The 72,089-nt window shown below is 35.9% G+C and overlaps 2 protein-coding genes and 1 long non-coding RNA gene across 8 annotated transcripts; 1 reads left to right on the forward strand and 2 right to left on the reverse strand.

Moving 5' to 3' along the window:
- Window positions 1-15,785: 15,785 nt before the first annotated feature.
- On the reverse strand, window positions 15,786-28,519 carry LOC140894563 (uncharacterized). Of its 6 annotated transcripts, XM_073303114.1 has the most exons (24): window positions 27,923-28,519; window positions 27,574-27,679; window positions 24,433-26,182; window positions 23,219-23,320; window positions 23,057-23,133; window positions 22,802-22,879; window positions 22,580-22,711; window positions 21,835-21,885; window positions 21,601-21,744; window positions 21,372-21,494; window positions 21,163-21,240; window positions 20,298-20,390; window positions 20,104-20,226; window positions 19,266-19,349; window positions 18,894-18,992; window positions 18,570-18,764; window positions 18,084-18,159; window positions 17,762-17,865; window positions 17,430-17,686; window positions 17,252-17,338; window positions 16,927-17,157; window positions 16,633-16,711; window positions 16,466-16,529; window positions 15,786-16,237 (listed from the first exon to the last, which is right to left on the reverse strand). In XM_073303114.1, exons 4-24 carry the CDS (start codon window positions 23,307-23,309, stop codon window positions 16,119-16,121), a joined length of 2,385 nt encoding a protein of 794 aa, XP_073159215.1. In that variant the 5' UTR covers window positions 23,310-23,320; window positions 24,433-26,182; window positions 27,574-27,679; window positions 27,923-28,519; the 3' UTR covers window positions 15,786-16,118. The 6 variants fall into 6 exon arrangements, with proteins under 6 accessions (XP_073159215.1, XP_073159214.1, XP_073159213.1 ...); XM_073303113.1 differs by having other exon boundaries at window positions 24,433-27,672; XM_073303112.1 differs by having other exon boundaries at window positions 24,433-27,679.
- Window positions 28,520-38,640: 10,121 nt separating this feature from the next.
- On the reverse strand, window positions 38,641-40,141 carry LOC140867626 (uncharacterized). Its single transcript, XR_012145209.1, has 3 exons — window positions 39,869-40,141; window positions 39,757-39,780; window positions 38,641-39,465 (listed from the first exon to the last, which is right to left on the reverse strand). It is a non-coding gene; the product is annotated as an uncharacterized lncRNA (long non-coding RNA).
- Window positions 40,142-41,367: 1,226 nt separating this feature from the next.
- LOC140865217 (thioredoxin-like 1-2, chloroplastic) lies at window positions 41,368-43,456 on the forward strand. Its single transcript, XM_073269782.1, has 4 exons — window positions 41,368-42,027; window positions 42,119-42,301; window positions 42,410-42,574; window positions 42,988-43,456. The coding sequence occupies exons 1-4, from the start codon at window positions 41,809-41,811 to the stop codon at window positions 43,189-43,191; spliced, it is 771 nt and encodes a 256-aa protein (XP_073125883.1). The 5' UTR covers window positions 41,368-41,808; the 3' UTR covers window positions 43,192-43,456.
- The last annotated feature ends 28,633 nt before the right edge of the window (window positions 43,457-72,089 follow it).

The following is a 72,089-nucleotide window of genomic DNA, read 5'->3' on the forward strand; positions in this document are numbered from 1 at the left end:
TCCAGAATACAATCAAAGTCGTCTATCGTAAGAACCATGAGATTCGTTATCATGATGTTCCCTTTGAACTCTAAAGGGTAACCCATCACTAGACGCTTAGCCAAAGCAGATTGGCCAGTCGGAGTAGAAACAGAAACTACTACGTCTAGTGCAATGCATGATAACTTATGCCTCTTAACAAAATGTGCAGAAATGAAGGAATGAGATGCATCAGTGTCAATGAGTACAAGAGCAGGTATACCATATAATAAAAATGTACCTGCAATGACCTTCTCATTCTCCTCCACTGTCTGATCCTGCCTCAAGGCAAACACCTGGCCAGAAGTCCGTGGCTTCAAATGAGAACTCCCAGCAGACTGTCCCTGCGACCTCTGCTGAAGGATAGCCTGAGAACCCAATCCTGAACCTGAACTAGAACCGTCTCCCCCAGCTAATGGACAATCCCTTCGGAGATGACCAACCTTTCCACATCGAAAACATGCCCCAGAAGCTTTTTGGCATCTGTCTGTCAGATGGTTCTTCCTGCAATGGTCGCACTTCTCCTTCTTCCCAAAACGAACAACACCACCGGAACCAGAGGAAGAGGAAGTAGATCCGAACTTCTTGAAAGACTGAGCACGGGGACCCAAAGAACTCGCAGGCCTATACTGAGAGAAAGACCTATTATGCCGAATGCTATTCTCCGCTTGGTGACAACGGCTCACCAAACCCTCATAGGTCATATCATCACCGACCGCCACCCGGTCATGAATCTCTGGGTTAAGACCCTGAAGGAACAGATTGTACTTCATCTCAGAGCTGTCAGCAATCTCAGGGAAATAGGATAATAGATTGAAGAACTTCTGCTGATACTCGTCAATCGTCATAGATCCCTGACGCAAACTCAGTAACTCATCCGCCTTCGCCTGAAGGAGTGCAGGAGGAAAATACAGCTTCTGAAAAGCTGTGCAAAACTCAGCCCAAGTGGAAACTCCTCTCGCCTCAACGAATGGTGCAGAAGTGAACCTCCACCACTTACGGGCTCGCCCATCCAGAAGATAACCAAGAGTTTCCATCTTCTGCTCCTCAGTACATTGAAGTGTGTGAAAACAAGTCTTCATGCGATCTAGCCAGTTCTCCGCATCCTCCGGAGTCTCGTCTCCGACCAAGGGCTTAGGACCCATCTGTAAGAATCGGCGCACACTGAAATAGTGATCATCATGACGACGATGATGGCGTTCCCGACGAAGATCCCGATCACCATCGCCACGACGTCTACCTATACTGTCGTGGCTACTCTGATCATCGCGATCCTCTATCTACAAAATTACCTCATGGTTATCTTATGCAGAATCTAAATCCCAAGATTATTATGCATGCTCTGATACCATAAATGTAGTGACCCTTACCGAGATCACCTACTAATCAGAAGCTTAGGCATGCAATTAACTTAATTAAACAGTAAACCAGAATTAAACTGCAGAAGCAATAACAATATACAATCCCTAGGAAAGGAATCTGCAAATACCCAAATAGTTATACAACCAAATCGAATACTATATCAACCCAATACAATAAAATAAAACCCTAGGCGAAGCTCCAGCTGGCCAATCCACTGTCTAGTCTCTCCTGGATCCACCCGCTTAATCCAATCGCAAACCTGCCCCATGGAATAGGGTGTCCAGATACACAAAGTACGAGATGTGAGCATAAAATGCTCAGCACGAGAGTATGAGTATATATGCATGCAAGTGCACCGTCTACTGACTAGAGGCCAAGGAACAGATGATAAAGACAGATCGGGCCCTGGTATGTAGTATAATGTGTCGTCGCTTCAGGAGGTGACTCTCATACCAAATATCAGTGGATACTCCGGACCTAAATCGATGGAAGTTCATCCACTAACAGGATAAGGTAAAACCCTACTAACAGACATCTCAAACGAGATAGCTCAATATGTAAATGAATGCAGCATAAAATCATGTCATATAAATTATGCAGTCACATAATACATGCATACTCAGTCAGGATATCTCGAACAGTACTTTCGTACCTCAACTACTAGGCAAGCTCTACCAGCTCTAGGTCTATGCCTATAATCCGTACTACACTGCCAAGTGATACTAATATCATTATAGTGTTCTAAAAGTCTTAACTAAGCTATTGCATACTCCTAAATATTTTTAGGAAGCAAAAGTTATACATGCGTCCGTCGTCAGTTCTTTGATGTCGATGCCCTCAGAACTTGGGCACAACTCCGCTGCGACTCCCGAATGCCTTGCTGACCCCCGAGCCAAGCCTAGGAAGGCTAGAGCTACTAAGATATGCTTAGAAGGAGAAAGAACTCGCGGAATTGGCAATGAAAACTGAATCCTCGGCCCTATATTTATAGGACACAAACGGAACCTCCGATAAGCCATCGGAGCTTCCGATCTCCCTCATCCGCCACGTGTCAATTTCTCATTGGCTGGCTGCGGATAAACAGAATCGGAACCTCCGTTCCGAAACGGAGCTTCTGTTGTGACGCACGTCATGGCTGACGTAATATCCATCAGAGCTTCCGTTGCACACCGGAGCTTCCGATCTCTATCGGAGCTTTCGTTCTTGCCAACGGAGCTTCCGTTCTGACCAATGCTCAATTTGTTTAATTTGCGTTGATTAATCTCTTAATCATCTTACTTGGGAACGTGCTACTACATAAAGAGACAGTGTATCACCTTGTCTGATACATCTTTGTGGCTTGAGGTCTCCAAAGTTTTCTTGATTTAGCATAAAGTTATATTTCACCGAATTTACACACGTCATGATTTTTGAAACCCAAATCGCTGCAAAACCTAGCTTGAGCATCATTGCTTCCAAAAAGTTCCACTCAACTCTATGATACGCTTTGCTCATATCCAATTTCAACGCTGCAGTCTGCATATCCCCTATTTCCTTGTCTATGTTTTCGCATCCAGTGTACACATTCAAAACCCAAAATGATATTATCGATAAGACGGTTCAGAATAAAAGCACTCTGAAAATCGTCAATACAACTCTGCAGACCGGACATAGGCGATTTGTGATCGCTCTCGCCACAATTTTGTATACAATATTGCATAAACTAATGGGTCGAAATTCCTTTATCATCACAGGATTGGCCACCTTTGGTATCAATTTAACTATAGTTGAATTCCAATCATCCATTGATTCCCCATTGTTTAGAATTTTAAGCACTGCATCTGTGATATCCTTACCAATGATGTTCCAAAAATGTTGGAAGAAAAAAAACCGTCATCCCATCTGGATTAGGGTCATAATATCATATTTTTATAATATTTTTCTTAAGTTTTTTTTTATTTTGTAATTAATATTGCATTCGAGCGTGTATTATATAATTTACATATATATTACTTAGTTTGGCTACCAATTAAATAAAATTAGGTAAATCTATTTTAAAATGATAAAATCAAGTTAATATTATCAGTAAATCAAGATAATTGATTTTTTGAAGAAAATATAATCTAATAAAAAAAAATATTTTCATTTGGAACTTTATTTGATTTTTTATTCAATTCTACAGAAAAGTGACGAATAAAAATAAAATAACATGTATTTTTAAATTTAAAAATCAAAAGATAATTATAAGTGAACCAAATTTAATGATACATGTAAATTTATTTAATATTTTATCTCTGATTTTATTTAATGAAAGCTTTATACACTTCCAATAAAACCGAGATCTAAATAAAAATATATCAATAAAGTAAAAATAAAGTGTACATTTAAATTATTTTATTTATTACACATATAATTATAAATGTTTAAAAATAAAAATAAAAATTATAATGGTGAATATGAAAAAAAAAAAAAAAAATTTTGAAAGGTCAATCAATCAATATTATGTATATAAAAAAATTCATATGTGTGGGTAATTTTGTCAAATAAAATAACAAAAATATAAAATAGAATGTGATTACTGATTAACAATTTTTGGAGTGCAAATTAATTAACATTCCCCTTGTTTTTATCTATTTTGATCCGTATCTAAGCTCTTCAACGAAGATTGTATGATTTATGTTTTTGCGACTTTACTCATTTATAACAATTTAAATTTAAATTAATATAAATATAAATAAATTTATTGCATACTTGAATACCTCTACGATCGTCTTAATAAAAGATTGATGGTTTATTTTTTATTTGCATTATAAATATAAATAGGTTTATTTTTTATTAGTTATAATTTAGCAAAATTCCAGTGCGAACACAAAAGAAGATTGATGGTTTGTTTGACACATACGAAAATCCATGTTTTATCACCATATGTTGTAAGGAGAAGAAATCATTTTTTGATGTATGTAAAACTCACAAGCTCGGAAATTCCATAAAATTCTTTCACACATATTATTGAATAAAAATTGAAAAGTAAGAACTCTTTCAAATTAGATATTATTGAAAAGTAATAACTCTTTCAAGAGTAACACTCTTGTGAGACGGTCTCATCCGTGAGACGGGTCAATTGTACTCATATTTATAATAATAAGTAATACTTTTGACATAAATTATAATACTTTTTAATGGATAACCCATATAAAAGATCCGTCTCATAAATATGACCCTTAAGACCGTCTCATAGAAGTTTTTGCCTTCTTTCAAATTACATTTAGAAATCTCTAATAAATTATACTTTCCAAGAATATAAAAAGCAATATACTTTGACTTTCAAAATTAAAGCTTTAATTTTGAGGAAAATCCAATGCACCACTATAATATTTAATTTTATGGATTAATTTTTCCGAGTGATGAGATCTTATACATAAGGTAATGTATTAAAAATATATCTAAAAGTTGATATTTATCAATAAATGTAAGGTTCATACTTTTAGATTTATCTTATTTTCTTACTATTGATGATTTATAATCAATCACATTAAGTTAAATAAATTAATAAAGAACCCCTCAAAAGGTTAAAGTGGTGAAATAAAATTTTCAAATGATGTATTTTCACGACATACATATCATATATATATATATATATATATACATACATGTTCTAAAAAATGCGGAACGAATGTGATTAATTAAGTGCAAATTACTCAAAAATCCTCAATCCAAATATGTTTTGCTCTGCACTCCCTAGCCATTTTTTTGTACCACATTTTTTGTTAATTTGTACCACATCTTGTATGGTTTTGTACCAAATCTTGTATTGTTTTGTACTACATTTTATGACTAGGGACCCCAAAGCAAAATATGTTTGGATTTGGGGATTTTTTAGCAAATTGTCCATTAATTAATGTGAGCAAAAAACTTTGTTTTTGGCAAAAACATGAAAAAATGGTCAACTCTTTGGTTGACCATATTAAACATGAAAGACGTGAAAAATGTAATTTTTCAAAATAATATTTATGTTATTTTTCATTTTTTAAAGCTAATTTTTAACTTTTAATTGAAATAATAAATTTTTTAGTGAAAAAAATTTCAAAGACATCAAATTAAATTTGCCACGTATATTTTTTTCTTTGCGACTAAGAGATGAGTTTTTACTCAATACAAAAATTTTACTCCAAATGATTTGTGATTTTGAGACTTAAATTTTTTTATAACTTGAAAATTGATGTACTTATTCTTAAAATTTTCAAGTTTATGTGTTATTTATTCTATTAATCAACTTAATATAATTAAAATTATACCAAAAATCAAAAAAAGATTTTTCATAAGCTTGCTCGTGAGTCGGGGATGTTCTATGCTCCACCAGATGCTCTTCACCCGATGGATCTTGGCCCTTTATTGGGTATGAGGCTCACACATTTATGTGGGCCCCATGCCCAATAAAGGGCAGATGCTGCACCAGGTGAAGAGACCCGGTGCAGCATAGAACCTGCCCGTGAGTCGTGACTCGTGATGCCTCGTCACGCCTAACAGTTTTAGAACCTTGTATTTATGTATGTATGCATCTTTTCAAGAATATTGAGATATAATTTGGGTAGGCTCCGAGTGCTAATGCGAATTCCCACAATCTATGAAATTAAGTTTGTGTAAAAAGGCCAGAAAAAATATATATAAAAAAATAGCTCACTAATTAAAGAACTGCCTCATAGAGACGAGCGCTTGAAGTTTTGCGAAAACCAAACATATATATTAATGAAATTACAAATAAAATTTGAAATCGTAATTATTGTGCCATCATCCTCTAAGCATTGTTTATTTTTAATACAATTAAGAAAATTATTAGAACAAAGCATACAAACAAACTTCATATTTTATTTTTTTTAATTAATTACAAAATATTTGCATTTTTCTTGAGACTTAGAGTTTGTTTGGTTCCAGAAGTCAACGGACTTAAAAGCACGATTTATTTTTTTGGTTAAAACGCTTTTAGAAATTAATTAGGATTTTTGGCTTATGCGCTTTTGCTTTTGCTTTTTGCTTTTAATTTTATTTAAAAATAAAAAAAAATAAAAAAAAAAATTTTTCAACAGTTATTCAAACGTCAAAAAATTTATGATTCTTTTAATAAATAAAAACTTAAAAATATAAATTTAGAGGTATTTGATTGAACTTATAATCTCTACAAGACAACTTATAATTTGTTTTGAAGTTTATAAGTTGTTAAAATTTATCAGAAATATTTCTAAACAACTTATAAGTTGTTCGACATTTTATATATAAGTATTTTTAAAAAATTTTGATCTCTAATTTTTTAAAATATATTATTCTAAGATTTATTTTTCTCAAATATTATTTTATATTTTCATAAATATCCCTTATATATTCCACTCACTTTGACAAAATATAACCAAACAAACTACAAACATACATATCTCTCATATCGTAACATAGTAAAACAATTTTATTCTTTTAATATAGGTTTTATAATATAATATGATATAATTTAAAATTATTTGTCTCTCACACACAAATATATATATATAAATATATATATATATATATATATATACACATAAATTATCTTCAAAATATTATAATTTTTTAACAATGTTGACAATAAAAAGATATTATAATAAAAATACATAAATATTTTAATTTGTTTAAAATAAGTTTCTCCAAACATTTTAATAGATTATTTCAATATAATAGTTGATAGCTTATAAACTTCAAAGTAGTTTTTATCAAGTCTAGTAAAAAACCTTCCTATTTTTAAACATTTTTAATTTACAAGTACTTATGTATCCAAACTCACCTTAATAAGAGTATATGAATCTATAATTAGTAAAAAAAATACTAAAAATATAAAAATTAGACTACATATTTGAGAAAGCCGAAAAAAGATATATATCTATAGTTCTATACTATACATATTAAGCAAGAGTAACTTAGTTGTTTCTTGGAATGCTCAACTTCAATAAAAAAAAAAAAAAAACCTCGTAAAAATTTCAAATTACAAAAAATGCATTTCATATTAAAATCAAACAGTTTAAAAATTCTATACTATACATATTAAGCAAGAATATCTTAGTTGGTCTCTTGAAATGATCAGCTTCAGCCAAAAAAAAAACCTCATAAAATGTCAAATTACAAAAAATGCATATCATATTAAAATCAAACACTTTAAAAATAAACATTATATAATATACACACAACACATAATATTTATGTATTACGTTATATACGCAATGCGTGTGTGTTACCGCTAGTATATAATATATATGTGTGTATGTTTAATCGGGATGAAGAAAATATTAATTGTACTATTAATTATCCCATTCACACACCAAAAGTGGGAGATTTTATAGTTAATGACCCTCCCATACTCATTTCAAAAACCATGGCAAAGCATTAAATTGTCGCCATCTGATTACTTGAATAAAGAAATTTAGCATTTATGCATATATATGAGTAGAAACTCATCCGAATTTCCAATTCATTTAGAACAAAAAAAATCTCTGGTTTAAGAGTTCATTTTATTAATAATTATGAGTACCTCCGTGGTTGAAGCTTCTAAACAGGTACATAAAAAGTACTTTCTTTTTATTTTTTTTTGCTTGACTTTGTTTTTTGGGTTTGAACTTTGATTAATCTGATCGATCGATACTACGCACAACTCGACAAAAAAAAATTAGCTAACAGATTGTTGATATAGCGAATCGTTACCGTAACGTTCTAAATTAAGCACGCGATATATCGAATCATTAAATCCTGCAATATTTTCATTTTTGTTGACATTGTACTATCTGAAATCGCGATTTTATCGTTTTCTAATTAATTATCACCTTTTATTCTTCGTTAAATTTGTGCACTTTTGAACCATACTTAATTCTTGAAATTCTCCAACATTAATGATTTTGAAAAAAAAAAAAAAATCGATTGTGCACTTTGGGGTTGATTTTCTGCAATTGAATTTAGTTATTTTATGAAAAGTGGGGTAAGATAATTATTGTAAGTGCGTATGATTAATCATTGGTTCTTGATAATAGAAAGTAAATGAGTACTGATTAATATAATTATTATTTTGAGCACACACACATATATATAAATCTACAGAAGAAAAATTAATTAATTAAGAGATTTGATATGCTAATAAATGTTGAATTTTTTAAATAATTTTTTAGCATTAATTAATTAAATCAATTGTTTATTATTATTTTTTATAGGTTGATAATGATGTTGAACCAAACAACGACGTGCCACAATGACTCTACGGCTTTTTATCGAAGACTTTCTTCGATAAATGTCGTTCCCATAAAACCCAAAACAACGACTTGAACAGATACTGCATCACTTGCGACGCGATCATTTGCAAGTCCTGCATAGTATCCTACAACCATGGCGACCACGACTTGCTCACGATCTACCGCCACGTCTACCAAGACGTCGTCCCCCTCGATCAAATGAACAAACACATTAACTGCACAAGAATCCAGGTAACGAAAATAATCATAGTCGTCTGATGGGTTAGTCTGTTTTGATATTTGATTTTATTGATATATAACATATGTCGATATTTTTTGAAAAAGTATATAATCATTATCATGTCAACATGACATTAGATGTTGTTGATGTGATCGACACAAAGAAGTAAATCATTTCATATTATGTGTTAATGAAACACCCTTATCTTTTTCTTTGAGAGTCCACCGTTCATTTAGATATATATTATCTAAATTTCTTATTCACGATGTTTTTAATAATTAATCACTCATGTGCAAGTTATGTGCACATTCCTAATATAATAAATATTTATGTTGTCTTAATTAAAACTATTTTCTTCTTTGTGGTTAGTGTATAATTAATTTTTTTTATTTTTCTTGTAATTAAATTTGTAGCCGTATAAATGTAACAAAAAATGGGTGGTGTCTTTGACTCCACTCCCACACAATGGGTCTGGTGCACTGATTGAAGGGGATGGAGCTTGCAATGTTTGCCGCAGAAAGTTGACCGAGCCCGGGCGCTTTCGGTTCTGCTCGATAGCTTGTAAGGTATGTGTTTTCGATAATAATCAACGGGTCGTGACAGACACGATGCGAATAAGCTACATTAAATTATAATCTTTAAATTGTGAAAAAGTTTCATCAGCATATTAAAAATTAATTAATTTAGATAAGAATGTTAGCATTAATTAATAGTAAGATTCAAAGATATTTAAAGAACGATTCAATATGATCCAGTTTGAAGCATATTCTGGTGGAGGGAATGTTACGATGTTGCGTCGTGGACATATAGCGGGAACATCTTCCCGAACGGCAGTGGCAACTGCTGCAGCGGCGACGACGACGACTGTGCCTGTGGAACCCGTTAATGGAAGTTATCGGAAGCGGAGCAGAAAAGGAGTGCCTCATAGGTCCCTTTCAAGTTGATATAGTTGATGGAATAACTTGAATTAATTAAACTTTGTCATATTTGTGTTGATTTATGTTACTAACAAATGGCTTTCTTTCATCTATGAGCCTTTCACAATTTTTTTTTAAAAGTTATGAGCCTTTTATAATTGAAGTGCTCTATCATTATTATCATTTTTTTTTTCAATCTGAAATCGCCCAAAATGTGTTAATTTCACTTGTCTAAACCTAGAATCTTGTCGGCTGACTCGGCTCATGGAAAAGTCACGAGTCATGTTCCTTTGCTAGTCTACAATCAAAGAATCTTTTTTCTTTTTTCCCCAAATCCTTGGCTAAACCTTAAACACTAAAATATCGTCAGCCTCATGAAAAAGTTGCGAGTCTTATTTTTTGGTCAGTTTACAATCAAAGTAGCCTATTTTTTTTGTCTAAATCCATCGTCAACGAAAATTGATTATTTTAATTTTTTTTTTTTTTATAAGACTTGTAACTTTATTGAAATGAAGTAGCAAGATTATTGACCAAAGTGGCAAATTCACATACAATCAGTAAAAAGATGGAGGAAAAAAATAACAAATTTTGCTAGAGAGTGGACTATAGAGATAACCGTTCTTCTAACATGAAAAAAAATCAACTATTGCTAAATAAAATAACATAGATTTTATCTCTGAGACACATAATTCAGCATAATTCAAATCATTTGATAGCTCTGTGACTGCTTGCACCATCAAGAGTAAGTCAGATATAAGAATAACTTTCTAAAAACTTTTTTTCTTGTATTAACTTGAGGTCTTTCTCGATAGCTAACAGTTTTTAAGCACAATATATCCAGGATTCGCCATTTTTCTATCAAATAGTGGCAATAATCGTCTCTCGTGCGTGCGAACTACACCCCCAACTCCACATAAATTTTCGGACTCTTGAAAGCTAGCATCAACACCCATTCTCATATGCTCAGTAGGCGGCGCTTACCACAGTTCCGATGAACATTGAAACCTAAAATTTCTTCGGGCCTATTGATATAAAATAAAAAATAAAAAAAATCAAATGAGAACATATTTCTTTTCATGTAAGATGATGAAGATTAAAACTTCCAATACAAAATTGTCTTTCATTATGAAGAATACGATGAACACAATTGTTATTTGAAATATTTCGAGTAAAAGAAAAAACGTGTAATCGAAAAACAAAGCTGGGTTTCTGAAATCCATCCTTTCAATCCTCAACCAACATTTCCACAGCAATTATTTTGTAAAACTTATATTGATTCTTGATTTGAGATCAAAATGTATAAAAACCTATAATTTCATCTATTTTTATACTCTTACACACCAAAAAATTATTAAGGTAGTGTTTGAGAGAACTTTTGGGAAGTACTTCTCGGTTTTTTTTTTACAAAATTTTGAAATTTTGTGAGATTTCGTGAAGAAAAAACTGAGAAGTGCTTCCTATAAGCTCTCTCAAACGTACACTACCTCAAACACATAAACAATTGATTACTTTTTGTCCTTGATCACGAGATCTTTGCACCATAACCACACGGTTTTTGTCTATTTTCCATTGAGAGTAATACACTTAGTGTAGTTTATATATATAAACATCTGAGATGTTCATATTAATGTACCAACAATGTGAAATGTTTGTACAAATATTTCGTATAAAACTATTCTGAGAGTAACACTTCCAGTACAACATAGACAAAGTGTTAATTACCCCATGTGATCATTATTATTAGTTATTGAATATAAATTGGGTCCACGAGAATTTTTCATTATCCAAAAATAATTGATAGATATGGCGTAACGTAGCACAAGATATTGAAAGAAGGCACTGACAACTATTATGGAAAAATTCAAGTATATCAATTGTTGGTGTACAATCAAAATTTTGCTTCCCTTGTGAGCTCTATCAAAAGGTAGCGAGCAAACATAATGTGATCGAATCGGAACCAGAGCTTCATTCCAACTTGACAGTAATTTGCCAGCTTCAAGTACCCCCAACTCCACATAAATTTTCCGATTCTTGAAAGCTAGCATCGACACTCATTCTCATATGCTCGATAAGCGGCGCTTACCACAGTTCCAATTAACATTGAAACATAAAATTTCGTCGAGCATATTGATACGAAAAAAAAAAAAATCAAATGAGAACATATTTTTTTTCATGTAAGATGATGAAGATTGAAACTTCCAATACAAAATTGTCTTTCATTATGAAAAATACGGGATAATGCATTAAAATGTCATTCTTGTTTTCGTGATTTCTCATTTATGTTACTCGAATATTTTTTGTGTCATTTATGTCCCTTGTCCGCACATTTATTTCTAAAAAATGTCTCTGCCGTTAAGTAATCTGTTAAGTTTAATGGTCATGCATTTGAGAGACATAAATGACACAAAAAAAGATTCGTTCCTAAAATATCTCTTTCTCAAAATATATTATTTCCTACATTTAATATTTCACAATTTATTTTTAGTTATATATATTATATTTGGTTTTGAACTTTGTTAAAAATAGTATTTAAACTTAATTTAATTTAATTTTTTTGTTTAAATTAATGGCCATGTATTTGAAGGACATAAATGACACAAAATATGTCACTCAACTATTGGATGCACAATTTATCACTTCTAATAGTTGAGTGTCATCTAATGGTGGACACATTGAGTGGGGCTTGGTAGATGTGCAGCATAACAAAACTCCATGTATACGCATGGCCGTTAAACTTAAGAAATTATTTGACGGTAGAAACGTTTTTTTTTTTTGAAATAAATGTGCGGACAAGAGATATAAATGACACAAAAAAAATTCGAGGAACATAAATGGAAAATCACGAAAACAAGAAAAACATTTTAATGCATTATCCCGTAGAGTACAATGAACATAATTGTTATTTGGAAGATTCCGAGTAAAAGAAAAAACGTGTAATCGGAAAACAAAGCTGGATTTCTGAAATCCATCCTTTCAATCCACAACCAACATTTCCACAACTATTATTTTGTAAAACCTAATTTGAGATCAAAACGTATACAAACCTATTATTTCATCTATTCTTATCTTCTTACACACCAAAAATTATTAAAACGAATAAAAAATTGATTACTTTTTGTCCTTGATCACGAGACCTTTGCATCGTAACCACCCTGTTTTTGTCTATTTTCCATTTAGTACTGTAACACACTTAGTATAGTTTATACATATGAACATCTGAGATGTACATACTAATGTACCAACAATGTGAAATGTTTGTATAAATATTTGTATAAAACTACATTAAGAGTAACACTTTTGTATAACATAGACAAAGTGGTAATTACACATTTCAGGATCATTATCATTAGTTATTGGATACATGCACGTGAATTTTTCATTACCCAAAAATAATTGATTTACATAATGTATATTCAATGTGGTCAATATTTAATTTTATTATAACAAGATTTTATTGATATCATGTGCGAAGGAAAATTGCTAAGAATCTATTGTCAAATTTGAATATTACTTGAGTTTTTAAATCTCTACAAAGATTTATTTTGAATATCATTAGACTTTTAACGAGTAAGAAAAAGTCAATTTCTAAACTTTTTCTACAAAAGTAATTAAAAGTCATTGAATATCATATATTGAATACATTAGAATATTTTTTTTGATCTACTATAGCTTGTTCCATTTTGGATTTTGGTCAATTAACATTTTAAAGTTTGATTAGTGCACTAACTTTGTTTTTGTTCCCCTCTTTTTACTTATATTCACATGAGTGTTGATGTAACTCTAGAAAATGTCAACGTGACAACAAGAAATTTCTGACTTAAAATGGTAATTTCATTGGATCCATTTCTTACAAGATCATTTGGTCCTTACAAAAAATTAAAATTTCTTAGTATGCAGAGCACATGCAACGTTGTTCAGCGACGTCTGGATTTGAGTTTTCGCATGCCCCGAACGCACAGCCGGCAGCACGACAGTATCCATAGCAGATACGATTTTGCGAATTACTTTTCATATTACATTGGCCAATGTAAATGCGACCACCGTAACAGTCAAATCCTTGCACATAAATATGATTATTACCTATAATATATATATACAACACGTGTTAGAAAGATCAAGAATTATATCATATATAATCAACAACTTTTTGTAATGAAATTAGAATAATGTTGTGTAAATAGAAATATAAAGATGAAAAAAATACACACCTATGAAAAATATTGCCACAGATAAGAGCATTATATGCAAAACACTAAAGTTTGACATGTTCATATTGGATCTCTAGAGGATTTTTTTTTTTTTTTTTGTTTGTTTAAAGATTGGTGCACGATTTTGAATTATCTGTTGGAAGTATATATAGTGGCATTCGATAGTATAAATTGGAAAGTACAATTTTCTTTTACTTAAAAAGGGAGAGTAAAATTATACTTTAGAATTAATGAAATATTCCACGATTTTACAAATTAATTGGCAATAGTTCTTGGCGACTTTTTTTTGCACGTGCTATTCATAAAGATAGTGTTTGAGAGAGCTTTTAACAAGCATTTCTTAACTTTTTCTTCGCAAATTTGTGAAAAAAAAAATTGAAAAATATTTCCTAAAAGCTCTTTCAAACACTACCAAAATCTTGTCATAATATAAATTGACCAAATAGGATATACATTATATAATCAAATATTATTGAGTTATAAATGAAATATACCCACTGTAGTAATTTCATTAACGAAAATATAGAGTCAAATTATATTTTAAAATTAATGAAATATTTCATTATTTTACTACTTAATTGGCAATAAATTCTTACCAACTTTTCTTTGCATGTGCTATCTACAAAATCTTATAATAATGAATCTAAATATTGATCAAATTGGATATACATTATATAAATTAGATATTACTGATTTATAATGAAATATACAAGTGTCGTCATATTATTTGTTGGAATCCGTGATGTGTTAATTATAAGAGTGAGGTTGAATAAACACTTCTCAAATTTGACTTTTTATGCTACTAAAAGGTATGTTTCTGATATTTTAAGAAACCAAAATCTAAATTCGTTTAATGATAAGTGCAGTAGATTACTTAGAAAGTCCTAAAACAGTCAACAACACTTATGAAACAATAAAAATCTTGCATTAATTTTCATTAAAATTATGAACTTTACAAGTATAATTTTTTCATATATATCGGAATTTTCGGTACCATATACGGTATACGATTTTCGAACAATACATCATACCACCTCTACGCATAACTTAAATTATTCGATGATTCTGTGACGCTTGCACTGTCAAGAGTAAGTCAAATGTGAGAATAACACTCTCAAATCTTTGTCTTGTATTACCTTAAGACCTTCCATGATAGGTAACAGTTCTCCAAGGACCATGTATCCATGATTCGCCGTTTTCCTACCAAATGCCGCCAACACTCGTCCCAAGTCGTGTGCGCGAATCACACCCCAGCTCCACATATTTTCTGACTCTTGAAAGCTAGCATCGACGTCCATTCTTAGATGCTCAGTAGACATCGTGTTAGGAAGTAAAGGCTTGTTCGAGGCAGCCAACCTCCAGAAAATAGCAGAGAAGTTGAGAGGAATAGAACCAGAGAGAAAAGAGAAGATAGCAGAGAAACTCGAGAGAGGGAGAAGAAGTTGCGTTCATATTCATATCTCCAATGGGTTACATGATATGTTGTATTTATACATTTTTTCTACTCACTTTACTAATTACTAAACTAACTACTAACTTCATCTAATTTCTTTCTAACTTCCACACATACATTCCATTTCTTATCGTATTCCATTTCTTATCGTATCACATCGCTTACCATAGTTTTGGTGAACCCTGAAACATAAAATCTCATCGGGCATATTGATATTTTTTTAAAAAATAATAATAATAATAATAAATAAATAAAAATGTATACAAACCTATAGTTTCATTTATTCTTATATTCTTAAGCACCAAAAATAATTAAAATGGTCTGAGATGTTCATACTAATGTACCAACAATGTGAAATGTTCGTACAAATATTTTGTATAAAACTACACTGAGAGTAACATTTCCGGTACATCATAGACAAAGTGGTAATTACCCCATATGATCATTATTATTAGTTATTGAATATAAATTGGGTCCACGAGAATTTTTCATTATCCAACAATAATTGATAGATATGGCGTAACGTAGCACAAGATATTGAAAGAAGGCATTGAGAACTATTGTGAAAAATTCAAGTGTATCAATTGTTAGTGTACAACCAAAATTTTGCTTCCCTTGTGAGCTCTATCAAAAGGTAGCGAGCAAACATAATGTGATCGAATCGGAACCAGAGCTTCATTCCCACTTGACAGTAATTTGCCAGCTTCAAGTTCCTTGTAGCGGGAACCATTGTTGAGGCCACTTCGGATAAGTTCGCTTAAACAAACTCATGCAGACGGTGTCGTGCTGTTGAAGAACCCCATTTAATATGCATTTCATTGCACCTGAAGGAGAAAACAAAACGATAGAGAACAACTTCGTCATGTCATCCATCCATCCAACGGGCACATGTTTCGCGGATCTCTACTCTTTGCAGAGGAAAATTAACAAAAGTTGTAGAAAGGAGAATTTAAAGTGTTTGGATTATATGTTTCTTAGATTTGCATTCAACTCAGTATCATTTTCCACAAAAGTAAACCTTCTCACAAATTTCATTAGGATAAGGAAATTACCATGTGTTCCCACAGGTTCCTTGATTCGACCACGACGGCCACATTTTGTCCAAACTTCAACAGGCTGCAAAGAAACAGAAGATCATTGGGAACAAAAACCATTACACAAATAAATTTCGAATAACTATAAACTTCATTGGTATATTAAATTTTACAGATTTCCTAACCTTGAACCATCTCACATCCTCAGGGTTATGAAACATATATCTCACAGTTGCTTTTGATTTCGATACTCGTTGTGGATAACTGCATAAGATGCATCCTGCTGTATTATTTATTTATCCAATTTTGAAGCATAAATTGAAATGCAAAACCACATTATCAATTCCAAAATCGACGCAGACTGATTATCATAAACGAGGTGCATTATGAACAAGTTTCCTAGGGATCAAAATATCAAGTTAAGAATGTTGAATTTTCATTTTTTTAAGCACACAACAAAAAGTTGATATCTATCATACCCAGTTAAAATAATTTTCTTCAGAATAATCCTGTCAGGGTCTACGGCTCTCAATGAACCAACAGCAGCAATGTTTGGAGTGGCATCGTCTCCCTGGCTCTTGAAGGCTATCAGGGGAAGTGATGAAAAAGAAATCGGAGCATAGATTGAAGCTATGGAAAACCGCCCTGCATGAAGAAACCTCTCCATTTTGTGCTTGTTAGCATAGATACTGTCTGAGGAAAAAATAGGTCTGCAATACCAAAGTTAGAATAAGTTGTTTGTAGATAAGACCATAGAAACATATATATTATTTCTTCTACAGCAACTTAACCAACATAAATTACCGTGATATAAACTGGCGGAAGCCGACATGAAACAGGAGTTCTTCTTTTGCTTTAATAGGAGCAGTATACTTGTCATGCTTCCGAATGCTAGAAATCCAATAGAATTGAATATCGTCAAAAAAACAGCATTTATAAAGTAATAGGTGCAGCAAGAAATCAGATAAAAGAAAAGGAGCACCTGAAATGGAGAACAGAGATTTTAGATTCGTGCCGCAGAAGACCAGAACATATTATTGGCATGGTCTTCACCAATCTGCACAATGTAGATCCAACAGCAACAGAAACTTCCTTGATATAAACCCTTATATACGACCCAACTGGCACAGAGTCAGTCGTGTCTTGTTTCATACCAAGACTTTTTCCAAGTGCATGCTTTTGCGTTCTAGAAAAGTTATCAAATGCAAAAATTCTGGAATACTCAGGTGGCAGAGATTCCTACAAAGTTATAGATCCCTCAGAGACATTACTGACAAAGATCCAGGAAAATTTAATTAATTTTACTGAACATACTTTGGGGTCCCATGAAGAGGTTCTGAAAGATTTGACACCTCTGTACTTGGCAAATCTTTTTCGAGCTGGGACATCTAATGGGGTATCCACTTCATCAGGAAACTCTGTGTTGTAACATATAGATGCAATTAGCAACCGAATGAGAAAGAGCTGGGTTTCAGTAAACAGGAAGTATAGAAGAAAGTCGAATACAATTGCTATACAATTAGCCAAACAACCTTAGACTACATATCATAGCTTATAAATTCATGCAACTGAAAACTAACTAAAAAGTGAAAAATTAGCCACATGTCAGAAAATAAACAAAATACTGAAAAGGTACCTTCATCTTCAGCATGTGCTTCCTTGATTTTTCGAATTTGAGCCTCAATCTGCTCTTTTGTTAGATTCTCACCTTCCTGAAGAAGAAAGTAACCTCATTTACACATTTGGAAGGGGGGTGGGTGGGGGAAAGTAAACTGTTGCAGCAGGCATTAAAAGAATGAGCTTCAAATTGCTTTTGATTGAAGAAATACGGCCCTAACTTGAGTCAGAAAACTGTGGTGTTCCATTAAAATTTATTGATTGAGACTCATCAATGGACAAAGTGAACTATTTCTCATGAAAAAAGACAAAATTACCCATTGGTGACATGTTCCAGTCCAAATAGTGCTCTTATAACTTGTTATTACAGTTAAAGCAGATACAGAATTCATGCCAAGTAACTCTACGTTGTAATGCATTTGGTATTTGCCTAATGTTTAGAGTGCTTGTACAGGTTATTGGCATTGATTGTAGGGCAGACAAGATCAATTGATCAAATAATTACCATCATTGAAGAATCTAAGTCAGTTTCTTCATCAGAATCTCTCAAATTCAGTGAAGCCTGATCCTCGTCTAACTCAAAGTAATTCTCAACTATCTGATCAGAAGAGCAGGCCTCCCCATCCACCACCATACCATCAGCTCCATCTTCATCACCGTCCGGATAATCATCATCAGAATCATCCATAATCCATGCAGCCTGTGAATTTGTTTGCAACAGTCGTGGCATTAAATTACATTGCATAGGTAGCGTGTTGCCAATCTCCATTAAAGAAATTTAACATATAAAAAAAGGTTAGAAATTTAAAGGGAACAAACATGACCACACCTGATATTCAGATGTGCCCTTAGGACGCCTTTTCTTTTTCACCCTTATCTCCTCTTCATACTTGTCAGCTTCAGCCATTTCTGCCTCTGTTGGCCAAGTCTGAATTAGGAAAATAACAACAGGTACATCAGAAGAAATTTTTTTAATATTATTATCATGTTTCCAAGTGCACAACGCCAACATAGCAAACAGCTGCAACACAAGATGCATAAGTAAGAAATCAGTTTATAATTTGATTGAGGATAGCAATCCACGAAATAAAAGCCAAGGTTCCTGATGCCCGAATAGAAGTAAAAGATATACAAATACAGAATTAATTATCCTGAAGCTGAAAATATGTGGAGCACCAATGACCAATTACAAGATATCAACCTGTTCTCCTGACAATAGATCTGGGATATTTTCAATGACCAAAGGTTCTTGCTTCATAGGATCAGGGGTAAGGCATCTCACAACCTGCAATATGCGAGAAAAATAACAAAATGAATACAACTGAAAAGAGAACAAGAGCTCAACCAATAAAGTATGAAGGTAAAACACAAGGCACCTGTGGCAAGACCCAAGTTCTAATCATGACATCTTAAATCTTAAACAACTTAAAAGTGCGACTTCAGATCCCATACCAGTAGCACGTTACCCTACAAAATTGTTCGCCAAGTTTCTAGGCAGCCAGTTAACATTGTAAAATCCATAGAGTAGGTCTATCCTATATTTGTCTTTTCTACACAAAAGGAACCATCTGAGGCTCAAGTAAATAGAGTATCATAGCCAGGATTACTTCTTCAATGACCATCCAAATCCTCCATAAGACAAAACGGATACATAAATCACATAAATAATAACCAGAAGTGTTGACAGTAACATATTAATTCAGCCCCAAAATTTTTTGTGGTGAAAAAAAAATAAAAAATTGGCCATATGTCATTAGCTTTCAATTTCACAGGGTAGCATAGAAAAAATGGTTCTGATAAGTGGTGGTCTTAAGAGAAATGGAGCCCAAAGATAGTTTATATTCCATAGTCATGAATCATGTGTTGCGTAACTATGGGCATTGATTGGAAATAATACGTCCTTTGGTCCATAGATGAGGGTCAGTTACAGCAACTGCAAGTAGTAACATCATATAGATGATTCAACATTCGATAATCAATAGTCAATACTTCATCCAAAGCATATATTTGCATTAAAGTTTAAACAACTAATTACATACCTGTACATCATTTGCCCCCTCTGAGTCCATGAAGTCCCTTCCTTTTTGTACATTCAGAGTACACGGATCCTTGAGAAGTTCAATTTTGTGCAATTGAAAATCCCCTGCACCAGTTACATGTACCTGATCCAGAAAAAGTCAGACACTGACAGATATCATAGAAGTGAATCGCCTACCGAGGCTAAGGATGTCACCAGTTGATTTACTGAGAGACCACAAGCACGAAGATAGCCCGTAAGGACAAGGGTACAATGTTCTGAACTGCAACCGTCGGCCGCAAAGTCAACCTGAGCCAATATTGAAGATTTGAGTGTAAGAATAGCGAGATTCCTTGACTCTGAGTTAAGTAGCATCCAATTTATTATTTTAGTCACACTAGTTAGAAGCCAATTCACATGCAATCTATCAATTTAGACATTGACAAAGTATAGGTGTCCTTGTAACTTGGCAATCTTACATATGACTCCTCACCAATCCATGCAAATGGACATCACTTTATAACGTGATATGCCACCAATGAATAATGATGTTCCTGTCTTCAATTGTAGGATCACAGAATTTTGAGACGAGTCATGAAGATTTGGAAGGTTTAAATTATTTAATATCCACTTCAAAGATGACAACAGCTGGCTTTACAGAAAATCTCAAAGATATGTGACTAGTCGAGGTGTTGTGGCAATTCTAACATTGTCAGTTCAACAAATTGAAATGAACACTACCTTACATTTTCTCATCCAGAATTAATCGATACAATTAAAAAGTAAATTCATTTATTTGATATAAATTAAATATAAGAGTAAAAAACAGTAATCTCAACGTTAACAGAGAAAAGTAAGTCGTCTTCACCACATACATGCATTATGCATCTCAAACTCATTAGCATCGTCATAAACAGGGGTCTCTGAGGGATTTAGTCAAAATTATATTCAAGTGAAAAATAAATAAAATGAAGGAAAATTAGCAACTCAAATGGGAAAACTATGATACAAGCAATTCAATCAACTAAGAGCGAGCAACGGCAAGTTTTACGAGACTACCTAAAAATTTGTTATATTGTACCTTTTGAGCCATAAGGTAAGGCCTTAGGTTTCGCCAATGAGGCACCTTAAGTCTTTGTTCCTTGAAAAGTGAGAGGATCTATAAACGAAAAAGAAGCAAAGAGAACAAGTCTCAGGAGCCAAGAAAAACTGAGGATTGTCGGACAGCTTTAGTTGCCTCAGTTTGATAATGACATTGTGATGCAAAAGACTCATAAATTAACAATTTACCTTATGCAACTCATCTTTTTTATCTGCGGCGTAAAACTTGCAATCTTCTGGAAACTCGGAAGCAAGCTCAGACATGCACATCTTCTTCAGCTCATTTTTTCCTTTCAAGTCATTAGGAAGATCCTACAGACACCTCTGAGGTTTTAAACCAAACTTTCCTTCCAGTATTCTATAACTAACAGAATAAGGGGTGAGGCATAGAGACATGGCAATGGAAAAAATCATATACCCGAATTAGCACCACGGTGCTTGAGAGACCAAGTGTTCTGAATGCCGAGAGACATTGAGATCCAAACGAATCAATAAAACAATCAGAGTCATTCTCTTCAGAAAATGCAATTGGCGATGCGACAAACGCAATCAAATCAGCAATCTACCAAAAAACAAGTGTCAGCATCAAAGTATGGATAATTCAATAGTAATAAGTATTAGATCCAAATTACAAAATGAACCGATATATTACCTTGGCCATTTCCATGCATGCTAACAAATCACCATGAGGTGCTTTCAAGACCTAATGCAGACATGTGAAGTTAATACCCGTCAACTTTCACATTAACGTTATAGATTTGCAAAAAACATTGCCAAGGAAATTATTTGTTATTCTCATATGTCATCATGATTCACATATTTACTAGGACTGAACAGACGGTGGAAATAATTATCAACAAACAACAAGCTCCAAAACTCAAATTGGAACAATGTTAATAGATATTCTATCCTTAGTGGATTTGATGGACGTAGCCGTAAACATCCCAAGTTTCAGCCTTAACCTCTCTAAAGCTCTCGATTTTCAGTTAAAAACCAAACTCAAATTCGAAAACCAACCCATGCCCACAAAATTACATATTTCTGGCAGAAAAAACAACCATGAAAAGGTAAACTTTTAAGCTACCATACTCATTAATATTATTATTATAAAAGAAAGTGGATTGCATATAAAATCCATCACCAACAACATCCCAAGTTTCAGCCTTAACCTCTCTAAAGCTCTCGATTTTCAGTTAAAAACCAAACTCAAATTCGAAAACCAACCCATGCCCACAAAATTACATATTTCTGGCAGAAAAAACAACCATGAAAAGGTAAACTTTTAAGCTACCATACTCATTAATATTATTATTATAAAAGAAAGTGGATTGCATATAAAATCCATCACCAACATACACACAAAATGTTTGGGGACATAGACCAAGTTCTGAACATACCGTGGCTCTCATCTTGTAATCAGATGATGCAATAGCAGGATAATTTGCTCCATTTCTCTCTCCAGACAACAGCGCTAGGATGTCTTCTTCAAGTGAGTTCAAGTTCACCGACGCCGTAAGGCCAAATAGCAACTAAGATATATACACACGTCACAGTGTAATTTTTTTAAAAAAACAAAACAAAACAAAAAACAAAATAGGAGCAAGGGAAAAAGAGCATACAACAACACGAGGAGGACTCATTTGTCCTGACAATGCCCTCTTCTCTTTTAACACCGCCGCCCTCTTCTGTTCCCTTATCTGTAGAGTCATGTTTGTTAACTGGAACTCAATGGAACGATTCGGTAAATTTCAACAAGTAACGCTCCTCGACTCAATTTACCAGTGATTAGCGATATATACCCAGAGCACTTACAACTATAGACATAAAAAATCAAGTAAGTATCACACAATAATCTACATAAATTTTAACGATACCATCTTGTTGCGCTGAAGTCGAGCAGCTTTCGCTCCTTTGACAACATTAAGTTCAGACTTTGACTTATTGATTTTATCTGACAAACAAAAAGAAACTTGGAAATTGAGGTTATTTGTACTCAGAAGAGATGGATAAAACAATTTGCAAATCGAGAACTTCACCTTTTGGAGAAATTTTGTGAACATTGCGGGAAGACTTGGAAGCAAACCGGGTTTTATGGTGTTTGTTCAATTGAATCCTAGCTCCTCCCATGTCGATCAAGCCTAACAAATTTTCTCTAATGGTTATTTTCCAAAGATTGAAGCACGACAACAAAATTCCCTCTAATCAGAATTTGACATGGTTATTTTCCACGAAGATTTAATAGAGATGGCATCGGGCAGGTTTGGCCAAACCTGGGACCACCCCACCACAAAAATCCATCGGGTCCAATCCGGGTTGGACCCGCAATAAATAATTTCATTTTTGTTTTTTTGTAAAACACATCTTTTCAATTCAAAAACTTCTATACAACAAAGAAACCAAAAAATTAAAACATCCATCAAATTTAAATTCCCACAGCATTGAAAAAAAACATAATTCACGAATCCATAATAAAGAACAATCACATAGGGTCCATATTACAATTTACATCTCATAACAGAATAAAATTAGTTGAATCCTAAAGTTACAACCGAAAAAAAAAAAACAAAACCAATTGGGCCATATCTCAGTAGCCAACACATTCTTCATGTTCATCTTCAAGTAGTGTTGGACAATCGATAAATTACAGGCAGTTCAAGTGCCTACAACGAACACCAGAAACAAACACCAGCCTTGCAGAACAAAAAAGAACCTCAAATATCACACACTATACTTCCCATCCATGCACAACAATACGAAGCAAATAGGCAACAAATCATAAAATATGCAAACCAAAGGTTAATAACCCACAATGCGGATAATTGATTTCTTATGAAGTTGATTCATTTATATATGTAAAAATCTCTAACTACATTCCAGCAATCCATAAACAAACATGAATAAAATATCCAATAACAACTGAATTCACAATAGTAAAATGTGAGCAGCAACCTAGATTGTGACAGGTTTCTGGAAAAATTGCCCAACTCCAAACATTTTAAGAAAGTCAGAAACATGATTAAAAAAAATAACCGAACAAAAATAATAAATGGTAGACTCAAGAGACAAGTCTGAAAGAGTGCAACTTGACAACTGAACCAAGACAATTACAACGAGAACATAGTTCACGCCCTTAAAATAGCAACCAGACACGACGGCGAACCACACCTCACCGGCCAAACGCTCGATTCACCTTGATATATTAACAAAACAAAGAAATAGGGTTCGAGATTGGAAGAAAATTGGAACTCACGTGAAAATATGGTTGAGAGTGAGTTGAGAAAATTTGGAACCCACGGCAGCGATCCGGCTGAGGAGGAACGACGGAGGCCGGGCACTGCAGCTGCTTAACGTTTGAGGGGCTGTGTTTAACTAAGCGGACCGTATGGAATAATTAATTATTTAAATTAATAAATTTTAATATTATTGTTTTTTTGAAAGTTATTATTTGGGAAGTGATATATTCATCTAATTAATTTTATAATATAGATATAGAATAAAAAAATATTTAATAATTTATTTGAAAAATTAACGATTTTACATGAAGACAAAAAAAATTTTTTAGGCTTCAGATGGTTAGGGGGCGCCAGGATTTCTAACGGCGTGATTCCTCCGATGCCTAAGTCAGACAGAAAAACATGGCAGAAAAGATAGAGGAAAACATGGGAAACATCATGGGGAAGAAAGTGTAGAAACTTCCTTCCCACGTTGTCTGTAATCAAGAAGAAAACAGTATATATAATAGAAACTTCCATATCCTTTACATAGTTGAGAACGTGTCAGACGTATAGTCCCTGATGTAAGCCCATAATCTGATGAGATGCGGCCCATGATCCCATAATACTAACCAGTCCAGGCCCAGATGTAGATAGTAAATATTTTGAGAAGCCCATATCCAATAATAATTACAAACACCAATTACCACCAATAATATGATTGATGGTCACAAATCCCGATCTAAGTTCATGCGAAAAAATAAATATATCCCGAGATATAAGACGATATCTCGGGATATATCTCATAACATCACTACACCCCCCTTAAGAAGTCGGGCTAGAGTCACCACTCGCTGTCCCGATTTGTTCCCTTCATCCATGAACTTAGACAAGAATGCGCCAATCACCCTCCTGAAGTCGAATCGATCAGTCAGGTAAGAAGATTCTATGCATGCAAGGCCGAGAGAATGGCCATGGACTTATGTTTGACGAGGGGTCGAAATAATATAATAACTGTTGAAGAACATAAAATCCTCGGGTTTGACTCGATAGTCATTGGTGAGTAAATGATCCAATAATCTCCCATGCCAAGTCAATAGACTTGTAGTGCCGAATGCATCGGGCTTTGGTAGGTGTCGGGGCATGGAACATCCCGGGCTTTGATAGGTGCCGAGGCATGGAAACTCCTGGCTTTGTAGAGTGCCAAGGCTTAGAATACCTTGGGCTTTGTAAGTGCCGGGGCATGGAACCTCCCGGGATTTAATAGGTGCTGGGGCATGGAACCTCCCGGGCTTTATAGAGTGTCAAGGGTTAGAATCCCTTGGGCTTTGTAAGTGCCGAGGCATGGAACCTCCCGAGCTTATAGAGTGCCAAAGGTTAGAATCCCTTGGGCTTTGTAAGTGCCGGGGCATGGAACCTTCCGGGCTTATAGAGTGCCAAGAGCTTATATATGCCTTGGGCTTGTAGGGTGCCGGGGCGTGGAACCTCCCGGGCTTATATAATGCCAAGGGCTTATATATGCCTTGGGCTTGAATGGATGTCGGGTCCTGGAACCTCCCGAACTTATAAATAAAGATCTCAGGGCCTTACTGCTAGATTGCATGCCCGATAAATAAATCCTGGCGGGGCTTACTGCTAGATTGCATGCCCGATAAATAAATCTGGCGGGGCTTACTGCTAGATTGCACGCCCGAGCTGTAGATTATGGCGGGGCTTACTGCTAGGTTGCATGCTCAATATCCGAGAATAGGGCCTTACTGCGAGATTGCATGCCCGAACCCGATATGCCTGCAAGAAAACATGAGACCCAAGAAGAAAGAATCTAAGATAATAGCATCTTTAATCTTGAATGCATAATGTAGGATGCGAAATCTTGAAAATACTCCCGAGTCCATGGAATTCGGCTTATAAATGCGAAATGTAACAAATAAAATATCCACAGCTCGTGAGACTCATCACAATCACATCAACAAACTTTTCAAAGTACTGCCTCTCCTTTCCATATTTGGACTAATTAAATTAGTGGACAAAGATGAGGCAATTATTAATTTATTCATGCATTCTTTATAAGAATCCATTCTGGTTTTGTTACCGACAACAAATACCAATGTTTATGGTCTTTACTTGGCACAAATGAATGGTTGCCAATTAGTGCACATATTAGTATGTCAATTTTTGATTGGGCAATTGAAAGTGCATATCATGATGATACACGGTGGCACACCAATTCACAAGGAATTTCACTAACATGAGCAAATCCAATCACATTGGTTTCTGATATGAAGAAATTAACAAGCTTTCATTCTTAGGCTAATTAAAGAAACCAATCGGCCACTAGATTTCGAAAGCTCGACCTTGCTAAATTTGCAAAAATACGGATCACATGCTTGATGTAGTATGTATTCCTCTACAAATCACATAATAGCCATAACACAATTAAGCAGTATAAAATCAATACTTATTTGTTGTAGCAACCAAGGATGAGCTGTTGAGAACAAAGATTATGACCTGAAAGTGATAACAACAAATAACAGATATCCACTTGTCGATGCTTGAAAACCGACCAAGATGTGATGGTCATCCATGGAATTTTGGTTTTGAGTTGAGCAGTCCATATAATCCATTTTAACAAATAGTTCATGTACATGCAAAAGTCGGTGAAAAAATGAGGAGTATTCGGCCGAGATCTCTGCCCGTGATATAACCCTTGAGGTGTAGCACCAAGCCCGCATATAAATTTTATTATGAGATGTCCTACATCTGATATTAATAAACTCCCAAGCATGTGAAGCATGTCACAATATGAGGCTATTTGGAGTCCAATATTTCGAGTTTGAGAAACTCAATTTCATGTATAGACAATAAAATAACATAAAAATCCTTGATAAAATTCGGACAAGCCATATTAAGCACCATAATCATTAACTACCCTCCATGAATATTCAAGCATGCTCGAAAAGGTGTTATAACAACTAACAAGAAGAGTTAGTGGAACTCCAATGACATGTGTACTCTGTACATTCAAATTCAATTTGCATGCATTTAATAATATCTTGTTTCAAATGTGAATATTTAAAGTCAATCGGCCACTAGCTTCAAAGAGCTTAATCTTGCTTATTAATATGCCAAACACACCGATCACATGCTTGATGTTCGAAATAAAATGAACACGAGTGGACCTTCGTGGCTATGTATTGACTTTCCTGAATTTTCCAGGTGTATTCACCTCGTGTTGGCTCGAGCTCTTTGCCAATGAGATCATGCTTCAGGTACAGTCCCTGCACTCTGAAGAAAATATTAAGCCAAAGATCACCATTATATTACCATATTCCTCGGGACAATGACGCACGCCGATTCCATGGATGCGCAATATAGCAGCCATGTAGAACCGTTGTTTACTGGGCAATTAAGGGAGCCCAAAGAAGCACTAGCTGCAATGTCTAGCTTATGTGGGTGCTGAGAGGCGTGAATATGCTGTGAAGAGACAACCAGCAACAGAGATTAAAGAAAATCCATATTAAGCAATACCTCGAACACGTAATATCATAAACAAGAGTGTCTTGACGCAAAGCAAGAGGGATGAACTCGCCCAATGTCACACATAATCAATACGACATATGCATATAAACCAACATCAGAGTCCACCAATAAAAGAATCCTAGCAATAGCTCCAGTCAACCGATAGAATATATAGATAATTGAGAAATTCATCAAATGCACACTGATCTTGGACAATATAAACGTAAGGATAGTAAATCGAAATTCGGTGCCTAGTGCGATCAATAACTGCTAATCTTGGATGAGATATTCTGTCGGCAAAGGTGAGCAAAGTGGTGGAGATGGTGTCTTGTACGAGCAGAATGGGCTCGGACTCAGCAAACTCAATCTTCTTCGCTCTATGATTTTTGTTCTCCCGTGCTTCTCGAGAATTTCTATTTTTATCGGGCCTAAGCCCACGGTAGAGATGATAGGTGGGATTAATTTTCGTTCCACTCCAGCGAAAGATAAAGAAAAGAAAATTGATCGAAGTTACTGGTTAAAGAAGCCAAAGTCGAGATACCCAATCGAAGATCTCAAAGCTACGTTCTTTTTTTTTCGAATGGGGAGAGAAAGAGAGAAATTGAATCTACGTCTCAGACTCAATTTCCCACAGACGGCGCCAATGATGACATCCCAAAAATTTCCTTCGTCATTTTCGTGAATCCTCCGATTATCCTTGCCTGAAAATCATGAATAAACCGGTTAGGGGGCGCCAGGATTTCTCCCGGCGTGACCCCTCCGATGCCTAAGTCAGACAGAGAAACATGGGAGAAAAGATAGAGGAAAACATGGGAAACATCATGGGGAAAAAAGTGTAGAAACTCCCTTCCCACGTTGTCTGTAATCAAGAAAAAAACAATATATATAATAGAAACTTCCATGTCCTTTAGATAGTTGAGAACGTGTCAGACGTGTAGTCCCTGATGTAAGCCCATAATCTGATGAGATGCGGCCCATGATCCTATAATACTGACCAGTCCAGGCCCAGATGTAGATAGTAAATATTTTGAGAAGCCCATATCCAATAATAATAACAAACACCAATTACCACCAATAATATGATTGATGGTCACAAATCCCGATCTAAGTTCATGCGAAAAAATAAATATATCCCAAGATATAAGACGATATCTCGGGATATATCCTATAACATCAATCAATATATCCAAAATACCCCTTTTTTCAATTTTTTGTTTTTTCCATATTTCTTACTCCTTATCCCCACATTTCCAATAACAATCTTTGTCAATTCCAGTTTTTTTTTTTCATAATTAACCTAACCTGTTAAGCATAAAAATTTATATACATTGTAGTTATTATTTTACACACCATTTCTAGTAACATAGAAAGATATTGAATTTTATATGAACAATACAAATTTTTTTAAAAAAATTACGATATAGTATTCAGTAATTTTCAATCGATGTACATATTTTTTATTTTATTAGGCTTTAAAACGAATCGCGACACAAAATTTTATAGGAAAAAATTAAGATATAGCATTCAGTAATTTTCAATCGATGTACATATTTTTTTTATTTTATTAGGCTTAAGAACGAATCGCGACACAAAATTTTTGGCTACATCAATATGTAATAATGTTTTAGCGAAACACTTTGATTATTTGTTTTCTTACCATATTTGAGATTTTTATTATGAATAAATTAAAATTTAAAATATAAAGTGAGAATTGATATAGTATGATTCTAGAAATGTGACGATGATATGATAAATAATTAATTGATTAAATAATTTCAAACTCAACTCAATATGTATGCATATATAATTATATACTGGTGATGTAGCACATGCGTTGCACGTGCAACATATTATATATATATATATATATATATATATACAGAAATGATACCCTGCACACCCTTATCTTGCACACCTGTGGGCGCCTGCCAACGTGGCGCGCCCACAACCACACAAATTTTTTATTTTTTTTTTTACAAAAAACGGCTGACCAATCATGAACCGCCACGTAAGCGGTGTCCATGTTACCCTGCACCCTAGGGGTGCAGGGTATCAAAATTATATATATATACATATTTTTTTTTTAAATGTGGTTGAGTTTTTTTTAGTGAGAAAGTTCTGTATAAATTTATATCAAAGAAGGGCAAAATACAAAAGAAATTTTGGTGTGTTAATGTCATACCAAAAAATAGTTTTTCTTAGGGGTGTGCAATCGGTCAAAACCGAACCGACCGAACCGAAATTAACAAAACCGAACCGACCGAAATCTTTTTTTGAACAACCGAACCGACCTATTTTTAGCGACCGAAATAACCGATGTTTAAAAAAAAATTTGAATATCCTAAATAATCCTCAAATCCATTCCAGACAAATTATTGATGCTTTGACACAGTCCCCCAATTAAGAAAGCTCCACAAATCAATAATGTCACTCGAGATAAGCTACATCATGACCATCGAGAAGATACAGTTGGTTCGATCAAAAATCAAAAACAGATTTACCTATTTTCGAAAAACAAAAACCGATTAGCCTCTAACCTTTTTAGTCCATTTTGGTTCAAAGAGAAAGAAGTTGTGGCTAGACTCCATGGAGACTGGAACGCAGAAAAATTGAGAGAAAGAAGAAGAAGATGCAGAAGAGAATAAGACGACGCCAGGGGGCAGGCCCAGGATGCAGTTGGAAGCCACGCGCAGGTTGGAGTTGGGTAGGGCAACAAATGATTTATATTTTTGGGTTTTGAACATGTTAATTAAAGCCAAATATAAATAATCTGAATTCAAAGAAAAACCAGGCCTAATAATCATTTTTTAAAAATATATATATTAAAATCGGTTTAATCGGTTTAACCGAGTTTTAAAATTGAAAACCGAAACCGAACCGAATAAACCGAATTGACCGATATTTTTGAAAAAAAAAAACCGATCGACCGATTAAACCGAACCGAATTTCCGATTTAATTCGGTTCGGTCGGTTATTTTGGTTAAACCGATATTTTGCTCACCCCTAAAACTTTTTCTAATGCTCTCAGCCTTTATATAATAGTATAAATTTAATTTTATGGAGTACGCTTAACATTTAATATTTAATAATTGTAAAAAAAACTTCTTATTAAATTTCATATCATGTTTAAATTTATAAAATATCGTAACCAAATCGAAACTTTCAAAATGCAAATATATATCATGCTCCGCACATAACGTGTGTACTCAGTATTTTGATCTATAATGACAACTTGAGTGATAATTTTGTGAATCACTTTGTATTGAACAAAACTGAAAGGGCCCGTGTCCTGATTTAATATTTAATGATCAAACAACCAGGATTAATTAATGTAAACAGCAAAAACAAGTTAAAAATTTGCGTTTGGGCCTACAGAAATTTCGGCATGACCTATTCGTAAATAGGATATCCCAAAAACCTGTACAACACAACCAGCAATATATACTCGAAAATAGAGTCACAACTCCAATTTACAAACCTATAGCCGCACTGGCCAGAACTAAACACATGCAGAGCCGGCAAGGCTCGATCACACAAATAACAATTCAAAACAAAGTCCAAAACTATTTATACAGATACATAGGGAATCACCCCGGCAAATATAAAACTCGCTAAACTGATATATATACATATATCTGGGAACTCGACTCCACGCTCGCCTCACTGGGTACCACTAGATGACGCTCCACCAGATGCGTCAAATCCCCCTGGATAACCTGCTATGGAATCACAAACAACCACAACATAAAAAGAAAACAGGGGTCGGACCCCAGTACGACGAACTATAAAAATTACGACAAATATAACTGACATGAATAAAATCAAGTACAATGCAATGAAATGCAATGTAATGCGTGACAGGTATCAATGAAATAAGGGATACCAAAAGGAGTCCAAATAATCATATCACAATAAACTCAGTGGCCACCCGTGCCAGGAACGCAGCAGACCTCGAATCATCACTGCTAATCCATACACGTAGCATCGGAGGGTGACAGGAGCGACCCGTCCAGCCTCATGCTGTCATCAGGAGTATCGTACATAGCATCCAGAGCACGGTTGCTACTCGCTCAGTCTCGTGCTAACTCAGGAGTGCACTAAATAATGTCACTCGCTCCATCGATGACTCAATACATCTCAAGAGATCAATATCAATAGCAATCAAAGGAGTCAAGGCTCAACGTGCTATGAAAAATTATAAATGAGTGAATGCAATCATATAATCCACATAAGCATATAAAGCACATTATCACTCATTACAAAATACTTAATATCATAACATGCCATTATAGGCGTCGTAATATAAACAGCTCATACGTACCTCAACCAATTCATAATTTACCATAGAAATTATCCCAAATATTTCTCGGATATTCCAATCCCAAATTTTCAGAATCTGTAATTCCAGAAAAATTGCTCATAAATCCTAAAATTCATATTTAATTATTAATGACCAAATATCGAATATACGACTCTAAAAGTTGAATTACCTAAATATAAATAATCTGAAATTGTCCATAATTAGTTACTAAATCCTAAATTACTATAAGACAATTCTAACACAGTGAAACATTTAAATAGTAATTGCAATAATCCTAAAAGTCAAAAATCCCCAACTACAATAATCTGAAATTTCGAAATAATGCTAGAATAATTTCTGAAAAATAGCCAATACCTCCAATCGAGTCCGATATAATACCTACAACCAATAATAAATCAAATATTAATTATCGGAAGTCGATTGAATCAAAATTCCCAAAATTCAAAACACTAATCTCGAAATCTACCTCAAATATTTGAATTAGAGGTCTAAACCGAAACAACAACCCTCTAAACTCCGGCGGCGATCGGCGACGGCGAACGGCGGTGAACGACGGCGGCTGGTGCGACGGGTTTCCGGAAATCTCAATAAAAATATGAAATATAGGTACCGAAAGATATCTCTCGTCGAGAGGATTCCAGAACTATATTTACTTTTGAAATCCGGCCAAAAACGAAGGAGATACGAAGATTTGAAGCGATAGGAAAATTTGAAGAAAAGAAAACAAAAGAAACGAAGAAGAAGACGCGACGCAGGCGGATGAAGGAGAGAGAAACGGTGGAAAATAGCATATATATATATATCATATATCTGTATATGGATATGTATTAGTTTAATGTGTATCTTGTTTTATTCATTCGGGGTTAAAACTTGATCCGGTTTGAGTTATTTCAACTCCTGTGTGCTCTCAAAATGCATGTTAATATCGTGTATAAACCGATATTTCTAAATACATATTTTTTTTAACACACAAATTAATTAATATAGTAAAATCGGGTCCTTACATTTCTCCCCCTCTTAAAACAAGATTTCGTCCTCGAAATCAAACACACATCAAACTTATACACATAGTCAAGCATCTATCACTGATAGTACATAGGGAAATCAGAGTACATGGCATAATTCATGACATTGTCAAATAAATGAGGCCATTCTTGACGCATTCGAGACTCCAATTCCCATGTAGCTTCTTCTCTCCCATGTCTACTCCATTCCACCATAACCAAAGGAATCGTTTTGTTCCTAAGTTTCTTTTCTTTACGATCAAGAATCTGCACTGGATACTCAACATAGCTAAGGGAACTATCCAACTCCACATCATCAGCCCTCAAGATATGAGAAGGATCTGGTTCATACTTCCGCAGCATAGATACGTGAAATACATCATGTATCGCAGACAAACTCTGCGGCAAGTTCAAACGATACGCCAAAATACCAATCTTCTCAACAATCTCGTATGGACCGATATAACGAGGAGCTAATTTTCCTTTACGCCCAAATCTCATAGTACCACGAAATGGTGATACTTTCAAGAAAACAAAATCGCCAACCTAAAATTCTAAAGGTCTACGTCTGTTATTAGCATAGCTAGCTTGACGATCCTGGGCTGCTTTCATTCTTTTCCTGATCAGGTCAACTTTTTCTTTCATCTCTTGAATAAACTCTGGTCCTGACAACTGTCGTTCTCCTACTTCTTTCCAACAGATCGGAGATCTACATTATCTGCCATACAAGGCTTCAAATGGTGCCATCTCGATAGATACTTGGTAACTGTTATTGTAAGAGAATTCCAACAAAGCTAAAGATTCTTGCCAACCACCACTAAAATCCATCACAACAACTCGTAATAAATCTTCAAGCATCTGAATAGTCCTTTCAGATTGACCATCTGTCTGTGGATGATAGGCAGTACTCATGGCCAATTTAGAACCCAAAGCTGATTGCAAACTAGACCAAAACTTAGAAGTAAATCTGGGATCACGGTCTGATACTATAGTAACTGGCACACCATGTAATCGCACTATCTGATCAATGTACATTTTTGCCATTTTCGTATATGTCCAAGTAGGATCATATGGAATAAAATGGGCAGATTTAGACAATCTATCCACAATAACCCAAATGGCATCACAACCACGATTAGATCGAGGTAGGTGTGTCACGAAATCCATAGTAATGTGTTTCCAATTCTACTGTGGTACTTCAAGACTAAGTAACATACCACCTGGTCTCATTCTTTCAGCTTTAACTTGTTGACACGTCAAACACTTAGCCACAAAATCAGAAATATCATTATTCATACCTTCCCACCAGTAATGAGCTTTCAAGATATGATACATCTTTCTAATTCCAGGATGTACACTATGTCGACTACAATGAGCTTCTCGTAGTATATTGTCTTTCAAATCTATCAAATTCGGAACCACAAGTCTACCATTATAACGCAAACATCCATCAGAAGCAACAAGAAATTTTCCTGACTGACCAGCTGGAGTTAATTCTTTCAAATAATGAATATATGGATCAGTCTTTTGTGCTGCTTTGATTTTCGAAATTATTCGTGGTTCAACTTGTATAGATGAAATTATGAAATGATTACCTTTAGCTCGATAAGTCCATCCTGAAGTTCTCAAATGCTCATGAACTTTAGAAATAGTTAAAGATGCCAACATCTTAGTATGAACTTTTCTGCTCAAAGCATCTGCAACTTGATTCACGTTTCCTGGCTGGTATTGAATATCACAGTCAAAATACTTAAGTAATTCCAACCATCGACGTTGTCTCATATTCAAATCAGACTGTGTGAATAAATATTTCAGACTCTTATGATCGGAATAAATCACAAACTGTTCATCGTACAGATAATGACGTCATATTTTCAATGCATGCACAATGGCAGCCAATTCTAAATCATGAACTGGATAACGAGTCTCATGTGGTTTCAATTGACGAGATGCATACGCAATCACGCCTCCATTTTGCATCAAAACACAACCCAGTCCATTCAAAGAAGCATCTGTACAGACAACAAATCCACCTGAGCCTGAAGGTAATGCTAGTACTGGAGCCGTAGTCAATTTCTCTTTCAAAGTTTGAAAACTAGCTTCACATTCCTCAGTCCACACAAAACGTCGATCTTTTTGCGTCAATATAGTCATAGGCCTAGCTATTTCAGAAAATCCCTTGATGAAACGCCTATAATATCCAGCCAAACCCAAAAAGCTACGAATTTCAGAGACATTGGTTGGTCTGGACCAATTAAGAACAACTTCAATTTTACTAGGATCGACAGATACCCCTTGTGCTGATATCACATGTCCTAGAAATAATACTCTATCTAACCAAAACTCGCACTTAGAAAACTTAGCATATAATTGTGATGTTCTAAGTTTCTGAAGTACTAATGTCAAATGTTCTTTATGCTCCTTCCTTGACTTAGAATAAATCAAAATGTCATCAATGAAAACGATAACAAATCGATCTATAAACTCCCGAAACACACGATTCATTAAATCCATAAAAACCGCTGGAGCATTAGTCAACCCGAAAGGCACAACTAAGAATTCATAATGTCCGTAACGCGTTCGAAATGCTGTCTTGGAAACATCTTCCTCTCGAACTCGAAGTTGATGATATCCGGAACGAAGATCAATTTTAGAATATACAGATGTACCCTGCAACTGATCAAACAAGTCATCAATTCGTGGCAAAGGATACTTATTCTTCACAGTAGCCTGATTTAATTGCCGATAATCGATGCACATTCTCATCGTTCCGTCTTTCTTCTTCACAAACAAGACTGGAGCACCCCAAGGTGATACACTTGGTCTAATATAACCTTTTTCCAGCAAATCTTGCAATTGCGTCTTGAGTTCTTTCAATTCTGCTGGAGCTAATCGATATGGAGCTCGAAAAATAGGACTTGTCCCTGGCATTAATTCAATGCTAAGATCTATTTCTCTTTGAGGCGGAAACCCGGAATCTCATCAGGAAATACATCAGGAAAATCATTAACGACAGGAATATCTGAAACTTTCAATTTCTCTTCCTTCGTCGCATCAAGAGCATAAATCATAAATCCTTCATTTCCTATCGACAATAATCTAAACATTTCCATTGCCGATACTAATGGAATGCGAGATTGTGAATCACTACCATAAAAATTCCACTTATTGCCATAATACGGTCTAAATCTCACAATTCCATGGAAACAATCAACCGTAGCTCTATAATTTATCAGTGTATCCTTACCCAAGATACAGTCAAAATCAGACATAACTAGTTTGATTAGATTGGTTATCATGATCTTATCCTCAAATCTAATCACACAATTCAAAATTATCTCATTAGACATCAAGAAAACACCAGCAGGAGTAGCAACAGACACAGTATCCAATAACGGAGTAAAAGCAATCTCATGCTCATCAGCAAATGTAACAGATAAAAATGAATGAGATGCTCCTGTGTCTATCAAGATACGTACATGATACTCAAAAATATAACAAATACCTGCAATAACTCCCCCAGGTGCATCTTGCGCCTGATCCTGAGTCATAGCATGGACTTGAGCCTGCTGTGGACCTAGAAAACGCTGCTGACTCTGAGGAGATGGATACCTAGGCTGCTGAGTGGACTGTACTGGAACATAAGGCTGTGTAGGAGCAAACTGTGGTACAAGAGCATATGGTCTGAATGATGGTCGTCCAGGAAACTGGCCAAACTGTTGTGGCTGAAATTGCTGTCTTCCAGCATTTGGACATACTCGAGATAAATGTCCAACCTGCCCACAAGTATAACAAGTTCCTGGAAATCCTGTACAATGTGCACTCAAATGCTTACCACCACATCTGTCACAGTACACCCTACCAGACGATCCAACTGAACTTTCTGCACGACTACCACTGGAACTCGATGAACTAGACTGTTGTTTCTTTTTAAATGGTTTCTCCTTAGCTTTAAACTAAGGCCTTTTCGCTTGCTGAGAAGATTGAATAGGCTGATATGAAGGTAAACCTATTGGTGTCTGTGAACTACTTCCAGCTCCTTGAGTACTAGCTGCTAGGATTGATTGTGGTTCACCCCTGAGTAGACTTGCTTCAATTTTCTTGGCCTTTTCTACTGCTTTCATATAAGTAGATGGAGTTCCAGTAGTTACCAACGTATGGATCGTTCGTGTAAGCCCCTTCAAAAAATGTGAAAGCTTTGACCGATCATTCTTTGCAACATGTGGGACATAAGGCAAAAGAGCAGAAAACTGAGAAGCATATTCAGCAACAGATTTATTGCCTTGCACCAACAGATTAAATTCATCTTCTTTAGCAGAATAGTATGATGGTTGTGCATATTCTTGTGCAAACTGCTTACAAAATACTTCCCATGTGATTTTTTCACCAGAATCAGAAAGTGTTTCTGCTGTCGTTTCCCACCACAGTTGCGCTCGGTCTTTCAGCTGAAAAGGAACTAACTTCAGTCGAATGTCATCAGGATATTCTAATCCATTAAACATATTGTTGAGACTTTTCAACCAACTAGCAGCTTTCTCACTTCCTTCATTGCCAAAGAACTTTTTCGGACGCAACTCCTGAAATTGAGAAATTATTAATCGTATTCCTCCCATTTTCTCAGTCAATTAGGCTACTGGATCAGCCTCAGCCTGAATCGCTTTTCCTTTGTCAGGATTTACCCGTGGTTGTTGTTCCACCTCTAATTCCACATCTTTCGGAGGCTGAACAGCTGGTCGACCACGTCTTTCCCTGACAATATCATCAAGATTTCTAACATTTTCTGCTGCAGACTCTTCTACAACTTCCTTCCCTTTTCTACCTCTTCCTCCTGGTGCCATTCTACAAGACACAAGGATTTAATACAGGAAAATATATCTTAACAAACAGAAAACTATGATAGGAACTCAGAGTTCTAATAGAATTCATAAACTAATTCTAAAGCCAAGAACTACTGGTTCTAACAAATACGTTAAAAAATAAACACCACAAGTAAGTCACGTAAAAACAAGTAGTCACACACATACGCAACCATTTTGTTAGTGTCTAAACTCGAGTGTCCTAGACTCTAGTTCGAGCATATCCCAGTATACGCTCTGATACCAAATGAAAGGGCCCGTGTTCTGATTTAATATTTAATGATCAAACAACCAGGATTAATTAATGTAAACAGCGAAAACGAGTTAAAAATTTGCGTTTGGGCCTACAGAAATTTCGGCATGACCTATTCGTAAATAGGACATCCCAAAAACCTGTACAACACAACCAACAATATATACTCGAAAATAGAGTCACAACTCCAATTTACAAACCTATAGCCGCACTGGCCAGAACTAAACACATGCAGAGCCGGCAAGGCTCGATCACACAAATAACAATTCAAAACAAGGTCCAAAACTATTTATACAGATACACAGGGCATCACCCCGACAAATATAAAACTCGCTAAACTGATATATATACATATATCTGGGAACTCGACTCCACGCTCGCCTCACTGGGTACCACTAGATGACGCTCCACCAGATGCGTCAAATCCCCCTGGATAACCTGCTATGGAATCACAAACAACCACAACATAAAAAGAAAACAGGGGTCGGACCCCAGTACGACGAACTATAAAAATTACGACAAATATAACTGACATGAATAAAATCAAGTACAATGCAATGAAATGCAATGTAATGCGTGACAGGTATCAATGAAATAAGGGATACCAAAAGGAGTCCAAATAATCGTATCACAATAAACTCAGTGGCCACCCGTGCCAGGAACGCAGCAGACCTCGAATCATCACTGCTAATCCATACACGTAGCATCGGAGGGTGACAGGAGCGACCCGTCCAGCCTCATGCTGTCATCAGGAGTATCGTACATAGCATCCAGAGCACGGTTGCTACCCGCTCAGTCTCGTGCTAACTCAGGAGTGCACTAAATAATGTCACTCGCTCCATCGATGACTCAATACATCTCAAGAGATCAATATCAATAGCAATCAAAGGAGTCAAGGCTCAACGTGCTATGAAAAATTATAAATGAGTGAATGCAATCATATAATCCACATAAACATATAAAGCACATTATCACTCATTACAAAATACTTAATATCATAACATGCCATTATAGGCGTCGTAATATAAACAGCTCATACGTACCTCAACCAATTCATAATTTACCATAGAAATTATCCCAAATATTTCTCGGATATTCCAATCCCAAATTTTCAGAATCTGTAATTCCAGAAAAATTGCTCATAAATCCTAAAATTCATATTTAATATTAAAACATCCTATTAATGACCAAATATCGAATATACGACTCTAAAAGTCGAATTACCTAAATATAAATAATTTGAAATTGTCCATAATTAGTTACTAAATCCTAAATTACTATAAGACAATTCTAACACAGTGAAACATTTAAATAGTAATTGCAATAATCCTAAAAGTCAAAAATCCCCAACTACAATAATCTGAAATTTCGAAATAATGCTAGAATAATTTCTGAAAAATAGCCAATACCTCCAATCGAGTCCGATATAATACCTACAACCAATAATAAATCAAATATTAATTATCGGAAGTCGATTGAATCAAAATTCCCAAAATTCGAAACACTAATCTCGAAATCTACCTCAAATATTTGAATTAGAGGTCTAATCAACCGAAACAACAACCCTCTAAACTCCGGCGGCGATCGGCGACGGCGAACGGCGGTGAACGACGGCGGCTGGTGCGACGGGTTTTCGGAAATCTCAATAAAAATATGAAATATAGGTACCGAAAGATATCTCTCGTCGAGAGGATTCCAGACTATATTTACTTTTGAAATCCGGCCAAAAACGAAGGAGATACGGAGATTTGAAGCGATAGGAAAATTTGAAGAAAAGAAAACAAAAGAAACGAAGAAGAAGACGCGACGCAGGCAGATGGAGGAGAGAGAAACAGTGGAAAATAGCATATATATATCATATATCTGTATATGGATATGTATTAGTTTAATGTGTATCTTGTTTTATTCATTCGGGGTTAAAACTTGACCCGATTTGAGTTATTTCAACTCCTGTGTGCTCTCAAAATGCATGTTAATATCGTGTATAAACCGATATTTTTAAATACATATTTTTTTAACACACAAATTAATTAATATAGTAAAATCGGGTCCTTACAAAACCTCTATAAAGTAAAGAGGATTTCTCTAATATCAATTATTCCAATTTCTTCATTCCTTTTGTTTTAAAAAAAATATTTAAACAAAAAGTGTTTTTTTTAAAAAAAAAGGTTTCTTTATTAAACTATCAGATATTATATATATATATATATATATATATATTCAATTATTGAATCCTGAGAGGATAGTGTCGGTGTGATGGAACAAAGACAAAAGAGTTCCAAAACCATGGGCGCAACCAAAGAATCCAGCTCATACATTTCTACTCAAGGGACCAATTTTTATTACTATCTCGTGCTAAAATTAATTATATCTCTAGCCTTTTAATAAATAAATAAATATATCTGTAAATATTAATGCTCTAAATAAATGATAAGATAGCTTTCTCTAAAATTTATTCCCATTTATTAAAACTATAATGCCAAGCAACTACTCCAGAAAAATTATTTTTAAAGACCATGCATAAATTTCCACCTGTTAAGTAAAGCTCATGAAACTCATATTTGAAATATTAAAAAAAATGCAATTTATTTTTAAGGCTAGCTATAATAACTTCGTATTTAAACAATTCAGTCGTAATTCTTATTACATAATTATATAATTAGATAAAACATAAAATTTAAAAATCTGTGAAATAATCACGTGTTTTAATGATCACTAATAATCTCGTATGAGCCAATGAGTCTCTAACTTATGTGAAATAAGCTCATCTTCTTCGGAATTTTTTTTTTGTTGTAAAGAAACAATATTTTTTTCTTATGATTATTATTTAATTAAAATTAAAAATAAAAAATTTGCCCTCCTAATTTTATCCATAAACTCCTTATCCAAAAAACTATGCGGTGAAACGAAGTTGCACAGGAGAACAAAAAACAGCAACAAGAAGCATGCGGTAAAATCTTATCCACAAAATCAACCGGAAAAAAATCCCATAAACAAGCGAGGAAATTACGGCCCATTTCGCCAAACCTTAATTACAGGAGACATTATGGATAAAGGCAACGAAGAAATGGATAAGGGCAAATATCTGGGACCCTGCTTCTCTCTTGAATTTTGAATCACTCTCTCTCAGATTCCGCTGCCAAGATATCATTTTCTTTACCTTTTCTTTGGCCTTGTGTCTCTGAAAATTTTAAGAAGACAAAACCACAAACCCCTTTTCCCAAAGTTTCCCAACCACTTTTCTTTTTTGTTTTCCCTTGTTTCTTGGCATTCTTTTTCCCTGTAGAATTTGTGGGTCTTGCTTTGATTTCTGTTTTCTGGGTTTTTTGTGCTTGTTTTTATAGATTAGGCACAAAAAGATAACGTCTTTGATTCAGATAGGGAGGATTTTTTCGTTTGTTGTTTTTGGTTCGATTCGACCGGTTTTGCAACAACATTAAAAGGTTGGATAAATCTCGAAGATGTCTTGTTTGAAGGGTGGGTTTTCTGTTTCTGGGGCTGGTGAAGCCATATTCAAGAACAGAGCACGAGGGTCTTTTAGGGTTTGTTCCTCGATTGGAACTCTACAATTCAAGGAATCTAATTTGAATGATTTTTGGAGGAAGGCCCTTGATGTGTCCGATCGGAAGAGTACGAGCAATCTGACCATTAAAGCTCCTACAAATTATGAACCCATCAATGTAAGGATTTTCATGTTCAAGCAACAAATGTTATCCATTTTTTGTCTTATTTTGTCTGATTTCTTTTCTTTCTATTTTTGGGTGATTTTAGGCTCAGCCATCTGTTTGTATTGGCAAAGCCCAGAGATGGTGGGAAAAATCCCTTCAGCCAAACATGCTGGAGATCAATTCTGCACAAGAACTTGTTGATTGTTTGTCAATTGCTGGTGAAAGATTGGTGATTCTTGATTTTTATTCCCCTGGTTGTGGAGGCTGCAAAGCTTTGCATCCTAAGGTAAATTTACATATCCTCTGACCAAATTCTTGGGTCATTTGTTATCTGTATATCTTGATTTCAAAAGAAAGTTTGAGCCTTGGATTAATGATTTAACGATTTTTACAGATCTGTCAACTGGCTGAAATGAACCCAGATTCGATATTTCTCAAGGTTAATTTCGAACAACATAAGGTCATGTGTCATGCCCTGAATGTTCATGTCTTGCCCTTCTTTAGATTCTACAGAGGTGCAGATGGCAGAATGTGTAGCTTCAGCTGTACTAATGCAACTGTAAGTGATCTGAATCATTCTGTTTGAGAATGTTGCTTTTGGATTAATCTGAATTTGTGGTTTGTGGTTTGTGTGTTGGGATTTTGGATCTAAGATTCAGAATTTGGATTATGGGGCTTCTGTATTGGGATCTGATATCCAAGATTTAGTTTTGGGTTTAATCAAGATTGCTATTTGAATTTGTTGTTCGGTTTTATTGATTAGTTTTTGTCATCAAAGATCTGGATCTTGGATAGATCTGGATCTGATTTGTGTTTTGTTCTTGTGTGTTGGGGATCTGATATACAAGATAATGTGGATTTCTCAGTTGCTCTTGCACATTTGAATTCCTTATCCACTTTTGAAGTTTTAAATATGCTGTTTTTTTGTTGTGTGCGGAGATTTGATATCCAAAATCTAATATTTGAATGCAGATCAAGAAATTCAAAGATGCACTAGCTAAACACGGGACTGATCGATGTAGTCTCGGGCCGGCTCAAGGTTTAAACGAATCGGAGCTCTTGGCCTTGGCCTCGAATGGTTTGATATCAAAGAATTCGTTTCCAAATCCAGCTGAGAACGATAACTTTGATAGTTTGGTGCTCGAAGAAACCGGTGCGCCATTCGCATTGGCATAGAAATCGGAATATCCAGAGAAGGTAACTCTGTGTTCATTGCTTAGAGTTGGAGATTATTCATCAGGCTCAAGATTTCAGAATTTTCCCCTCTATTTTGGGATATCTTTTTAATCTTATCCTATCTTATCCATTTGTAAATAGGCCATCTATTTGTTCCTTTTCTTTTAAATCTTAAGCAGGGGTCTGGTTTTTGAGATGTAATTCCTGCTTCTTGTAGAATTTGTCATTGATTTCTGTTTTAATGGATTTAGCAAAACTACTAATAGCTATTCGTCGATTTAACGAAGTTTCAATGTCAAGTTGTTTTTTTCCTTGAATCCGAGATCTCGTTCCGAAGCAAACTCTATCCGTCATAATTTGGATCAAGAATGTAAATCTATCGAATTTGAGATCTCGTCCCAATCCACAATTCACATGTTTTTACATGGTTAAAAACTTGAAACGCTATCCGTCAGAATTTGGATCTAAGAATTTAAACCGCAGAATCTCATGATTATACCGAATAATAAATATAAAAAAAATTCAGTTCACTTTATTTCATATTAATATGAGGCGAAATTTATGGTGACGTGACCAACTACCATTTGTCTGCTAGTGTTTTTCTTTTAGTTGGATAGATGAACACAACACTACTTTCAAATAGCGCCATGTATTCAATTTCTTGATTTCATTTTCAAGTTAGTATTATTTAATATAATTATATAAAAGTATCTAATATTATAATAAATAAAAATGAAAAGGTGAATATGGAGACCATGTGGCACTTGTTAAGGCACGCATGAAGTTTCGTGTAAGCCACCATGCCAAGAACAAAACAAATTATGTGACTCATCCTAAAATTCGTTCCTAACGTAGACTATCATTTTTATGGAGATCCAACTACTACTCATATTTTGATCCCAAAAAAAAAAAAAAAAAAATACTAATATTTGATTTCATAGACATTTATCGTAGACATACATGTGAACAACGATTGATGTATCGTCTTATGCATCATCTATTCATATAACATATTTGATTTCATAAACATTTACCCTAGACATATACGTGAGCATCGACTGATGTGTCATCTTATGCATCTAGTAGATGATTGTGAAATCAATCCGTGCTCATTTTGGACATCTTCCAATGTTATCAATTGGCAAATTAATCCGTCTAATATAGATGTGTAATCAGATTAGCATGAAAATCTTTACGGCCACTATTTGTGATTAATATTTAGATGTAGATGACAACGTGTCATGAAACATACGTACACGAGATGTAATTGTAAACCCTATAGTTTTGGGTGGACATATGGGGTCTACCCCAGCAATGCATGCCCCGATACTTAGATCAATTATTGTCGGTACGTAGCATCTATATAGTTGACTAGTTGGTGAGACGTGCACTCAAATTCAAGGGAGGTGAATCATGCGTGATTATTGTTCACATCGTGATCGAAATTTGAGGTTTGAACTGTTGTGATGTTAGAAAGATTCGAGTTGCACAATTGCTACTATGTGAAGTTTTTGTTAGACTGACAAAATGCTCGATCTTACAAATGTTTTACTTGAAACATGAAGAAATCGAGAAAATAGTTAGATCCATCCTGTGAGTGATCAAGATACAATTTTAACTATTTTGTTTAGAGGATCATAACAACAAAAGCAAAAATAAATAAAAATAAATTGTTACATTACTATTCAGAACTAAATAGGTGTATTTTTTTGGGTAATTTGCATTCACTTTACACACACTTTATGCATTTTGAAACTCACTTTTCTTGTCAAGTATAAAAATTATAACACAGAAAAGAAGTGAATATCAAAAAACAAAAAAATACAAAAAAGGTGAGCGCGAATTTCCCGTATTTTGTTAGTTCACGAAGAGGAAATAAAATCGAGTTGGAATGGGCGGATACGATGGTCTATCAAACTCCAATATAATGTTCATCAAATTGTAAAAACAAATAGAAATTAAATGAGTTGGAATGGGTCAATGGGCAGATAGGGTCCTACTAACACTAAATAAGAGTCCTAAATGAATCTAAGGCAATGATGATTTAGCTTAATGGTTAAGATTGAGATTGAGTTCTTGAGATTAAGAGATTTGAGGTTCGATTTGCTGATTGCGAATATGTTTTTTTTTTAACTTATTTAATTAGATTTAGTTAATTTATTTGCTCGAGACAAGCACGTCTCGAGTTTGTTGGTTTCGGAGTACTGTGCAAATCTGAGATGATTTTACGGTGTTGTCTTGACTGATGTCGGGACAGGACTTGAGACAAGGACAAAAATTTGATCTGAGATTTTTAGTCGAGGCTAGAGTTAAACTCTATGTCCTTAAGACAAATTTTCCCCACACACGGTGCTTATGGAATACGGCAATCGTCTCCCAAGATACAACGACTTCGTTTTGTAATAGGAGCACTCCAAATTACAAAACCCGGCGAACTTCGAAAATGCTTTTTAAACTTTCTGAAAAATGATGAACAATAATGATATGCAGCAATATGTTTTTCAATATATGTGTGTATCTTCTTTTCATTCAAACATATGTGATATAAATAAGGATTGAATGACCTTATATGAAAAGGTGCATTGCTTCAAAATGAGACACATCTTTTTATCAAAGATATAACAAATAAATTCCTCCATTTGTATAATAATAATGCCGAAACAATTTGCATATTAAATTTCAAATTCAAATCACAATTGCAAATGAGGCATCTCTTCGGCTATATAACCAACCGAAATCAAAACAAATTCAATTTGAATTGTTTACAAAGAAAGCATCGGTGACCCTTTGACACTTGTCTCATCACATATATATTTATATATTATATAATATATATATATATATATATTAATATAATATATAATCTTATAATATTCAATCTTTTAATCGATAAAATTCGAACAATTATTTGTGAATATTTTATTAATTTCTCATTCACCCTTAATTGGTAATCGAGAAATAATTTTATCACAAATATTTTATCGATTCAAAATGGGTACACAACCCAAATTTCTAACAATCCCTCACATGAATGAAAATTAATGCATGTATGAAATACAGATACTTTAGAAAGTCCAAACAAAAGATTATTGCATCGGGAGAGGTAGCTTTTGGCTTTGAACCTTCCGTAGTAGAATACCATCGGATTTACTAGCTAGTTAGTGAACGCGATGTCTTGAACTACCCAGCCGTTTGTGTAAACCAAGACAATGGTATCAACACAATAACATTTCTCACATTTTACTAGTTCTCATGGTTGTGTCCGTTTTAGCCATGGACACGCTCTTGGATTGATAAGTGTTTCATTGAAGCGGCTCGTCTTCACACTTACATAGGTGATCTCCTATAACGAGTATCCTACCATACCCGACTTTTTCAAGCATATGAATCATTAAAAGCATAAGCTTAACCTCACTACATGTGGTAGGCATCACGTTTTTCACCCTAGGAATGAGAAGACAACTTTTTATAAAGCTTGTCTCAAGTGCTGTTACAACAACTCTCATAACATCGTTGTCCCATTGAACCAAGATCTTGGGATCTCCAGTCAGCAAGGCTGGGTTTCCGCTATGATCGTTTTATTTGTAGATTTTTAGTCCCATTCCCCTTGATGAGCAGTTTACTTGATCTCTACTCAAACCTTTTGTCAACGGATCCGCTAAATTGTCTTTCGATTTTACATAATCGATGGAGATTACTCCATTAGAGATCAACTGCCTAATGGTTGTTGGAATAAATTCACCATTGTGAATTAAATTGAAGCGTTAATCTTTAGATTGATAAAGTGTAGTTAAACGTAACATGCATTACATGTTAAACTATATGCATTTATTATCCTTAGTGAAACCGTAGATATTGAATGCAATATGGAGTGTTTTATGTTCTAAACTCTATATATTGTCATTCAATTTCTTCCGTAGAGACATCCTCTCACATATACAATTAAAAGATTGTTCTTGTGCTTTTAAGTTTTTTTTATTTTGTGTCAAAAGGTGATTACAATCAGGTATACTTTCTGTTCGCCGGAGTAGCAAGTTTGTGTTTATTTGCTACTGGTAGTATCGTTGTATCCTGGGAGACAGACGTCTATACGATCCTCAAAACACCGTCGGTGAGGAGGCGAATTGTTTTAAGAAAACTGTGTTCTTCACAGGCCTCGGTCACCTACTTGTTTAATTCACTGGAGCCTACCATATTTCTTGTTCTTCTGATTATTTTATATTTATGAAGTTAAAGATATATTTTATTTAATTGTTGAAATTAAATATATTATTTCTAATATATTTGTTCCTCCTTTCATATCCGACTAACAATCTTAAAACAGATTCGTTTCCCAAACATTTGATCGTTTGTGTTGTGTTTTAAGACATGGACACTGATTCAATTGTATCAGCACCAAAGGTGACTCCTTCTCTTGCCAAGGGGTCAGCAGCACCAGTTAATGTTCATGCTGCTACAATGCCGGTTAACCATGCTGATAAACCGGAAAAATTCGATGGATCGAATTTTAAGAGGTGGCAACAAAAGATGTTCTTTTATCTCACCACCTTGAGTTTGGAAAGGTTTTTGACTGAGGATGCTCCCAAATCAGCTGAGGGTGAAGGAGATATGCAGGCTGTTAGTGCGGTTGATGCATGACATCATTCTGATTTCTTGTGTATAAATTACATAATGAATGGTTTGGCTGACTCGTTGTATAATGTATATATTGATAAAAAGACAGGTAAGGAATTATGGGAGTCATTGGATCGAAAATATAAATCTGAGGATGCCGGAGCCAAGAAATTTATTGTTGGCCGGTTCTTGGATTAAAAGATGGTGGACTCCAAGACTGTGATCAGTCAAGTTCAAGAGCTTCAAGTCATCTTGCACGAGATTCATGCCGAAGGTATGGTGTTGAGTGAATCTTTCCAAGTTGCAGCTATTATTGAAAAATTGCCTCCGGGTTGGAAAGATTTTAAAAATTATCTGAAACACAAACGAAAAGAAATGAATGTGGAGGAACTTGTTGTTAGGCTTCGTATTGAAGAAGACAACAAGGGTTCTGAGAAAATATTTTTTAATCTTGATGTGGCTAAAGCAAATATGGTCGAGCATGGTCAGAGCTCGAAGGCCAAGAAAAATACTGGACCATTTGGAAGAGGTTCCAAGTTAGGACCTAAGAAAGATAATTTCAAGAGAAAGTTCTCTGAAAAATTTTACAATTGTGGCGGTCCAGGTCACAAGGCTTCAGAATGCAAGAAACCCAAGAAAAATCGAGAGACAAATATGGTGGAGTCCATATCAAAAGAGGTTTTTAATATGAATCTATGTGCTGTTATTTCTGAAGTGAACTTGGTGGGTTCCAACCCACGAGAGTGGTGGATTGATACCGGTGCCACTCGTCACGTGTGCTCCGATAAGGAGATGTTTGCTACTCTTGAGGAATCTGAGAACGGAGAAAAACTGTTCATGGGGAATTCAGCTACCTCTGATATCAAAGGTCAAGGAAAAGTGATCTTGAAAATGACTTCTGGTAAAGAATTGACTCTTAACAATGTGTTGTATGTTCCAGAAATTCGAAAGAATTTGGTTTCCGGTTTGCTTTTGAATAAGCATGGATTTCATATTGTTTTTGAGTCAGATAAAGTTATTTTGTCTAAAAATGGAATGTTTGTTGGAAAGGGATATGTAAGTGATGAGCTTTTTAAGCTCAATGTTTTGGCTATTAAGCCTAAAATGAATAAAGATAATGCTTCCGCTTACTTTCTCGAGTCTTCCAATTTATGGCATGGTAGACTAGGACATGTTAATTATGATACTATTCGTAGATTAATTAACTTGAAAAACATTCATGCATTTCAAATTGATAAAAAAACACAAATGTCAGACTTGTGTTGAGGCAAAACTAACGAGATCATCTTTTCAAACTATTGAAAGAAATAGTGAACCTCTTGATTTAATTCACACTGATGTGTGTGATTTAAAATCAGTGCAAACACGTGGTGAAAATAAATATTTTATTACTTTTGTTGATGATAGCACAAGATTTTGTTACGTGTATCTTCTCAAAAGTAAGGATGAAGCCATAGATAAATTTGTCATCTATAAAAGTGAAGTTGAAAATCAACTCAAAAAGAAAATTAAGGTGCTAAGAAGTGATCGTGGAGGTGAATATGAATCACCTTTTGCTGAGTTTTGTGCTCAACATGGAATTAGACATGAAAGAACTGCATCTTATTCCCCTCAACAAAATGGCATTGCAGAAAGAAAAAATCGTTCTTTGAAAGAAATGATGAATGCATTGTTGTTGAGTTCTGGTTTACCACAAAACATGTGGGGTGAAGCTATTTTGACAGCAAATTACCTTTTAAATAAGGTGCCTCGAAAGAAGCTAGATAAAAGTCCATATGAGTTATGGAAAGGAAGAACAGCGTCTTACCAATACTTGCGAGTGTGGGGGTGTCTTGCCAAAGTGGCAGTACCTACTCCGAAGAGGGTAAAAGTAGGACCAAAAACTGTTGATTGCATTTTCATTGGATATGCACAAAACAGCAGTGCTTATCATTTTCTTGTGTATGAATCTCAAATACCTGATATCCATAAGAATACGATAATGGAATCGAGGAATGCCTCGTTCTTTGAACATGTGTTCCCATGCAAGTCTAAAGAAGAATCAAGTTCTTCTAAAAGATCATATGAGAAGCTGGAACAAGAAAATGATGTTGACAATGAGGTTGAACCCAGACGTAGCAAAAGAGCTAGGGTAGAAAAATCCTTTGGTCCGGATTTTTTTACTTTCATGTTAGAAAGTGAACCTCAAAGCTTTAAAGAAGCTGTGAATTCATATGAGGGACCTCAATGGAAAGAGGCGATTAATTCCAAAATTGAATCCATTTTACAAAATCATACATGGGAATTAGTGGATCTTCCACTGGGAAGCAAACCACTAGGTTATAAATGGATTTTCAAGCGGAAAATGAAATCAGATGGAACGATAGATAAGTATAAAGCTCGATTGGTAATTAAAGGATACCGTCAAAAAGAAGGGCTTGACTACTTTGACACTTATTCTCCATTAACGAGAATAACTTCAATTCGAGTGATACTTGAAATTGCCTCTTTGCGGAATCTTGAAGTACACCAAATAGATGTAAAAACAGCTTTTCTAAATGGGGATTTAGAAGAGGAAATTTACATGGAACAACCTGAAGGATTTTTTGCACCTGAGAAGGAAAACAAAGTCTGTAAATTGGTGAAGTCTCTGTATGGCTTAAAGAAAGCACCAAAACAATGGCACAAAAAGTTTGATAAAGTCATGATAGAAAGTGGATTCAAAGTCAATGAGTGTGACAAATGTGTATACGTTAAAGATACTGAAAAAGGTTATGTTGTTTTATGTCTTTACGTAGATGACATGCTTATCATTGGAAGCAATGATAAGATGGTTAAATCCACTAAGAAGTTGTTGAACTCAAGATTTGACATGAAAGACATGGGCTTAGCTGATGTAATTCTTGGAATTAAGATCCAAAGAATATCAGAAGGACTTGTTCTGAGCCAGACACATTATGTTGACAAAATTCTTGAGAAGTTCAACAAGGATGATTCTGGATTGGCTAAAACTCCGATAGATATGAGTCAACATCTATCGAAGAATCGAAATGAGAGTGTATCTCAATTAGAATACTCTCGAATCATTGGAAGTCTGATGTACTTAATGAGTTGTACAAGACCAGACATAGTCTATGCGGTAAGCAAATTGAGTAGATTCACGAGTAATCCAGGAACTGAACACTGGAAAGAGATTGTGAGATTGCTTAGATATTTAAGGTATACTCGTGATTATGGACTGCACTATACCAGATATCCTGCTGTTATTTAAGGATACAGTGATGCGAATTGGATATCTGATATGAAAGACTCAAAGTCTACAAGTGGATATGTATTCACACTAGGAGGTGCATCAATTGCGTGGAAATCTTCTAAGCAGACAGTAATAGCCAGATCCACCATGGAATCTGAATTCATAGCCCTTGACAAATGTGGTGAAGAGGCTGAGTGGATGCGTCTATTTTTAAAAGATATTCCAAGATGGCCAAAACCTGTGCTGGTTATTTGCATTCATTGTGACAGCCAATCTGCGATTGGAAGAGCAAATAGTAATATGTATAATGGTAAGTCGAGACATATACGTCGTAGACACAATACTATTAGACAACTGCTCTCAACTGGAGTTATCTCTATTGATTACGTGAAGTCAAAGGATAATCTAGCGGATCCGCTAACCAAAGGGTTAAATAGAGAGCTAGTTGCAAAATCATCGAGGGAAATGGGACTTAAGCCTACTGAATAAGTTGGTGCAAAGGAAAACCCAACCTATGCTGACTGGAGATCCCAAGAACTAGGTTCAATGGGACAACCTACTTGCACTGACTTAGTGAATCACTGTGGGGGTTATCCTTCGTTCATTCCTATGGTGAAACAGTGAAAATGGAGGATAAGCATACGGCTTTTAATGATTCTTATGCGTCAGCAAATGAGCCAAATAAGGCAAATTTTTCTTACAAAGAATCACCTATGTGAGAGAGAAGTGGGGCCGCTTCGAATGAATTGCACGGCTCAATTCTAGACCTTCTCACAGAACCAGGCGTGTGTTCATGGCCAAAATGAACAAAATCATGAGAACAGAAGTGTATCAAGAAGAATCTTGTGTGAAGTATATCAAAGTTTACACAAAAAGCAGAACAGTTCAAGGACATCGTGTCCACTGATCAGCCAGTAAAGTAATATGCTTTTACAAGGGAAGGTTCAAAGGGTAAAACCTACCTATCCTATGCAAGATTCAACTGTTGAACCTAATCACCTAGTTTTTTTTTTGGATCAATTTTAATTCATGTGGGGGATTGTTGGAATAAATTCACCATTGTGAATTAAATTGAAGCGTTAATCTTTAGATTAATAAAGTGTAGTTAAACGTAACATGCATTACATGTTAAACTATATGCATTTATTATCCTTAGTGAAACCGTAGATATTGAATGCAATATGGAGTGTTTTATGTTCTAAACTCTATATATTGTCATTCAATTTCTTCCGTAGAGACATCCTCTCACATATACAATTAAAAGCTTGTTCTTGTGCTTTTAAGTTTTTTTTATTTTGTGTCAAAAGGTGATTACAATCAGGTATACTTTCTGTTCGTCGGAGTAGCAAGTTTGTGTTTATTTGATACTGGTAGTACCGTTGTATCCTGGGAGACAGACGTCTATACGATCCTCAAAACACCATCGATGAGGAGGCGAATCTGTTTTAAGGAAACTGTGTTCTTCACAGGCCTCGGTCACATACTTGTTTAATTCACTGGAGCCTACCATATTTCTTGTTCTTCTGATTATTTTATATTTATGAAGTTAAATATATATTTTATTTAATTGTTGAAATTAAATATATTATTTCTAATATATTTGTTCCTCCTTTCATATCCGACTAACAATGGTATTATGTCTACGACGTATATGCCGCGACTTACCATTGTACATGCTACTTTGTGCCCTTTCAATCGCCGATTGACTATCACAATGTATCATTACGGCAGGCACAGGTTTATCCCAACACGGGATATCCTCTAAGAAATTTCTTAGCCATTCAGCCTCTTCAGCGGCTTTATCTAAGGCTATAAACTCAGATTCAATTGTGGATCTAGCAATACACGTTTTCTTTGTGGATTTCCATGTCACGGCTCCACCACCAATGACAAACACATATCCACTTGTGGATTTTGAATCATTCGTATCCGAAATCCAGTTTGCATCACAATAGCCTTCCAACACTGCTGGATATCTCGCATAATGTAATCCATATTCTGAAGTATGTTTCAAATACATAAGAACTCTCATCAATGCATTCCAATGCACATTACTTGGATTACTCGTAAATCTACTGAGTTTATTGACTGCACATGCAATATCCGGACGTGTACAGTTTGAAATATACATCAAACTTCCAATCACACGTGAATATTCCAGTTGTGATATGGGTTCACCATGATTTTTGCCCAAATGCACATTTAAATCAATTGGTGTTGCTACAGGAGTTAGAACATGAGCACCAAACTTTCTTAACACTGTCTCAACATAATGAGATTGTCTGAGGACAATTCCTTCTTTTGTCTTTATGATCTTAATTCCAAGAATTACATCTGCCAAACCCATATCTTTCATATCAAAGTTCTTAGTCAACAACTTTTTTGCGTTCATAATCACATTATGATCACTTCCCATAATAATCATATCGTCTACGTATAAACATATTATAACGAACGAATCAGGTGTGCCTTTGATATAAACACATTTATCACACTCGTTTATCTTGAAACCATTTGACAACATAGTTTTGTCAAATTTCTCGTGCCACTGTTTTGGCGCTTGTTTCAATCCATACAACGATTTAACGAGTTTGCACACCTTATGCTTTTGTCCGGGAGCCACAAACCCCTTCAGGTTGCTCCATATATATTTCTTCATCCAATTCACCATTTAGAAACGCAGTTTCACATCCATTTGATGTATCTCAAGGTCATGTAATGCAGCAATGGCTATGAGAACTCGAATGGAGGTAATTCTAGTCACTGGTGAATATGTATCGAAGAAATCTAGGCCTTCCTTTTGATTGAAGCCTTTAGCCACCAACCGGGCTTTATATTTATCTATAGATCCATCAGCCTTATATTTTCGTTTTAAGATCCACTTGCATCCTAAAGGCTTTGTTCCTGGTGGAAGATCAACCAATTTCCATGTATGGTTTTGCATGATGGATTCTATCTCGCTATTAATAGCTTATTTCCATAACGGTGCCTCGAGACTCGATAATGCTTCCATTATTGTTCGAGGTTCATTTTCTAAAACATAAGTCAGAAAGTCAGGACAAAAAATCTTTTCCTTTCTGGCCCTTTTACTGCGTCTCAATTTGTTATCATTTTCATGATTTTTTGCAGTTTCATTTCCTCTTTTATTGCTACGATTCTCTTCAATAGCAATCTTTTTGTCATATTCAATAAGAGGTAGTCCAGTATCAACCCTATTTCCATTAGAATGTGTTTCACTGGCATTTTCGTCCACAGATTTGTCGCGATGAAATTCTGTCTCATTCTTGTCTTGATACATGTCCCGACATGCTTCGGGCCAAGATACAATTTTTCCTTCTTTGCAAGGAAAAATTTCTTCAAAAAACACAGCATTCCTTGATTCAATAGTAGTACCTTTATGGATATCAGGAATGTCTGACTTGTGCACCAAAAATCGATATGCAGCGCTATTATTGGCATAACCAATAAAAATGCAATCGATTGTCTTTGGCCCAATTTTCACTTGTTTTGGCTTAGGAACTTCTACCTTAGCCAAGCACCCCATACTTTTAGATATTTGTTGGCAGACTTGTGGCCTTTCCACAATTCATAAGGGGTCTTATCTCTTTTCTTATGAGGTACTTTGTTTAAAATATAGGTAGCCGACAAAATTGCTTCCCCCCACAAATTCTGTGGTAATCCAGAATTTATCAACATAGCATTCATCATCTCCTTTAGTGTCCGGTTCTTTCATTCCGCTACACCATTGGATTGAGGGTAGTAAGGCGCGGTCGTTTGATGAATAATGTCGGACTCCGTACAAAATTCATCAAAAGGAGCACCATATTCTCCTCCTCTATCACTACGAACCACTTTAATTCGCTTGCTTAGTCGATTCTCAACTTCTGTTTCATACACTTTGAATGCTTCCAAAGTTTGATCTTTGATTTTTAACAAGTACACATAGCAATATCTAGTGCAATCGTCAATGAATGTAACAAAATATTTATTTCCTCCTCTTGATTGCACAAATTTCAAATCACATAGATCACTATGAATTAATTCGAGAGGAGCAGTATTTCTTTCCAACAAATGAAAAGGTAATTTGGCCATTTTTGCTTCAACACAAACTTTGCACTTGTGTGTTGGATCAATATCAAACGTTGGCAATAAGTTCATCTTTATTAATCTTTGCAATGATTTATAATTCACATGCCCAAGTCTTAAATGCCATAAATTCGAACATTCAAGCAAGTAAGAAGAACTTATAACTTTATTGCCATTAAAATCACGGAGTACATTGATTACATTCATCTTAAACAAACCATTGTCAAGATACCCCTTGCCTATGAATTGGCCATTCTTAGAAAGTACAAACTTGTTGGACTCAAACACTAACTTAAAACCGGCATTTACAAGAGCCGATCCCGACACTGGATTCTTCCGAATATCAGGAACATGGAGGACATCACGCAGCGTCATTTCCTTTCCAGAAGTCATCTTTATTACCACATTTCCAAGACCCACGATATCCGATGTTGCTGAATTTCCCATAAAGATCTTTCTTTCGGTAATAGAAGAGTAGGTTGAGAACAACATCTTATCAGAACATATGTGACGTGTTGCTCCAGTGTCTACCCACCATTCTTTATGGTTGTCCATCAGATTGGCTTCAAAAACCACAGCAGAAAGGTCTGTAACCATTTCTGTCTCACCTCATGTCGCGACACGATCTGTAACAGACATGTTTATTTGGTCTCTATTGGATTTCTTTGGACGTCGGCAGTCCTTAGCCATATGATTTGGCTTGCTACAGTTGTAGCACGTTCCATTGAATCTCTTAGCCTTCACTTGAGTTTTCCCTTTTCCGAAAAACTTCCTCTTTTTGCTAGAATTTGATTCCATCAAGTTTGCCTTTGCATCCATAGGTGATTTCCCTTTAGGATCAGATTTCTTGCGATTGTCTTCTTCAATTCACAGCCTCACAATGAGATCCTCAAGTCCCATGTCCTTTCTCTTGTGCTTTAGATAATTTTTGAAATCTTTCCACGAAGGCGGAAGTTTCTCGATTATCGAAGCCACTTGAAAAGACTCATTAATTTGCATACCCTCAGCATGCAAATCATGTAACAAAAGTTGCAATTCCTAGACTTGGCTCAACACATATTTAAAGTCAATCATTTTATAATCCAAAAACTTACCAACAATGAATTTCTTCATTCCGGCATCTTCGGTTCGGTACTTCTTTTCCAGAGACTTCCACAGGTCCTTTGACGTCTTGGATTGACTGTACACGTTGTATAAAGTATTGTCCAAACCATTCAAAATGTAGTTGCGACAAAGGTAGTCTCCATTCTTCCAAGCATCATAAGCAGCCCGGTTTTTTTTGTCCGTATCTTTGTCAGAAACAGCAGGGGCATTCTCTTGTAGGAACTTCACGAGATTCAGAGTAGTCAAGTAGAACATCATCTTTTGGTGCCACCTTTTGAAGTCAACACCAGAAAACTTCTCCGATTTCTCAAAGTGTGACGCATGAACAGTAGGCTGAACAGAGGTAGCAGATGTAGATGCCATCTCAGAATAAACAAAAATTTTGTTTTAAGAATGTTGGTTTCGGAGTACTGTGCAAATCTGAGATGATTTTACGGATGTTGTCTTGATTGATGTCGGGACAGGACTTGAGACAAGGACAAAAATTTGATTTGAGATTTTTAGTCGAGGCTAGAGTTAAACTCTATGTCCTTAAGACGAATTTGCCCCACACACGGTGCTTATGAAATACGGCAATCGTCTCCCAAGATACAACGACTTTGTTTTGTAATAGGAGCACTCCAAATTACAAAACCCGGCGAACATCGAAAATGCTTTTTGAACTTTCTGAAAAATGACGAACAACAATGATATGCAGCAATATGTTTTTCAATATGTGTGTGTATCTTCTTTCCATTCAAACATATGAGATATAAATAAAGATTGAATGACCTTATATGAAAAGGTGCATTACTTCAAAATGAGACACATCTTTTTATCAAAGATATAACAAATAACTTCCTCCATTTGTATAATAATAATGCCGAAACAATTTGCATATTAAATTTCAAATTCAAATCACAATTGCAAATGATGCATCTCTTCGGCTATATAACCAACCGAAATCAAAACAAATTCAATTTGAATTGTTTACAAAGAAAGCATCGGTGGCCCTTTGACACTTGTCTCATCACATATATATTTATATATTATAATATATATATATATATATATATTACTATAATATATAATCTTATAATATTCAATCTTTTACTCGATAAAATCCGAACAATTATTTGTATATTTTATTAATTTCTCATTCACCCTTAATTGGTAATCGAGAAATAATTTTATCACAAATATTTTATCGATTCAAAATGGGTACACAACCCAAATTTCTAACAGAGTTCATGCTCAAGTTCCATCGATTGTGCAGATAATTTCAAAACAGTTTCATTTTCTAATGTTGTAATGTGATGTGATTTGATATTCTATAATACTCGTACTAAAAAAAATATTAATAGCCAATCCTCGTAAAAAAAATAAAATAAAATGAATCTAATGTCGTGGAGCTGACGAGGATATCATAATTGTACACAAATAAATGAAAAAAAATAAAATAAAATGAATCTAATGTCGTGGAGCTGACGAGGATGTCATAATTGTACACAAATAAATGGACCAAAGCATTATTGACATATATGGTATTTTTTAAAGGTTTTAAATGTTTTTTTCCCTCCTCTCTCCTGAATCCGTGATTCAAATTAAATATTAGTAATAAGTTTAAATTTTTTTCGTGTTTTCATATTTAATATTTTTATATTTGATTTGATTTTTAAATGCAAATAAATGATTTTAGAATTATAAAAACACAAAAACTGATATGAGATCGGAGATGGAGCAAAGATTGAAAACTACATGGAGCTTACTCCGCCCAATATTAGTGATAATTAGCGTGAAATTTCGACAAAAATCAAACCAAATTTTCTAAAATTAAATTATGATAAATTAAATAGAATACAAATAGAACGAAGTACACCGAAAAAAAATAATTTTTTTTAAATTGGAAACCAAATTAACGGAATTTAAAGAATTTTTTTAAAATAAAATCAAGAGTTTAATTTATTTAAACATGTAACATAAAAACCGAATTAAATATATATTTTTAAGTCTATTCCGATTATCCAAAAAAATTTATAATAAATAATTCTCAAATATCTCAAATCTCAAATATATTGATTATTTTGCCCAAATTCACATGAATAATTCAAAAAAAAAATAAAAATTGATGATCAAATCCAAAAACTGAAATTCATATATAAATTATTAGTCAATTTTATCCAAATTCAAATAACTGCAACTAAATACTCGACATATTTTAAAGTTGTCGAGTTTTACCAGAAAGTTGCATAATTTCAAAACTTAGGATAATAATCCAATCAATAGACGAGAATGAAGCCTGATTTGTGAGAGTTTTCCTATTTTATTTTGTAATATAGGGCTGGAGTTTTTTTTTTTTTTTTTTTTTTAAAAAACATTGAGCTTAAAAGAAATAAAAATAAAACTTAACTAATAATTTGTTTTCACGAAAAGAAAATAGGTGGGGCTGGAGCCGACCCTAGTCCAAGGTTGGATCCGCCCACAAATCAATTTTGTGAAATATATCTTCTTTTTGGATCATTTATGAAAAAATAATTTTTTTATGTCAAAATTATTATTACTATAAATATGAAAAAAGTAAATTACATATAAAAATTCATGAGATCGTCTTGTTAGACCTACCTACTCTTTTTAAACACTAATAGTAGGGACATATGCGATGGCGTGTATAATGAATAAACATTATGTTTAATAGTAAGATGTTTTTACTACATTAATAATGCATTATGTGGTATCCTAAAAAATGTGGTGCCCTCAAGAAAAACTAAAAAGACATTGATACAAAATGAAAAATGAAGTGACGAAAATTATTGAATCGATCTACGTGAACATAAAAAAAGAATTGTTATAAGAAAAAATAAATATTTGCCACTAAATATTCAAAATGATTAATTTTTTAGATTCAAAAATCAAAATATTCATTTACTTAATGAAATAGTATATTTATGAAAATAATTAAATACACCATATTTAAATCAGAAACTTTTAAACAGTGTGCTTGAAAGCAAATTTATGAGTAATTATTGGAAGCAATAATATGATAAGTATACAATATGTGATAGAGAAAAATAGAATAAAATATTACTAAAAAGAACCATAAATAAAAAAAAAAACATCTTAGCAACGTTCAGTCGATGACCATTTGTAGGTGGACTGACCTTGAGAAATCGGGATTGAGATAATATGTTAGTGAGAAAATGAAAATGAGAAAATTATAACATTTCAATCGAAATTGGGAGATGAATCTGTCCTTGGATTGCCGAAACTGGGAGAGGGAAGTTGTTACCTAGTTTATGTTCTTCGCTATTCATTCTTCATATGCAATATTTCAAAGGAAAACATATATTATAATGGGAGAAAATAGTTGAAAAGAAACGTGGGTGGACATGGGCATTTTTGAGCATTTGAAAAATAGATCAAGATATCATAAATTTCTATAAGATGCTCACACTTAATAAATAGTAAAAGATATATTTGAATTGTTTACATTTTGTAAATATCATATCTCTGATGGATAGAGCATGTCACTACGGGAGAGAATGGATGAATCATGTTATTTGATAAATATATTGTTTAAATTCAAAGTTATATTTTACTAGTATTTACAAGTTTTGGTGAAGCTATGAACTAGAGTACTCTAGACAACTACTCAACTAGTATCGAAATTATATTCGATTTTCATGAATTATAAAGAGACAAATTTTTGTCGACATGTATAATTTAAAATATTTACGTTCACCATTTCAGCTGGCTGCATTTCCTGTTTTCTTTTTGTTTTTCTACAAATAGGCTATCGCTTATTTCTACTGTATCATTCATCTTACCGAATGAATTTTTTTCCCCAAAAAAATTGAAAGTAAATGACTTGTCGGTTTAATTTAACACTATTATAAAAATTCTACTACATCTAAAATATTTACAATGTTACACAATATCTAATGATAGATGTCAATCAAACATATCATATAAAATCTTGATGCTTAACAATTATAATTTGTATAAAAAAACACATACCTAAATAATATGAATAACACAAGTAAATATATAACCATAAAAAATAATGATGTAAATATTAAAAACACATCAAATACTAGTTTTGATTTTAAAATTTCAAAAAAATCAAAATTTAAAAATAAGTTTTTTTATACCACAATTTTAAAAAAGGAAAAACTGCAAATTTGGTCCGGCATATTTGTCACTTTACTATTTTGGTCCTTTATGTTTTCATATTTCAATTTTAGTCCTGCATGTTCCGATTTTTGGCAATTGCGGTCCTTTTTATTCGAAAATGCTTACGTGGCACTGTACACGTCAGCTTCACATCAGCACTGAATTGGTGCCACATCAGCGCCACATCGGAAAAAAAACTAAAATTGCCAAAAAAATTAAAGATAGCGGACTAAAACTGAAATCTGAAAATATAAAGGACTGAAATCGCAAAGTTACAAACATACAGGACCAAAAAATCAATTTTTTCTTTAAAAAATGATTTTTAAAAAAACAAATTGGTGTGCCGGCCCACTTTAACCCATTGTTTGTTTGGGTCCGCTTTTCATGGCGGGCAGGCTGGCTCGACTGATCTGACTTGTTTTGACGGCTCTAGCCTTGTCCTCAAGACTGAAACTTGGAACTTGATCTTCTGTGTATTCTACCTCTCTTTCAGTTCTCCCATTTCATCGATTTGCTTCCCCTCTTCTTTGTTAACAAATTAGAGAAAAATATCAATGTTTGAGCCCCAAATGAATCTGCTTAGGATCCATCAATTGCCACTTTTGGTGAAGATGTTGTCCCAGGTGCGGCATATCGAGATAAAAAATATAAAAATGAAGAATAAAATATACACCGAGATTTACGTGAAAAACCCTTAAAAATTATTAGGATAAAAACCACGAGCAAGATGAAAAGATTTCACTATAATATTTGGAGAATTACAACCTCTGTGTTTCCAAAGAAACTCACTCTTTTAATACAGGAGAAAACATGTCTTACAAATATTATAGAAACAAATAGGGGAGATGAAACTCAAGAACCAGAGGCAATTGCTTGAGATTAAGGGATGATATGAAGTGATGAATGATGCATCTTGTAGCGACCCGACCCGGATCCACTACCTAATCAGAGTTAAGAGCATAATTAAGCATGCATTAAATAAAATCGCTGCGGAAGACTTAAATACAAGCAGACCAGCAGAATACAACCGGCTAACAAACTCGATTTATACAACCCAATCGAATTTACTTAGATAAAAACCTACAGCTAAATACTGCTGTCTTCAAGGTCACTGGCTCTTCCAGGCTCCTGGTGCTCAATCCTGCACCTACACCTGCCCCGTCGAATAGGGTATCCATATACACAGAAAATACTGGACGTGAGCTCTAAGATCAATACGAAAGCACGGATAAACATACAAATATGATGCATGCAAATGACCGGATATCCATATCTGGGATAACTGTATACGAACTGCTCAGACTGGCGCCTGGGATATAAGCTCGTCACATCGGGGTAGCTAACCACTGTGTGCAACCACTCATTCCCGAATCACGGACGCGGACCACGGAGTCCTCGAGGTATCAGTACCTAAGGGTACTCGATATCAAACGTCCTAACAGGGCTGAGCAACCCTAACTGGCTCATCTCGAAAGATATACGGATGTTCAGGCACAAGATGATATGCACATGCCGCATAACAATAATAACATGCAAACACATAAATGCAACATATAAGCATGCATATCCGCTGGCAATCTCAGTCAGTACTTACGTACCTTTCTAAGGCAGTCCTAGTAGTCCTTGTAGTGACCCTGCATGGAATCACCTACTAACTGGCAACTAATAGCATGCATTAAACTTAATACAGCAAAATACTTAACAGAGTAAAAACGTGCGGAAACTTAACCATAATTTACATATCAGCTTAGCAATATAATTTAGGCTTAATACTGTAATGATACAACCAAATCAAAATCTTAAACAGTAAACAGTATACAGCTATATCGAATCCTGCTGTATAATAAAATCCTCAAGGCTCCTGCTCCCTAGTCCTGCCTTGAACTACCAGCTCCGTCCATCCTGCGACCTGCCCCATGGAATAGGATGTCCAAGATAACAACTAGGACGTGAGCGCTACGCCCAGTACATAGACATGAGTAAACATATGTATATAATGCATGCAACATGATGACTGGTAAAAGATCATCTGAAAAGTCATGCTCAGAACCGGCACCATATGAGTGCTGCCACCGCACGGATCAACCTCTGGGTGCAACCACACTCGTCTAATACACCAGAGTAGACAGACATAAATGCCCCCGCCGTCGCGGTACTCTCAGTGACAGACTATCAAGTATAGAGCTGAGCGGCTCTATAATCAGGTATAACAAGGTATAGGCTCAACGTGTATATGCACATGACATATGAGTATAGAAAACGGTAAATCATACATCATGCCATATAATAATGCCAAATAAATGCAACATATAAACATGTATACTCGCTGGCAATCTCAGTCAATGTGTACGTACCTCTAGGCTAGTTCAAGTAAAGTAGATCCTAGGTTCCAAGCCTATATTCAAAAGTTCACCGTATCACTACACAAGTTCTATAAGCCTTAACTAAGCTAATAAGTACTCCCAAAACTTAAATCGATTCCCGGACCATACCTTCGTCCGAAGTAAGACCTTTGAAGACGCTAGTCCCGGATGACTATAACCACACCTTGGTTATTCCAGAACCTCTATTATAATCGATAGGGCCCTCAAGTGTATATCTCACACTATATAACTGAAGAAGGAAACTCGGGAATTCGTAATTGAAAATGAACTCTGAACGGCCCTATTTATAGCCAAATTTCTCGGCCAGGATCGGAACTTCCGATTTCGGGATCGGAGCTTCCGATCCAGCTCATTGCGTGCATGTCTGCCACGCCAGGATCGGAACTTCCGATCTACGATCGGAGCTTCCGATCTGCTCTATGACCGACACTTGTCAAAACTCGCGACTGAGTCATCGATCATTTTTGACAGCTGGGGATCGAAACTTCCGTTCCAGGATCGGAGCTTCCATTCCGATCGGAGCTTACTATCCGGGATCGGAGCTTACTATCCGGGATCGGAACTTACTATCCGGCCCAAAATGAAAAAGCCCAAATTTTACTTCTAAAGTCCAATAACACTCCGAAATTGGTTAAATACCAACCCTTAATCATGTTTAACATATTATTATCTTAAAATGGTATCTGGGTTACTATATTCTCCCCACCTTTAGATATTTCGTCCGCGAAATAACATCTAAAGATAAATCAAGATAACAATATGAAACATCACACCATGTCTTATTACAACAACGGTAATTACATCTTATATGGTAATCAAAAATACAAAGCAAACAACTCAGGATATTCTGCTCGCATACGACTCTCAGTTTCCCAAGTTGCTTCTTCAACGCCTCGGCGCTGCCACTGTATCATCACAAGTGGTATAGTCTTGTTCCGAAGAACTTTCTCCTTCCTGTCTAGGATACAGATTGGTCGTTCAACAAAAGACAGATCTGGCTCTAGCTGAATATCAGTAGATTGAATCACATGAGATTCATCAGCTATGTAATGTCGAAGCAACGACACATGAAAAATATTGTGTATACTGGAAAGAGATGGCGATAAAGCCAAACGATAAGCAACATCTCCGATCTTCTCCAGTATCTGGAAAGGCCCAACGTAACGAGAAGACAACTTGCCCTTCACACCGAATCTCATCACCTTTCTGAAAGGTGATACCCGGAGAAAAACATATTCACCAGGCTCAAACTGAAGTGGCCTGCGGCGAATATTCGCATAACTGACTTGTCTATCTTGAGCAACTTTGATCCTATGCTTGATCAAATCTACTTTGTCTACAATCTGCTGCACCAATTCAGGACCCTCGACTTGCCGTTCCCCGATTTCATCCCAGAATAACGGAGTACGACACCGTCAACCATACAATGCCTTGAAAGGTGCCATATCAATACTACGATGATAACTGTTATTGTAGGCAAATTCAATCAAAGGTAACTGATCCTGCCAAGATAAACCAAAGTCCATGACAGAAGAACGTAGCATATCCTCCAGCGTACGAATAGTGCGCTCTGACTGCCCATCAGTCTCCGGATGATACGCAGTGCTCAAACTCAGAGTGGTACCCAACGCCTGCTGAAAACTACCCCAAAAACGTGAAGTAAATCGCGGATCTCTATCACTGACAATACTCACTGGAATCCCATGTAATCGCACAATCTCCTGGATATATAAGCGTGCCATGCGATCATAAGAATATTCCCGGTTATAAGGAATGAAATGTGCTGATTTCGTCAAACGGTCAACAACGACCCAAATAGCATCACACTGACGTGACGTCATAGGTAAGTGGGTGACAAAATCCATAGTTACGTGCTCCCACTTCCATTCGGGAATCTCAAGATTCTGCAGTAATCCACCTGGTCGTCGATGTTCAGCCTTGACCTGTTGACAAACCAAACATCTCGAAACAAACTGATAAACACTTCGCTTCATTCCCTTCCACCAGAATCTAGTTCGCAAGTCCTTATACATTTTCATACTTCCAGGATGAACTGATAATCGACTCCTGTGAGCTTGAGATAGAATATCATTCCTGAGCTCCTCAACATTAGGTACAACCACTCTATTGGATAGGCACAATAAACCATCTGCCTGAAAATGGAATCCAGATGTATTAACTCCATTGGCTAGACGTGCCAATCGCTGAGTCTTAACATCAGATATCTGAGCATCTCTGATCCGAGAATACAATACCGGCTCAGATAGAATAGTATACAAACGAATCCCATTCCTCCCTTTCTTGTGCTTGAGCGTAAAACTCAATGAACAACATTCTTGAATCATATGAGATATTTCATTAGTCTGAAGTGCAGACAGTCTCACCTGCCGACTCAAGGCATCAGCAGTAAGATTAGCAGAACCTGGATGATATTTGATTTCACAATCATAATCCTTCAGGAGATCCATCCAGCGTCTCTGTCGCATATTCAACTCTGCCTGAGTGAATAAATACTTCAAACTCTTGTGATCCGTAAATATCTCAAATTTTTCGCCATAAAGATAATGTCTCCAAATCTTGAGCGCAAATACAATGGCGGCTAACTCGAGATCATGCACTGGATAATTACTCTCATGCGACTTCAACTGTCGAGAAGCATAGGCAATAACAGGTCCATGCTGTGTCAAAACACATCCTAACCCCTGACCAGAGGCATCAGTATAGACAACATAACCTCCTGATCCAGAAGGTAGAGCTAGCACAGGTGCAATAGTAAGACGTCTACGCAGCTCGTGAAATGACTCCTCACAATCCGAGGACCAAATGAAGGTAACATCTTTCCGAGTAAGCTGAGTCAAAGGCCAGGACAACTGTGAAAAATTCTCGATGAACCGACGGTAATATCCCGCTAGACCCAAGAAACTACGAATCTCAGCAACCGTCGTCGGACGAGACCAGTTCAGCACTGCCTCTATCTTACTAGGATCAACAGATATCCCTTCACTCGAAATCACATGACCGAGAAATACTACCCGATCAAGCCAGAATTCACACTTGCTCAATTTCGCATATAGCTGCTTATCTCGTAACGTCTGTAGAACAATCCTCAAATGCTGTGCATGCTCATCCTTGTCATGAGAATAGACAAGAATATCATCTATGAAGACGATGACAAATCTATCCAGATAATCTCGAAATACCTGATTCATCAGATTCATAAAGACTGCCGGTGCATTCGTCAAACCGAATGGCATCACCAGAAACTCATAATGCCCGTATCTGGTCCTGAAAGCAGTCGTAGATATATCTGAGTCTCGTACCCGCATCTGATGGTATCCAGATCTCAGATCTATCTTCGAATAAACAGAAGTACCCTGTAGTTGATCAAACAGATCATCAATCCGCGGCAAAGGATACTTATTCTTGATGGTGACACGATTCAACTGCCTGTAATCAATACATAATCGCATCGATCCATCCTTCTTCTTGACAAACAAAACAGGTGCTCCCCACGGAGAAACACTCGGACGAATATATCCCTTATCAAGCAGATCTTGCAACTGCTGTTTCAATTCCCTCATCTCTGACGGTGCCAGACGATAAGGTGCTCGGGATATAGGCGTAGTTCCTGGTACTAGATCAATACCAAATTCAACCTCTCGAACCGGAGGAAAACCAGGAATCTCATCAGAAAATACGTCAGGAAACTCGCTGACAACCGGTAACTGATCAATACCCGTACTACTCATGGACATATCAATTGCATAAATGAGGTAGCCCTCCCCACCTGACTCTAAGACATGACATGCCTTCAGAGCCGAAACAAGTGGCATCGGAGGTCGCGCACCCTCACCATAAAAGTACCATCTATCACCCTCAACGGGATGAAACTGTACCAGACGCTGATAACAATCCACAGTAGCGTGATACAAAGTCAGCATATCTATTCCCAAAATACAATCAAAATCCGTCATCGCTAATATCATCAAATTAGCCGATAACACATTACCCTCAAATTCCAGAAGGCAACCCATCACTAGACGCTTAGTTACTACCTTCTGCTCCAACGGAGTAGATACAACTAAATCCATATCTAATGATACGTAAGGTAATCTATGTCTCTTAACGAAGCGACTAGAAATAAAGGAATGCGATGCTCCAGTATCAATTAATACAAGTGCAGGAATACCACATAACAAGAAGTTACCTGCCAACATGCGATCGCTTCCCTCCGTAGCCTGCTCCTGAGACAGAGCAAACACCTGCCCTTGAGTCTGGGGACGATAACCAGAAGAACTCTGTGGTGCTGGCTGCTGACGTGGAAAAATAGAAGCTTGAGATCCAACTTGTGATCCCGATCCACTAGCAGAACTCATGCGCTGAGGACAATCTCTCCGCAGATGTCCCTGCTGACCACAAATATAACACGCCCCAGTAGCTCTCCGACATGAAGCTGCAGGATGCTTCCCACCACAGTGGCTACAAAACTCCTCCTTCTTCTTCTTCTTCCCAAAGCGGAAAGTACCTTGCGAACCACGAGAACCAGACGAAGTAGTAGGAGTAGAAGAAGACGTAGGTACAGATGGCACAACAGATTGAGCTCGAGGCTCAACAAATCCACTAGGCTGTGCTGGCATCATCAACTGTCCACGCCTGTTGCTGGTCTCCACAAGATGGCAACGGTTCACCAAAGTCTCATAAGATACCGGGTCATCACAGACGACAACCTGTGCGTAGATATCTTGGTTCAGGCCTTGCAGAAAGATATCATACTTTGACGCATCACTTGCATTGATATGAGGACTGAAAGGTAGCAGATCAAGAAATCGCTGCTGATACTGATCAATAGTCATTGATCCTTGCCTCAAAGTAAGCAACTCCATAGATCGTGCTTGGCGAACAGCCGGAGGAAAATACAATTTCTGAAACTCCCGACAGAAATCCCCCCAAGTCACTTGTCCTCTCTCAGTACGTGCCTGAGCAACCTTGGCATCCCACCAAAAACGTGCTCTATCCTCTAGAACAAATTCTAGAACTTCCAGTTTCTGCTCCTCAGTACACTCAAAAGCTCGGAACGTGCTCTCAAGTTTAGACATCCAGCTTCTAGCTTGTTCAGGATTCTCGCCTCCTACTAAGGGTTTCGGTCCTACCTGCATAAACTTATTAATAGTATAGCGACGTCGACCCTCATGAGGACGATGTTGATCATCCTGATGATGATGGCGACGATGATGATGACCACTTCCCTGGCCAACACTACCGTGACTCTCGTCAGCCATATCCTGAAAAGAATTGCACATTAAAATCCCAAATGCGCAAGAATTACTAAACTAAATCCCAAGTACTAATCCCAAAATCTATGCATGCTCTGATACCAAAAATGTAGTGACCCTGCATGGAATCACCTACTAACTGGCAACTAATAGCATGCATTAAACTTAATACAGCAAAATACTTAACAGAGTAAAAACGTGCGGAAACTTAACCATAATTTACATATCAGCTTAGCAATATAATTTAGGCTTAATACTGTAATGATACAACCAAATCAAAATCTTAAACAGTAAACAGTATACAGCTATATCGAATCCTGCTGTATAATAAAATCCTCAAGGCTCCTGCTCCCTAGTCCTGCCTTGAATTACCAGCTCCGTCCATCCTGCGACCTGCCCCATGGAATAGGATGTCCAAGATAACAACTAGGACGTGAGCGCTACGCCCAGTACATAGACATGAGTAAACATATGTATATAATGCATGCAACATGATGACTGGTAAAAGATCATCTGAAAAGTCATGCTCAGAACCGGCACCATATGAGTGCTGCCACCGCATGGATCAACCTCTGGGTGCAACCACACTCGTCTAATACACCAGAGTAGACAGACATAAATGCCCCCGCCGTCGCGGTACTCTCAGTGACAGACTATCAAGTATAGAGCTGAGCGGCTCTATAATCAGGTATAACAAGGTATAGGCTCAACGTGTATATGCACATGACATATGAGTATAGAAAACGGTAAATCATACATCATGCCATATAATAATGCCAAATAAATGCAACATATAAACATGTATACTCGCTGGCAATCTCAGTCAATGTGTACGTACCTCTAGGCTAGTTCAAGTAAAGTAGATCCTAGGTTCAAAGCCTATATTCAAAAGTTCACCGTATCACTACACAAGTTCTATAAGCCTTAACTAAGCTAATATGTAGTAACCCGGAACCCATTTTAAGATAATAATATGTTAAACATGATTAAGGGTTGGTAATTGATCTATTTCGGAGTGTTATTGGACTTCGGAAGAGGAATTTGGGCTTTTGACTTTGGGCCAGATCGGAAGCTCCGATCCCAGTTCGGAAGCTCCGATCCTGACCACTTCGGAAGCAGATCGGATGCACGGGGATCGGACGTTCCGATCAGGAACGGAGGTTCCGATCTCAGCCAGCCAGCAATGCTCAATGACTCAGCCGTGAGTTTTGACAAGTGTTGATCGGGGGTTCGATCGGAAGTTCCGATCCCGGAACGGTGGTTCCGATCCCGATGTGTCGGACATGCACAGAATGAGCTGGAATCGGAAGCTCCGATCCCGAGATCGGTGGTTCCGATCGTAGCCGAGATTTTGGCTATAAATAGGGCTCATTTGCTTCAGTTTTGAAATACGAATTCCCGCGTTTCCTTCTTCAGTTATATAGTGTGAGATATACACTTGAGGGCCCTATCGGTTAATAGTGAGGTTCTGAAATAACCACGGTGAGGTTATAGTCATTCAGGACTAGCGACTCCAAAGGGCTAACTACGGACGAAGGTATGGTCCGGGAATCTATTTAAGTTTTGGGAGTACTTATTAGCTTAGTTAAGGCTTATAGAATTTATGTAGTGATACGGTGAACTTTTGAATATAGGCTTGGAACCTAGGATCCTATTATACTTGAACTAGCCTAGAGGTACGTACACATTGACTGAGATTGCCAGCGAGTATACATGTTTATATGTTGCATTTATTTGGCATTATTATATGGCATGATATATGATTTACCGTTTTCTATACTCATATGTCATGTGCATATACACGTTGAGCCTATACCTTGTTATACCTGACTATAGAGCCGCTCAGCTCTATACTCGATAGTCTGTCACTGAGAGTACCGCGACGGCGGGGGCATTTATGTCTGTCTACTCTGGTGTACTAGACGAGTGTGGTTGCACCCAGAGGTTGATCCGTGCGGTGGCAGCACTCATATGGCGCCGGTTCTGAGCATGACTTTTCAGATGACCCTGTACCAGTCATCATGTTGCATGCATTATATACATATGTTTACTCATGTCTATGTACTGGGCGTAGCGCTCACGTCCTAGTTGTTATCTTGGACATCCTATTCCATGGGGCAGGTCGCAGGATGGACGGAGCTGGTAGTTCAAGGCAGGACTAGGGAGCAGGAGCTTTGAAAGTTTTTATACAACACGATTTATTAGCTGTATAATGTTTACTTTTAAGAATTTCGATATGGTTGTATCACTACAGATTTAAGCCTGGATTATATTACTAAGCTGATATGTACATTATGGAATATGTTTCCGCACGTTTTTACTCTGTTAGGTATTTTGCTGTATTTAAGTTTAATGCATGCTATTAGTTGCCAGTTAGTAGGTGATTCCATGCAGGGTCACTACATTTTTGGTATCAGAGCATGCATAGATTTTGGGATTAGTACTTGAGATTTAGTTTAGTCTTGAGTAATTCTTGCGCATTTGGGATTTTAATGTGCAATTCTTTTCAGGATATGGCTGACGAGAGTCACGGTAGTGTTGGCCAGGGAGGTGGTCATCATCATCGTCGTCATCATCATCAGGATGATCAACATCGTCCTCATGAGGGTCGACGTCGCTATACTATTAATAAGTTTATGCAGGTAGGACCGAAACCCTTAGTGGGAGGCGAGAATCATGAACAAGCTAGAAGCTGGATGTCTAAACTTGAGAGCACGTTTCGAGCTTTTGAGTGTACTGAGGAGCAGAAATTGGAAGTTCTAGAATTCATTCTAGAGGATAGAGCACGTTTTTGGTGGGATGCCAAGGTTGCTCAGGCACGTACTGAGAGAGGACAGGTGACTTGGGGGGATTTCTGTCAGGAGTTTCAGAAATTGTATTTTTCCCCGGCTGTTTGCCAAGCACGATCTATGGAGTTGCTTACTTTGAGGCAAGGATCAATGACTATTGATCAGTATCAACAGCGATTTCTTGATCTACTACCTTTCAGTCCTCATATCAATGAGAGTGATGCGTCGAAATATGATATCTTTCTGCAAGGCCTGAACCAAGATATCTACTCTCAGGTTGTCATCTGTGATGACCCGGTATCTTATGAGACTTTGGTGAACCGTTGCCGTCATGTGGAGACTAGCAACAGGCGTGCACAGTTGATGATGCCAGCACAGCCTAGTGGATCTTTTGAGCCTCGAGCTCAATCTGTTGTGCCATTTGTACCTACGTCTTCTTCTACTCCTACTACTTCATCTGGATCTCGTGGTTCACGAGGTACTTTCCGCTTTGGGAAGAAGAAGAAGAAGGAGGAGTTTTGTAGCCACTGTGGTGGGAAGCATCCTGCAGCTTCATGTCGGAGAGCTACTGGGGCGTGTTATATTTGTGGTCAGCAGGGACATCTGCGGAGAGATTGTCCTCAGCGTATGGGTTCTGCTAGTGGATCGGGATCACAAGTTGGATCTCAAGCTTCTATTTTTCCATGTCAGCAGCCAGCACCACAGAGTTCTTCTGGTTATCGTCCCCAGACTCAAGGGCAGGTGTTTGCTCTGTCTCAGGAGCAGGCTACTGAGGGAAGCGATCGCATGTTGGCAGGTAACTTCTTGTTATGTGGTATTCCTGCACTTGTATTAATTGATACGGGAGCATCGCATTCCTTTATTTCTAGTCGCTTCGTTAAGAGACATAGATTACCTTATGTATCATTAGATATGGATTTAGTTGTATCTACTCCGTTGGAGCAGGAGGTAGTAACTAAGCGTCTAGTGATGGGTTGCCTTCTGGAGTTTGAGGGTAATGTGTTATCGGCTAATTTGATGATATTAGCGATGACGGATTTTGACTGTATCTTGGGAATAGATATGCTGACTTTGTATCACGCTACTGTGGATTGTTATCAGCGTCTGGTACAGTTTCATCCCGTTGAGGGTGATAGTTGGTACTTTTATGGTGAGGGTGCGCGACCTCCGATGCCACTTGTTTCGGCTCTGAAGGCATGTCATGTCTTGGAGTCAGGTGGGGAGGGCTACCTCATCTATGCAGTTGATATGTCCATGAGTAGTACGG

The sequence above is a fragment of the Henckelia pumila genome, chromosome 4 (genome assembly GCF_033568475.1).
Source record: "Henckelia pumila isolate YLH828 chromosome 4, ASM3356847v2, whole genome shotgun sequence".
NCBI lineage: Eukaryota > Viridiplantae > Streptophyta > Magnoliopsida > Lamiales > Gesneriaceae > Henckelia > Henckelia pumila.

Coding starts and splice junctions, on each gene's coding strand:
- LOC140894563 (XM_073303113.1), bottom strand. CDS start 23,309: ATGGGAGGAGCTAGGATTCAATTGAACAAACACCATAAAACCCGGTTT. Junction 23,134..23,218: donor TCACAAAATTTCTCCAAAAG/GTGAAGTTCTCG, acceptor TTTGTTTGTCAG/ATAAAATCAATAAGTCAAAG. Junction 20,391..21,162: donor CTTACCTTATGGCTCAAAAG/GTACAATATAAC, acceptor ATATTGGCTCAG/GTTGACTTTGCGGCCGACGG.
- LOC140865217 (XM_073269782.1), top strand. CDS start 41,809: ATGTCTTGTTTGAAGGGTGGGTTTTCTGTTTCTGGGGCTGGTGAAGCC. Junction 42,028..42,118: donor CAAATTATGAACCCATCAAT/GTAAGGATTTTC, acceptor GGGTGATTTTAG/GCTCAGCCATCTGTTTGTAT. Junction 42,575..42,987: donor TCAGCTGTACTAATGCAACT/GTAAGTGATCTG, acceptor ATTTGAATGCAG/ATCAAGAAATTCAAAGATGC.